Source organism: Centropristis striata, chromosome 17, assembly GCF_030273125.1.
Source record: "Centropristis striata isolate RG_2023a ecotype Rhode Island chromosome 17, C.striata_1.0, whole genome shotgun sequence".
Taxonomy (NCBI): domain Eukaryota; kingdom Metazoa; phylum Chordata; class Actinopteri; order Perciformes; family Serranidae; genus Centropristis; species Centropristis striata.
This window is the reverse complement of record NC_081533.1, coordinates 19313242-19385330: the sequence shown is the minus strand read 5'-3', so window position 1 is coordinate 19385330 and position 72089 is coordinate 19313242. Positions and strand designations below refer to the sequence as shown.

The 72089-nt window shown below is 37.6% G+C and overlaps 1 protein-coding gene across 6 annotated transcripts; it reads left to right on the top strand.

The window, feature by feature from the left end:
• Window positions 1-28571: 28571 nt before the first annotated feature.
• On the top strand, window positions 28572-67322 carry elavl2 (ELAV like neuron-specific RNA binding protein 2). Of its 6 annotated transcripts, none has more exons than XM_059355078.1 (8): window positions 28572-28971; window positions 45056-45146; window positions 46309-46549; window positions 53217-53320; window positions 57094-57247; window positions 60341-60566; window positions 61304-61342; window positions 64671-67322. In XM_059355078.1, exons 2-8 carry the CDS (start codon window positions 45075-45077, stop codon window positions 64999-65001), a joined length of 1167 nt encoding a protein of 388 aa, XP_059211061.1. In that variant the 5' UTR covers window positions 28572-28971; window positions 45056-45074; the 3' UTR covers window positions 65002-67322. The 6 variants fall into 6 exon arrangements, with proteins under 6 accessions (XP_059211061.1, XP_059211059.1, XP_059211060.1 ...); XM_059355076.1 differs by having other exon boundaries at window positions 28576-28971; window positions 46306-46549; XM_059355077.1 differs by lacking the exon at window positions 28572-28971 and adding an exon at window positions 30289-30415.
• The last annotated feature ends 4767 nt before the right edge of the window (window positions 67323-72089 follow it).

Genomic DNA, 72089 nt, shown 5'->3' with positions numbered 1-72089 from the left:
GATGCCATAAATTACAAGTGGCATATCCACTGACAGGAGGCAGCCAGAATAGGGCCACTCTGTTTCCAATTAGAATCCAGCAGGAGCCACATAGCTAGTAATTAAATTGCTACATGTTTTGGGGACACTGGACATTTCTTTTTTTTTTTCTTTCGGCAAAAATGTCTAATCATTATTTTGTGAATCAGAGCATCCACCTGAAGATGTTTTAGCCAGCGATGGAATTCCTGCTTAGCAATTCAACAACACGGCTCCTTTGGGAGCGTCTTTGTTTGCTCAAATGTACGAGTGGAAGTTGTTTTACTTGGTATGACAAGGACTTGTATCGATGTTCCCTGCAACCTGCTGCCTGAAAATGTGGGACACCATCCGTAGAAAATGTGAAAGGAGGAGGCAGGAGCCGAGCGCTGCTGTTTAAGTCAGTGTTCATCGGTTCATCATTCTCAATAAAGCCGTGCGTCCGATACCCTTTTCAGCAGATGTGTAATTACAGCTCATTCAGGGTGATTATGCAGGGGCACAAGATGGCAGGCAAATAATAAAGGAGATTTCACTTTAGCTGTCACATGTCATCTGGCTGAAAGACAAAGGGAAACACAAAAAGAAGGAGAACTCGGTTTCAAAAGACGCATATGAGATACGCCAAGTACATCAAGAGCGACCTTAAACTTTTAAAGGAAAAGATATTGGAAATGGAATTATGAACTGTCACACACGAAAGCAGTAAGTCATTTCCTTTCCCCCCATGGCCATTCATGGCCTTTGCAGTGACTCTAATATTAGAAAATATTACTGCAAGAATTATTTTCTGACATTCAAATGTTATTGCTTCCACCAGAACGTGTGTGTTGCTGCTCCCTTGTTCATTTGGATAGTTGACAAGTATGACAGATAGAGAAAGAGAGGCTCTGTTGGGGGGTTGTTGTTGTTTTTAAGCTGCTGTCCTACTGGCCCAACTCTGCAGCTTCTTGGACAGGCCATAAATGTATCAATAATTGAGTGTCTAACTAAAAAGGGTGGTGTGTGGGGGCATTAAAAATTTTATAGCTTGTCATTATGCCCGCCCTCCCTCAACAGCACCACCTCACCTCATATCCACTCCTCCCTCCCTCCCAGCAGGAAGCACAGTGACATGGAGACGTCTCTGAGGAGCAAAGTATTCTCACCACACCTCAGTCAGCCCTCGGCTTCACAGTCAGGCAGGAGTTCTATTTGTCTTCAATAAAAAAATAACTTAAATGGTGAAAATGTAACAGATTCAGCTCTCAATGTGGTCATTTTTGAAGTATGATGTTGCAAGAATAATTCAGGTTCAAGGCATTCTACAGTATACTTCTGAAATCTTAAAGCCCTTATCCATTCAAAAATATATTTTTCTTAATGCTACTTCACTTGAGTGTCACTTCACTGTGCAGAAAACAGTTTTCACATGCATCTGCTGAAGGAGGACAGTTTTCTGTGGGCATTTTAATTTTGAGTTTAAAGGCACAATGAGTAGGATTTCTCTCTTGCAGGTTGAAAACACTGCATTCAGCATGCTACTGCTCGCTATTGGCCTTTTGTCATATAAAAAAAAAGAAATAAAAACTCTTGGTAACGCTTTATAATAAGGTCCTTAATAACCATTAATTAACAAGTAATAAGGCATTGTTCTCGCTTTAGATCCGGTAGTTGCAAAAGCATAGTTAACTTATAGTTAACTTATAATAGATGAGCAATAAAGTATATTTTAATATCAATAAGCAAACAAAATAAGATTAATAAAGGCATGGCAAAGACATAATGGGTGGGTCATGGGTGTTTGTAATGCCATTATTAACACTTGTATAAGCTTATAAACACACAATAATGTTAATAAGCATCCTGTAAGGACTTACAAGGGCCTTATTACTTGTTAATTAATGGTTATTACAAGGACCTTAATATAAAGCATTACCAAACTCTTTAAAAACAAACTCAGGAATAACCATAATCTATTGCTGATTCATATCATTTTATTTCCTGCACTTTTTCACAGCAATTAAGCAGCTTAGAGGGAATTATTTTCACCGGACATTAAGAGCGGGGGGATTTAAATATGTTGGACTTCAACAGATTTTCCCGGGAGAAAAAATAGTAATTACTTGGAAACAGAAACCCTGCTCCAATACATACACACTGACAGTGGAGCATTTATTGAAGTAGGAGTGGTTAATTAAAATTTATTAGTTATTAGTTATTACTCTAAGCATATCATTTTGTGTGGAGGCCTACAGTAAATTTAAACCCGTCCTGCAGTTCAACAATGTAATTAACTTGAAAATACTCAAGTATTCATTGCCAGGCTCAAAGGATGGTGAATTAAAAGGGTTAGATTCCCATTAGAGTTAGATTTTTGAGTTGATTTATTGTATCCTGAACTAAAACACTCACATCACTCTGTTTGTCTGTGTTTTTGACTTACAGTAATTGAGAAAAAGCAGAAACTTCATTATTTTCATGTTTCTAAAAGCGTACTTTAACATACAGGACATTGGAAGCGGCCACTTTAATCAGTGTTCATCTGGCTGAACTAATTATGCAAATACTTAAGTGCTGGTGCATCAACAAGTCAAGCGTTAGTAATACAATGTTGTGTCTAGACACAGCATTTAGGGATTTTTTTCCTTTGTTTTTTTAAGGGGGGGATCAGACGTTCAATAATTTATAGCTGTTTTTCCCTTTTTCCCTCCTTGTATGTGCTTGGTTTCAGGGCTGGCAAACAAGCAGCGCCGAAAGTGTACGTGTGTTATCTCCAGGTTTTATTGTGTTAGGGAGCTGTGTGAAAACACCTTGTTGTTAAAAACACACAGCCATGACTCACTCTCGTGTCGTCCCCACTGCTGAAATAAAGGCTGTGAATCTGTCATAATTGTCTAATAGTACAAAATATTCCACTCACATTGCTTTGAGTTTTCTCTTCTTCTTGAGTTCGGCCAGCCTCTTCCCGCTGACCTGTCTTGACAGGAGGCCATTTTCTCTCGGTATGTGTCAACTTCTTCTATTTTTTGCGCTTCACGGTTTCTCTGTGCCTTCGCTGTGACACGGTGGTCCTTGCATGTTCACTGGAGCATGAAATTCTGTCGTTACAGACAGCAGGACTCTGGTACAGTACCTGGTGTTTGACAGCCGCTCACACTGTCTCTGCATTTGATGACAGCGCGTTCGTGCCAGGCTCCAGTTTTTGGTGTTTCACCACGCATACAGATTGTGACTGTGCGCCTCTTAGCAGAACCCCCCCCCCCCCCCCCCCCCCCCCCCATGCAGGAAAACTGTCAAATGCGGAGTTTTGTAAGGTGAGACTTGCAAACTCCCACCATCACCAGGATTGTGTATATGTTTGTGGTGGCTCTATACATATTTGGAGGAGGTGGATTCCTGTGTATTCACTCTCTTCACACCCACAGAGACTTTTTGTTTTCAAGCTGTGGGGGCGGCGTCTCCCCGAGCTCACACTGCAGTTCCAGTTACCTCCAGAAACAGCCCTGCGAGTGACTCAGTGGGTCAGGGGGATTCACCCAGCAGCCTGTCATGCCACAGCTTCCAATTACTTGCCTTTCACCCACCCCACCTTCCTCTCATGGAGCTTTGTTTTACCAGCACCATTCCCTGAAACATATCTCAGCTACACCAAACCTGTCAGTGGAAGGGCTTTTAGGAGCCCACTTTGCCCTTCCTCTTCCTCTCTTGTTTCTTTCCTCCTCCTCCGCCTCATTCCCAGAATCCTCCCCTCTTCCTACACTGCCTGTGTGTCATCCTTCTGTTCTAATGAGAGGCAGGGATCAGCAAGGCAGACCCCTGGAGTTTGACAGAGCTACCTGTTGTGCCTCCATATTTCTTCCTCTATAGCTCTCTCTCTCTCTCTCTCTCTCTCTCTCTCTCTCTCTCTCTCTCTCTCTCTTTTCCTCTCACACTGTGTCTCTCTCTTTCTCTCTCCCTAAACACCAGAGCTGTCGACTCCTGGCAGTTTGATTCTAAACTGTTCCCCCGTGTCGGGAGTAGCTGCCATGACAGAGAATAAAACGAGTGAAATGTAGAGTTTGTAGTGAACAATGTGAGGATTGGCTTCCTCTCTACATGGTGTGTGGAAGGCCAGAACATTCTTTCTTATTCCGTCTAGGAGGGATTCTTTGTGTTTTGTTGGTTTCTGTGAAAGAAATAGTTCAACATTTTTGAGAAATATAATTATTTGCTTTCCTTTCAAGACCAAGTTGAGAAGATATATATCAGTCGCAAGTCTGTGCATTAAGTGAAAGGCTGAGACCAGAATAGCCTAGCATAGCATGGAGACTGAAAGCAGGGGGAAACAGCTAGCATGTCCCTGTCCAAAGTGCAAAAGTATACCTAAAACTGACTTCTAAAGGTTATCTGTGCAACTCAGAGTTGTAGTAGGTTATTGTCAGCCTTGAAGCCATTCTTTTTTCATTTTAGGTCCATGTACACTGTAAAAAAGCCAACTAGTATTTTTTGCCTAAAACAGTGATTTAAGTTGATAATACTTGGAAATATAAATGATTGACATTTAGGGCAATAATGTAACTTAGCACAACAAAGGAAGCCAGTTGTCTGCTCAAAAACAAGTTTGTGAGTTGTTGTTACTTATATCTTTAAGTTGGGGTTCACAACAAGGGACAATAGTTCTGCTAACTCTTATTTCTTTGTTGTGAAATTCGGTCATTAGCGAAAGCTAGCGGCTAACTGATGCTAGCGGCTGGCTGATGCTAGCGGCTAACTGATGCTAGCGGCTAACTGATGCTAGCGGCGCTACTTGTTACAGCTACAAGAGTAGCCATTAGCGTATCAATGCTAACTCAAAATTGTGGTCGCAACATTAGCTGACATTTCATAGCGGCGTTACAATCGTGCCAATTCAACACATTGCAGAAGTAAGGATTAAAAGTTATTACAATGTAAAATCAGAGTTGAGCAAACTCAAAAACAAAACTTAAAAATATTATGTAAAATATATGTTTGTTGCCTTGAAATTTTGAGTTCACCCAACTTTTCTTTTTTTGCAGTGTAGCTCCTCCAGTGAAACAGTAACAGGTTCTGGCTCTGGTTTTGCTCTTTGTACATGACGCCTCTTGACCTGGCAACCTCACTATGGTAATAAAGCTATGTTATACTGTGCACTGCAGCCAGCATTTGTTCACCATGTGTCGCTCCATCACACAACTCTGCTCAGAACAACAAACAAATTAGTGTCAATCATGTAATCTATGTATGAGGGAGAAAATACACAGATAAATGTGTATTAAATGTGTTAATTTGTCTACTTTAAAGACATATGTTACACTTTGGTCAGGCCCAGGCTTGCAGTTTCCACCACTTGTCATGCTAAGCTTGCCTAAATGTCCTGACACCTGCTCTATTCTCAATACATGAACTGGTTTTATACACTGTATAAAAGAAGTGGACACAACCCACCCCTAATAATGAAACCAATGCAGAAATATCTTAAATCTGCATACTTTCTAATGGCCTGATTAGAAAAAGTAACCTGATTGCATAGGAGTCTATGAGAAAATGACCCCACTTCTCACTGAATTTATTACCTCATTAAATATTTTCCTAAATTGCTTATGGTCTCAATCACTATTTACAAGTCTTCTTCAATACATAATGATGTTCATTTTGTAAATGTATGGTCCTAATTCGAGTGAAATAGATGATAAAGAAGAGTATGCTTTAGTTGCGACCATAGCATCCTGTTCAGCATTCAACTGTACTAAAAAAACATTACAAGGAGTCGACTGTTCATTTTTTTCTGGTAAGTTCATTTAGTTTTAAGCAGTGGTGGAAGAAGTTTTCAGGTCCCTTACTGCAGTAAAAGTACTAATACCACACTGTGAAACAACTCCACCACAAGTAAAAGTCCTGCATTCAAAACTTACTGAAGTAAAAGTACAAAAGTATGAGCATCAAAATGTACTTAAAGTATCAAAAGTAAAATGACTCATTATGCAGAATAGACACACTCAGATTGTTAAATATATATTTTAAATATATTATTAGATTATTCGTATTGATGCATTGATGTAAGCAGCATTTTAATTTTGTAAAGACACGGCTCATTTTACTACTGAATACACCGTTATGAGGTTTAATTAAAAAAAATCGAATCACTTTAAATGTATCATGTTTTTATGTTTAATCTCAACCTGAAAAGTAACTAAAGCTGTCAGCTAAATGCAGTGGATTAAAAAGTACAATATTTGCCTCAAAATGTAGTGGAGTAGATGTATAAAGTTCCATAAAATGGAAATACTCAAGTAAAGTATGCATACCTCCAAATTGTACTTAAGTACAGTACTTGAGTAAATGTACTTCCACCACTGGTGTTAAGTCTGTCATTACTATTCAAAATTAGCATCCCTATTAACCCTTAATAGGGCACTCTTTGAAATACTTGCAAATTCCAAATTTCAACCCTAGAGAATATTGGAGGATATTACATACTGACAGAATGTGTAAAAAAAACATACAAAATAATATTTTGAGAAAAAAGTCTATGAGATTAAAGTGGCAAATCTACAAGAAAAAAATGCGTAGATTTATGAGATTTAAAGTGATGAATCTGTGAGAAAAAAGTTTTCTCGTAAATCTGCAACTTTTTTTCTTGTAGATTTGCCACTTTAATCTAGTAAATTTGCAACTTTTTTCTCAAAATATTACCTGAAGTTACCAGATATAGTTCTTTTCCTGATAAGAGTTAAGATCACAGTCAACGTAAATTACTGATGCACCTTGATAACCAAGCTAGCTAACTAGTGCTAGCATTAGCTGCTGACTTAGCATTTGTCACAGTTTTTTTACAGTCTGTGGCATTGACAACAGCTCTTAATGATGCAAACAAGCATCTTTCTCACACATGAGGTGTGTTTCCCATAAGTAATCAACTGTTTCTTTAAATATACTGCGAGGCAAATGCATAGTTACATTGTTAAAAACAGCCTGAAAGGAAAACATGTTGCAAATTAGCTGCAAACCAAACTTTGGTGTTGTGCAAAATGTGTCTGTTGGATCTGGCTTGTGTGAAATTGAAAAATGTCACTGCTACAGTGAGAAGTCCTAAAGTAGCATGAAACGCAAACAAGCTGTAGGATTCGACTCCCACCTCCTCTGCCTCAACACTTATTCGCTCACACATCACACAGAAGGAGAAATCACTCTGCAAACTGTGTCTCACATCTTTAAGTCATCCAGGTATAGCCAGGGGAAAAGGGAAAACTTTTTCCTTCACGTGTTCAGCTGAAATGTCATTTAATGTTTTTTTTTAGCCTCACCATGGCAGCCGTATAATGAATGACAGCAAGAGCTTATGAGCAATTATTTCTGTCTGGATATTTCCAGTATTAATGTAGATCTACTTGAGGTCAAGTCAGTTATTTCTCATTTAAACTGGGACAATTTACCAGCTGATCTTTCATATACAGTATAATCAGCACAAGTGAATGTATTCACTGTTATAATGCAAAGTAAGAAAAGGTGGAACAACTGCACAGCATTGTGTTTACCAACTTGCTTTCAGTGGTGCCCTTGGCAACTTTTTCTTCTCCTCCTTGTCACAGATACTGTCTCAGATAGTTTTCTTTCAACCTAAAAGCTTCTAATTTGATTCCCAAACACACAAAATAAGAGCTGTGGTATTTAATTAGGCTCATGAAATTGATTTGTATTTGAAGTGAAATGCCACTTTGTCCTTTATGGTAATGGATTTATTTATTCTGCTCTTTTCTTTTGCTTTCGTACATGTTGTGATTTTACAAAATGCAGCAAAAATGGAGAAAGAGAGAGAGAGAGAGAGAGAAAGGAGGAAGAGGAGAGACGGTGAGAAAGAAAAAGACAGACACTGACTTCTCAAGCTCTCACTGTTCAGCTCACACACCACTGTCAAGTAGGTCAATGCGACAGGCTTGACTGATTTCTCTTCTGTAGTGTTTTTGTTCAGGCTCTCGCTGAGTAGGTGCCATGGTGAATTCACCTGTTTGATAAAGCTTACACAAATGCAGTGTGAACTGCATGTCTGATCTGGTGTGGAAGGCCTCTTAGGCTTCATTTGGCCAACCCAATAGTTCTCAGTTCACCAAAACACGGGCAACAACCGCTAAATCAGCAAAAACTTTGATGAAGTTCATCTAAAGTTCATCAAATGCCATGGGACATATGGTGATCTTTAAGCTTGGATGCTTTTTTTTAGGGGCAAATGATCTCCATGGGGACCAGCTGAGCCATTCTTATTGGAGTCATCTTCCCTCACAATTGCAAAACACATTTTGCAAAATGCTGAGCATAATGACTTGTACCCTCCACTTCACGAGCCCTCTTCCTGAACACTCGACTGCTTCAAAAAGACCACATCTGACTCATAATAGACCTCATTAGACTTGTATTGAATAAGCTCTAAGCCGGTGTAACTTAGCCTCAGTGTGAGCTGCTTTTTGCCTCTGTGTGTATCTTCCATTAGAGAATTAAAGATTAATTGCCAAATTTCTCCAGTTTAAAGCATTGATTAATTACAGTGAGAATCACTGGCGGATCCAGAAGATTAATGTTGTGAGATTCGCCCCCTTTAGATAGCTATTGATTTTGATTTGCTCAAAAATGCCTGTCTTCTCTTCCCAGGAGGCAAGGAGGCTGTAAAAAGCACAAGCAATGTGCCAGCCAGCTCTAAATTACATTTTGTGAAACATTGCTTAAAATATGAGCTCTGTGAATTAAGATTCGCTTAATTGGGCAGCAGGTGGTTGTACCAAAGAGGTTACCAATGGCAACAAAGGATCAAATACTATATTACATAAAAAAAATCTGTATTCAAATGAGGCTTTAGCCAGGCAGGGAAAGATTAAATGTAGCCAGTGTTACCTTTTCCATATCAAAGGACTCTACTTGATTTTTAAATCAAGATGCTGTCTGCAACATTTCTATTTCAAGATGCTGTAGCTTCAGTTTATGTTGTCTCCTGCTGCCCACGAATGATGCACATACTGTACAGTAGCAGAGGCAAAGAAGAAGACAATTGTCTTTTTGTGGTTGTCACATTCTTACTGTTCAATCTCAGCCTCAGTCACAACAAATCAGAGCCACTGAAGCATTTCATCTGTTGGAGACAGAAGGTTCTTTATTATTTGTGCGCCACTGGGAGGTAGTCTTCCAAACACGGGATTATGCCCATTGTGATCTGCCTAAGCACACCGTATTAGCCATATTCTCATGAAATCGCATAAAAGCCACTTTGAAACGTAGGATGCTTCTGATATGCCTGTGTCAAGGGAACAGGCACCGTATCTGGGAGCGCGTGATCTCAGATTCAATTATGGTTCCATTTTAAATGAGATATCTTTGCTGTAAAAATCCCAGATTGTGCCGCTTTGAAATGGAAAGGGAGTGATGCACGAGACCTATGTGTGATCTGCCAAAAAGACTTGTATCAAACGGATTTGCGATGCCAGTCTCTGTAGACTATTCATCCTCTTTTTTCACCGCAAGCGCAGGTATATTTAACTTTGCATGAGAATGGAGGCTAGATATGAGAGCATACATGAGACTGTGTCGACGGAAAATTGCATATATACAGCTGCTCAAAGTGTAAAATCAGAGCAAAAGCATGTATTTGGAGACCTTGGCATTGGGCTCAACATGACGGAGGCTGGCTGGGTGGTTAAGACTCACAAATATCTCCTTTCTTTTTGTCCTCATTTTCAATCTCTCCTTTCTTTTTCTATTGCTTGAATATAATTCTTCACTGACACAACTCCTCCACAAAAACTGCCTCCCGCTTTCTTTTCAGGTTCTGACTTATCTGTAACTTTGAAGAGGATGTCTGCCAGGCCCACACCATTCCAAACCTGTTGAACTCAATCAATGGAGCTAAGATGGACCATTGGTTGCAGGTCACGTAAGCTATGCTGGGGGAATGTTTGTCTCTGTGATTGAACTGTCCCCTGGGTCTACATTAATTGAGCTCCCTGTAATCACACGCAGGCCCATATGATCAGTGTCTGCAGCCCTGGAAAAGGTGCTTGAGATTATCCTCTCGCCTGGATGTTCCATTTTGAGACTGTAATCAAAATGGATTTTTGTCTTCTTCTTTCACATTCTGAAAGTCTCCTAAAGATCTCTGACTCACCAGGCCCTTCACATACACATACTATATGAAGGATCCCTGAAACTTTTTGATATGTTTTCAGGAGAGGTGTTTTTTTCAATGGCATTTTATTTACACTTGCAGCATGGCCCAGGGACAGTAATGCTGGTCAAAAGGTCCACAACTGAGGAAATATCTCTGCAAATGTACTACAGGATGATACACTGTACTTTGTACAAGCATTCATGATCCCAAGAGGATGAATCCTAAAGAAAAATGGCCTGTACATTGTGAATTTGGTGCACAATAGTAAATGTTAGCATGCTAACATGGTAAATTTAATAGGTGACAAAGTTACAACACCATACCTGGTAAATAATAGCATTTAAGCATTGTTGTGAGCATTTTTATCTCCCGGATTACATTTGTTTTTTTGACATATCTAAAATTTGTTTCCAATCAAAGCCTGTGTAAGGAGGAGATCAGGATGAATTAATGGGTTAAACAAGCACTGGATTCACCCAGGAGACTGCTGTTTGTGTTGACTGTGAAACCAAAACTTACGTAAATTGAGTTATGGAACATAATAAACTTACGTAACAAACTTTACTCACCTAATTTGTGCATGCAACTGAAGTTACGTAGCAACAAATTCATTTCTATCCTAAACCATGATCTTTTTCTAAGCCTGACCAAATACTTTTGTATAATTTCCCAACTCTAACCACGAACATAATCCAGGACAAAATACATTTTCTTTTAACCCTTAATAGGGCACTCATTGAAATACTTGCAAATTCCAAATTTCAACCCTAGAGAATATTGGAGGATATTACATACTGCCAGAATGTGTAAAAAAAAAAACCAAACAGACCCGGGGGAGGGTAATATATTGAGAAAAACGTTTATGAGATTAAAGTGGTGAATCCGTGAGAAAAAAGTTGCTTTTTTTCCACTTTTTTCTTGTAAATCTGCAACTTTTTTCGTGCAGATTTGCCACTTTAAATCTAGTAAATTGCAACTTTTTTCTCGAAATATTATTTTATTTATTACTCATTTATTACTCATTTTAGATATCCGCTGAAGTTACCAAATATAGTTATTCGTCTGATAAAGGGTTAAACGTTGAGAATGCAGTGTAGTTGTATCCAAAGTTTTTTTAGGAGACAGGGATGGTGTGGCTCCTAAAGTCTTGTTATTTGGTTTGGTTTGGTTTGGTTACTGGTTGCTTATACTGCTTTACTTTATCTTGTCTCAGTTCTTTGTATAGTCACGGTGTGGAGACAAACAGCCATAGGATATGCATACATTTTTCACTCAAGTTGAAACACTTTCAACTTCTGCAGATGTGTCTCCTTAATTTATTTGCGTTTTTTTACATTGACTTGACATGCAATCACACTGTGTTTTGTCTTTGAATCTTGACTTCCATTAGAGATACATTTACACTGCAATTTTTTACATTGTATTCAACATGGGCACACTTGTGAAGATTTTGGCTTTTATTACAAAATAGTTACAGCTGAACTCAGAGAGGATAAACAGGAAAACTTGTCCTTTGTCTTGCTGCCAGTTTAACATCTATTGAATCTGGTGTCTCTAATTGCTACTCTATACTGATTGTGAATGAAGGAATGTAAACATATAGGCTATTTTCTGCAAGGCATTTGATCAGAGTAGTTCCAAATGAGTGAGAAAGTCCTCTTTGTCCTCCATGGATGCATTTCCAATCACATCCCAATAAATCACTTTGCAGTAATGAATGAGCTACATGCTCAATTCATCTTCCCAGTAAAGCCTGGCTGTCTAATTTGGACAAATATTTCTTTGGGTGAAAGCAATTAACTGTAGTGATGCACTAATGTGACACTGCAGAGCTGAATCATACCTCAGATGGTGAACCAAAATAGGATCCAACGTGTGTCTCTTTATTTAAATTCATTAGGGCGGAGAAGCCATTATCTCAGCAAACTGCCATGGCTGAATAATTAATCATCCCATCACTTGTTTGTTTGACTGTATAACATTTATCCCCCGTTCTTCGCCTCCTAATGAAATCCTTTCTTTAATTTGAGAAAAATGTTAGCTCTTCATGTTCAGTCCAGCAAAGTCCTGGCTGACTCTTGATTTGCTTAATGCATAATAAATTGCAATTATGTGGCCCTTTTGAAATGCAAGGTCAGGAACACCTTGAGATCTGACAAGGGGCCTTTGATTTTAAAGATATGGCAGCATAATTTTTCATCTAAGACGTTTAAGTTGAGAGAGAGTTATCAATGTTTCTAAGTAGCTGCTATTGTACTGCGGTCAGTTATTCTGTCACATAATGACCAGAATGTGAAGGTGAGACAGCATGACAAGAAAGGGGTCGCTCAGAGTCACTTTTCTATAGCGACACATTAAAGTAACAGAGAAAACTACAATAAAAAATAGCTGTGTAATAGCTGTGTATCAGTAATGCAGACATGTTAAATATGCATTTACTTTTTCTATGCACTCTTAACCCTGTAAAACCCAGATATAGAAAAACGCAAAAAAAAATTTTTTCAACCATTAAGATGTTGTTGTAGGAGGCCTTTGGGGGTGAAAATGGAGTGTTTTCAAAAATTTTATGTTTTAGTAAGTTTTTACGGAAACGTTGTAATATTGCAACGTTGGGCTTAATGGGTAGCAGAATCCCCTGTATTTCCACTCATTGTCTGAACAACAGTACAGAACTAAGGATTCATTTGCAGGGTTTTGCTTTTCCCAAACCAGTATATAGCATGAATAATAATCTTAGTCATGTTGTTATGAAGTGTGATTTATTCAAACAAGCACTTTGACATTTATTTACATTATTTACATTTTAAGTTGCAGTCAGTTGCAGTGATAGTCCCAGAAGCAGTTCTTGTCCTCTGAAAAGCAGAGGCGGACATCACACTTGCTGCATTGGGTATTTGTATACCCTTTACTGCAATGTCTGCAGCGTCCTCTTGTCGTCTTGTATGGAAAGTGTCCAGTGAGGTCTATGCGCACATCCAGAGGGGGGTGTGCACGTGTTTTTTTGGAGGAGGGACCGTTTGGACTCCCATCACCCAAGGATGGTCTCTTTACAGCATCCGAAGGGCTCCCTGCTGCGCCTGGGCTCCTGTTGCCTGCCGATGGCCGTCCTCTCTTTGGAGTTTTGGGTGCTGTGCCCACCTGATTAGGAAAAAAAAGAATAAATATATCAATTTATATACATCTCAAATACGCATGAAGATACCAGTCAAATATATCACAAACAAGGTCACATCACTCTCTCCGTTTTGGACGATGGAAATTACGTCCTGCACACTGTATCAAGGATCTCTCTTTGCTGGTGGCATTCTGAAATGGAAAAAATAAAATTGAAACAAATGTACACTGTATATACAAATAGCACACATGCTTACTAGATTCCGGATGACGAGCAGGAAAGATGGGGTGGTGGGGAGACTGATTACATTTTGAAGTGTTTACACATTGCACTGAAGTAGCCAATTCACACATTTCACAGGCCATACAATACTGTATGATTGACCTATCGTAGACTGTGATTATCATCCTAATGCATGTAGCCTCCACCTTACAACCACACCTTACATTCCTGAACATTAGCACCTGTTCCAGAACAATGCAACAAGTGCACCAGGAGCATCCCCCACAACTGCTTTGACTATGAATTGATGGGAGCATTTTCTTATCAATAGAGACTAAGACAAAGGGCAGACATGCACAAACAGAATTTCTTTGGTAAAAAGTCCTGCATTCTGTGATAAGGAGAAAATACGGAGAGTGTTGAAGGTGGTTAAAAATCATTATAAGTAAATGAAAATGTTTAGATACAGCAATATATCTTTGCACTTTAGTTTCTAATACAATAAATATGTAATCCAATATAAGGCTCAGGCTAGAATGTGTAAATCATGTGTAGTTTAAAGTTATATTGTAAACATTTTAATTGAAGTTCCTCTCAAGACATTCCTCTCAAAAACAGGGCTGTTTTGACTACCACTCTGACCCAACGTTGTAATATTGCAACACTTATAAAACAAGCTCTAAATAAAATGTAGGGCACATTTTCCACAAACACTACATATGTTCATGTTCTAGACACTGTAATAAACACAAAAAAAATATTCAAAGCATTTTACTTACTTAAATCAGATTAATCCAGTCCAGTAAATCGAAGGGATGTTGCTCGATCAAAAAATTGGAAGTTGTGTGACTTCTTGACCCTAGGGCGGGCCGTATATACAAATGTTGGATCCAAACGCATTGTGAGAACAAACAATAGGACCCAATGATCATGTTAATGTGGTTGAACCAAAAAAAAAAAAAAAATTTAGAGGTTTTTTTGGGGATAACCAAAATTGTTGTAATTCTGCAACACTGGGTCTTACAGGGTTAATAATAGCTAACAGGCTAAGCTAGCTACTTTACTGAAATAGCACAACATAGTAAAACACAAATGTGATCCGTCTTGAATAACGTTATAAGGCTCTGAAAGCCTGCAAGAACATGCAGATTAGCACAAATACATAAAAAAAATACCTTGTACCTACCTTTTAAAAATTACAAGTCCTTGCTCATCAAATATATGCAAATATAATCCAACGGTATGAATTGTAAATTCATTTTTATTAAGAAACAACTAATTTGTCATTTGAAAGTACAACAATACACTGCAAAGAAGCCAACTTGTATTTTTTGGCCTAAAACAGTGATTTAATTTGGTAAAACTTGGAAATATAAATTAATGACATTTAGGGCAATAATGTAACTTAGCACAACAAAGGAAGCCAGTTGTCTCCTAAAAAACAAGTTTGTGAGTTGTTGTTACTTATATCTTTAAGTTGGGGTTCACAACAAGGGACAATAGTTCTGCTAACTCTTATTTCTTTGTTGTGAAATTCGGTCATTAGCGAAAGCTAGCGGCTAACTGATGCTAGCGGCTAACTGATGCTATCAGCGCTGCTTGTTACAGCTACAAGAGTAGCCATTAGCGTATCAATGCTAACTCAAAATTGTGGTCGCAACATTAGCTGACATTTCATAGCGGCGTTACAATCATGCCAGAGAAATTCAGAGTTCAGCAAACTCAAAAACAGAACTTAAAATATTTAGTTTAATTGTCCAACTTAAAATTTTATCGAATTTGTTGCCTTAAAATTTTTAGTACACCCAACATTTCTTTTTTTGCAGTGTACATTCTATACAAATACAAATTATCAAAATAAACCTGCTAATTTCTCATTTGAATCCACCAATCAGGATATCTTGGAGGTGGGAGGCTTCATGTTGGATGGTTTCTGTCAGTCACTGATGCAGCACTGTCTGACTGACTAAACAGCTCATTGAAATGTAACTGGGTGAACTCAACAACAGAGTGATGCAATACATATAAGTGCAGTGGAATAAGTAATTTTCTAAGAACTTACAAGCAACCAAATTAAAGTAAGTAAAGGAGTGCAAAGGAGACAGGACAGTACAGCAGGGTATGATACAGTAAACAATAGTAGTATAAAGATAAGCAGCCCCCTCCACTTCCCTTCAGTACCAACAGACAACCTTAAAGAAGTACTCTCCTTTGTTTAGCCATTAAACAAATAAACCGCAAATAAAAAATACAGTATTTGTAATTCACTTGTATTTAACCAAAGACTGTGATTTTTTTACAGTTAAAACCTGGGGATAAAAATGTTTCTTATTTGAAAATGAAATGTAATAATGAGTTATGTATTTTAAAGTACAAAATACAAAGTAATCAAAAGAATTAGCCCTTTATCAGGCGAATAGCTATATTTGGTAACTTCAGTGGATATCCAAATGAGGTCCCCATGTCTCTCTGTGAGGTCGTAGAACCACATGGATTTCTTCCAGCTAATCAGCAAAGATCAGGCTACGTCACAGACAGTGACACCATGACATCTGACCAATCAGAATGATAATAATAGAATAATATTAACTTTATTGACCTTGACCTCCAATGTAAAAATGAAAAATTTAGAAAAAAAATCTGCAAGAAACAGTCGTACAAACACAGTCATTCTTCAGTTACTTGTACGAGGAGAACTTGACTATGACGGCGTATGGGGGTAATATTTTGAAAAAAAAGTTGCAAATTTATTAGATTAAAGTGGCAAATCTACAAGAAAAAAAGTTGCAGATTTAAGAGATTTAAAGTGGCAAATCTGCGTGAAAAAAGTCGCAGATTTACGAGAAAAAAGTGAGAAAAAAACAACTTTTTTCACCACTTTAAATCTCATAAATCTGCCCATTTTTTTCTTGTAGATTCGCCACTTTAATCTCGTAAACTTTTTTTCTCAAAATATATCCCCCATCCCCTTTTCTCTAGGGTTGAAATTTGGAATTTGCAAGTATTTCAATGAGTGCCCTATTAAGGATTAAAGGTACAGCATGTGATCCTGGAGCCTCATTCCCAAGTCGTCATATACTTTACCAAAACTTTGCGTTGGTGTCCATTGACGGTACACTAACCCCCCGGGAGAGACTCAAGAGTCAACAATCTTTCCTTGGAATCAAGTACTTCACCTTTAAATATATTCTAAATACATCAAGTGAAATGCTGCCCATCTCTGCCTGCAGCTCCTCTCTGCTTTATGTGGCTTTGTAGTGAGTTTCAGCTCGTTGTTTAGCTGTCTATCCGCAACTTTATTGTTTTAGTTCACTCTAGACATTCTCATTGTGTTGTTTTTGGCCAGAGCAGGCAGCTGTTTTCACTGAAACAAGCTCCAAAACCTCACTGTTCAGCAGATAGACACAGTTGCCAACCAGCTGATGAACATGAAGGAGCATTTAGGAGCTAATGTGCCAGATATTTCCCCCAGGAGTTGGTAGAGACCAAAAACAGAGCTAAAAGAGACATGATTCAAATTAATGATAATAATAATAGTAAAATCCTGAATTAGAATATTACTTAAGTAAAGACGTAGAAGGTCAAAATAAAAAAAATGACTAAATGCAGAAAAATTACCCCAATAACTGTAATCTGCTACGATACATTATATCATTGAAATATTCTTGATGCATTCTTGTGTAAGCAGCATCTCACTGTTGTTACTAGTTGAGATGAAGGTAATTGTTTGATAAAGGGCTACAAGTTATGTTTATTGTCATTAGCAATTAATCTGCTGATTATTTTCTCATTAAATCACTTAATTGTTTGGCTTGTAAACTGTCAAAATAGTAGTGAGAAATGTCCATCACAGTTACCTTGAGCTCAAGGTGATTCTATTAAAATGTATCACTTTGTGCAACCAATATTTCAAACCCGAAATTATTTTTGTTTAATTTAAGATTAGGAAACGTGGTCCATCCATTTGAGAAGTATGATTTTTTTTTTGCTTGGAAAATGACACAAATAATTAAATCGGTTATCATCGAAGTTGCTTATATTTTCTATTGATCAACACATTGATTAATCGACTAATAATTTCAGCACAAATTTCATACACTGTATCATATTTTTTAAGTTCATAAAATGTTTTGTACATTAGATTCAATTTTATTGTCATTGAACAGAGTACAAGTACAAGTACAACAAAATGAAGTTTAGCATCTAACCAGAGGTGCAGAGTAGTAAAGTGCAGTAAAGGGTATGTACAGATGAACAGAGTATATAAATATAGTGCAGGTATGAATATGCTATAGGATATATACAGTGAATGGATATGTTATAGAAATAACATCAAATCTTGATTTATAATTAGCTCTCGTATTAATGTAGTGAAGTAAAAGGTACAATAAATAAACTCTTTAAAGTGTCGTGCAGTAGAAAAAATACCTCAAATCTGTACTTGAGAATGCGTAATTTATTACTTTCCACCACTGGCTCCTTTCAGAAGGAAGTGGACACATTTGTGGCTTTCATATCAGAAACACAAAATGCTATTTGTTTGTTTCTGAAAAGCTGACATTTTGGAGCTACAGTATAATGCTTTCACATGACAATGACCAAAAAAATCACAACAATAGCAGCCGAACGAGGAAATAGATTTTGCCTGACAATAACTGCGGCTAATCATGCATGTGCCCGCACGACAACAGGGCTTTCATGTTTGTAAGCCCTTATAAAATGAAACACCCTCTGAGCTCTGATGTGTCACTGATTTTTTCCTGGATTGATTTTTACTCCGTGATTGATTAGTGGCGGAAATGATACAAGGACGGCCTGTGCAGTGTGTGGCAGGTAAACATGACTTTTTGTTTTAAAAGCACAGATTGTAAATGGACCTTTGTTTTGTTCGCCAGGTGGGCAGCTGCAAATAAACAGGCTTTGAAAGGATCATGCTTGATTGAAAAAAGAATCACTTCATGAGCTAAAAGAAACGCACTAATCTGAAATAAATTAGCTCATGACTAACTTTCCACTGGCCACAGTTTGACCCCTGTGTCTTCAGTGTTGAGAACACTTTGATGCTCTTGATGAAGCAACACAAGCCTGTGTCATCAATTAAGACACAATGTGCTAAAGCGTTGCTGTTCTAATGAGCATGCACCGCAGAAAAAACTGAATAAACACTGGAGAAGAAGCTGCTGCTAATCAAAGAGCTTATTTTCTCAAAAGTCGGTGTATTTCTTGTGTAAAGACTTGTGCCAGAGGCTGAAGGCAGAGACAATTGGCTTTCAATCAGACAAGAGTTCAGAAACTCCCCCTTCTTCTCAGACATTTGGATTTAAAAGGGAGCCAAAGATCAAATTGCACTTAAGAGACAAAGTGTGAGCAGTCTAGAGCCACTGTTTAATGATGCCCTTTGTCTGTTTTCTGGGAACTTCACTTTCTAATCTCCTGGACTCTGTGAAGGCTTGCCAGAGAGCGGTGCCACATAAAACCCTCTTGATTTCTTATTTTATCTGTGGACAACCAAATCGATCGTTGTCTCTCCTGCACCTGCTCCCCCCCTCCCCTGCACCCCCAGAAGAGATAGGCCCAGGCTGTCCATCCCGCTCTCCAATCAGAATATTTAGGACCAGGCTATTTCAGGGGGAGAATGAGGCACTGGGTGGTCAAGCGCTCCTCAGTGTCTCCCAGAGACAAGTGTGAGTAAAAAAAGCATTGAAATTTCCCAGGAACTTGACACATCTAATTGAGATTTAATGCCCTATTTTCTCAGAGATCCGAAACCTCGCTCTGTTCTACCGCAAGCAGTATTTCCCCAAGGATCGAGATGAAAGAAAATGTTTTCAGGTTTTATTTGGTTTTTGTTGCTTTAAGGGCTGTTTTTTTTTTTTTTTTTATCATGCTGGAGCAGCTTTTCAATAAAAGTGTTGTTGTTTTTTCTTTTCAGTAGACAAAGTGACTGCAGTTGATTTGGTTTGTCTGAAAGGGAGTGAAAAAATAAATTCCAATAAACGTTCAGTTTATTTCATCAAAATAATTAATTTGACTGCATGCATAAATGTATATCTTAATATGTTAGAAAACAACTTATGTAGAAATTCATTTTCTAGGTTTCCCTACTATGTCTCTGTGAATTGGTTGAATATCATATCACAAAAAAATATAATAAATAAATAAACACAAAAACCCAAGTGCACCCTACTTTTGGGAAACATTTTGGTATTGTGCCTTGTAAAATAATTAAATGCACAAATTAATTCATTTTCAATGAAGCCCATTTGTTCCATATCCCATATTAATTTGTCGAGCTGAATTATCTGCTGCCATGTCTCATTTTTGTCTCCAACAGTCCCTGTGCTCTTGCAATGACATCACCCAGTCTTGCATTACATAGCCCTAACAGTCGCAGTGGGAGCTCTCAAGCTTCCCAGCAGGAACCCATATTGGATGGTCTATAATCAATGACATCATGCACAAGCATCATCCTCTAATTCCATTGGGAAATACACAAAAAGGGGGTAGTGATCTCAGCCCCCCTAAGGCTTTTTCTTCTGGTTAAAAGCAGGTGACATGACAGCAAGACATTAGCATCACAAGAGCAAAGACATTAAGTGATCGTGTTCTTCTGGGTTTGAGATTTGATGTTCTTTCTGTTTGTTCTTTTTTTATGCTTCACACCTTCAATGCTTACATGAAAAGTATCAAAAAAAGCTGCTCCAAGATACTTTGAAGACACATTTTTGTATCCAAGAAGGGCTTATGATTGAACTGCAATACAGAGGGATGTATCAGAGAAGAGAACAGTTGAATACATGAACTAGACCTCAGTGCCACCAGAGTTTATAAAATATGACTCTTTATGATGCTGTCGTTTGATGTTCTGACTGGACTGGGCAGAGGTGGTTTGTGGAGTGACTGTTGTGTTACTAGCCGTGTTGGGGAAATTACTTTTAAGACTTACTATTTACTAAGTTACTCTTAATTGAAAGTAACTAATAAACTACTTTCAAGGTTACTTACTTAAATGATTTTTGAAAATGCCGTTTGATGTGTTATCACTTCTTTTGTAAAGAAATACCCACACTACCAACTGTTATCAACACAAACATGGAAAGCATAACATTTTCAATTCAATGTATTGATCGATTGATCATTCAAACCATGACCAAAACATACAAAAAATGTTTATCTGCCACAATGTAAAGTGTACATGCCATTTAAAACAAGACTAGGTCAAAACCGGTCAAAACCTATATGGCTGATCTCGTTTGGTGCTAACGGTTAGCGTTAGTTAGCTTCCTAAATACAGTTAACTGTCAAAGTTACACATTATATCAGATGGTTGTCTGCTTATTTACACCTACACTAGTTTTGCTTAAGCACTTATATCTCTCTTCTTCTTGTAGCAACTTTATCGCTAATCTAATCTGTTTAAATGTCATTCAATCCCATTAGCTACTTAGCCTAGCAGCTAGCTAGCTTCTCTCTGTCCTGCTCTGTGTACTTACACGCTACACTTATTACTTGTAACATTATCAGTAAAGGAGGCAGAGGAGGAGCTAAATATTAATACACAGAGCAGGACAGAGAGAAGCTAGCTAGCTGCTAGGCTAAGTAGCTAACAGGATTTATGTTTAGCTCCTCCTCTGCCTCCTTTACTGATAATGTTACAAATAATAATTGTAGCGTATAAGTTGTGTTGGAGGCAAGGCTCACACTGGTTACTAGTACATTGTTCTTTACTTTAAAGTAATAAGAGAAGTTATAGAAGTTGCTAGTGTGAATGGGGATCTGTGTTCGATGTTGTTTAGCTTCCTATTTAGTATTTATAAGGAGATGCTCCACACACAGTATTATGTTTTTGACATCGTTTGTAAGGGTTCATATGTATTGTGTTTGCTTTGTTAATTTTTGTAAGTTTTGTACAAGACTGTAAGATAAGATGCTCATTGGTTTGTGGACTACCATTTTGAAGTCACTTTGGCTGTTATCATCTTGGTTTTTGGAGCCAGAAGTGACAACATTTGTATGAAAGAGTGGATACCAGCCCAGCCAGGTACCATTAGTAACCCAAAGTAACCAGCTAATGCTAGCCCTAGCTTGGTAAGCAAGGTGTCCATAATTCAGACTGTGGCTTCATTTCCTTTATATTGTCTCTTGTGACCATTTTGACTTGTTTGTTTTTTGTTTATCACTGCGCACAGACAACCGCACTAATTTACTAGTTTATTAATTCACTTGGAATCCTTAGTTTGTCACATAACTAAAGACAGTTCTATTGACATTTGTTATTTTGCAAAGGGCGCTTTAACAAAGGCATTTGTAAGAAGCAATTTTCCTGGATTAGAACCTCAAAAGCTGCTCCCCAGACATTACACTGTGTAGTTGGGTACACGTTTAGTTTTCACACAAAATTGTGTGTTTAAGCATTGCCAACAGGTATGTAGCAGAATTTGAAACTCATTTGTGTAGAAAAACTAAATAAGAATCACTTGGTTGATATTGCTTGTGTGTTCTTAAAAACGGTTGCATGGCCTTTTCCATTCAATATAAATGAAAAAGGGCTGTAGCCATAAAAAAAGAAGAAGAGTTGTTATGCTCAGATATAATTGAGCAAAGCTGTAGTTCGTCCCCCAAGAGAACCCCTGCCTCGACACTTCTGTCTGGTCATAGCAATCTTTGGGCTAAAAAAGAGAGAGAGAGGCATTCAAAGAGATATTTTACAGCAGTTTTTGCTTATTACCCTCTTTTGCAGCCTTTCAGTAAGCTCATCTCGACATATTTTTGTCCAGTCCCAGCAGGGAGCATTAATAATCACCTCCATGCAACACTGAGACCATTGTCACACAAGAGGCTCCGGCACAGAAAGCATTAATGTCTCAAAGGAACCACTATTGACATCTTAGTCCCTTTGCTAGAATCTATTGGAGAGACAGAACACCCGTCTCTGATAAAATGCTGGCCTTTCAGCCTCGCGGGTTGCCAGTAAGAGTGCAGGAGAAGGCACAGGAGTCAAGGGCACTCACCCTTGACATTTAATAGCAGGAGGTGGGACCCATTGGATCAGTCATACAGATTATCAATGAGCAGAGAGGAGATGAGAGGATCCAAATGGAGAGGGGATGGAGGTGGGAATATTTTATGACCTGTATCAGGGCAGTACTTGGGACTTTTTCTTCTTTCTTTTTTACGTTATCAGTGCAGTCGTCTGTAAAAGAGAGCATCAATTTTTATTAATAGAATACAATTTTCATCACTATACCTTACAGTGGCACGAGTTGGGTTTGTAGTCATTCATTTTCATTCACTTTGCTGTAGGCTGCCATTTGGATTAATTACGTGCATTTTTCTTTAAGTGTGCAGTGGTGGAAAAATATTATGATCTTCTAGTAACCTTACCACAGAAGGGGTTTGAAAATATTCCACTGCAAATAAATTTCTCCTGAAATTAGTAGGAGTTCAAAATGAGTTTCCACAACTGTTAATTGCTTTTTGTTTTCCCTCTTGCTGAGTTTTAGCCATTGCACCACCCCTTGAATAGCAGACTGGCTAAAGACCACAAAAGGCACAGGTCTGGGTTTATTTTGCATTTGTCACTCAGGCAGAAAAGAGCGCCCCCTACTGTGCGGACTCAGCACATAATTATAAACCGAGAGCAAGTCAAAAGCTCCTTATCCCTATTGTCCAAATGATTTAAGACCGTGGTGCTCAACATTACAGAGATGGATCAGGTTAAAGACCCCGGCATTGACCTACATTCCCTCTAAGGGGGTGTACATATTACACGTTTGTTCATATTTGTGGCCCTGAAATATAGATGGGTATTTGATCTGCAGTCATGTTTGGATGCTTGGGATTTCTCTCCATTAGAGTTATATTGCTTTACAGGAAAGAGTCCCCTGATGAATCGTTTGCCACCTTTTAGCCCATGGCCAATAAGCACTGTACAGCATACCATTATTGTAACTCCCAGATGAATATCACGTCCTTGTAGCCAAAATCCCCTTGAGTTATTATCTTTTACCTGAATACACATGGTATGTCTGTAGATCATTCTGTATTTAATTAATTATTGCTTTAAGTATTTCTTATTTCTTCCTACTACTGTACTTTTATTATAAGCCAGGATGTGATAGAGTGATAATGGGAATTTTTTTGAAGGAATAGTTCTGATTTTTTGTAGTGTGTTTGTATGAGGTACTTATTCATAGTCAGTGTATTACCTACAGTAGAAGGTGGCCAGCATGCCCACAGTTTGGAGGAGCAGGCAGGAGTACCGACACAAAAGCTAAGTAAATTACTGCTGTGAAAAAACACCATATCAGTGTCCAGTATTTTAAGGATGCTTTCACTGCTTTGATTTGCCATAACTGAAGCTGTTATCTGTGCTCTCCTCAAAGCCGCCAGAATCATTTACCTCACAAAACATGGGAGTTGCTGGTCTACCACTGCCTTGATTTGCTTTTGTTATTGTGCAACTTTAGTATTTTAAAGGGTTAGTTGGGATGAATCAAAATTACACAATTACACAAACAAACTAACCATGCAAAGCAGCGGTCACCAGCAACTCCCATGTTCCCTGTTGGAAATAGCTGTTTGACAGCAAGATAAAGCAGTGAAAACATTCTTAAAATAAATAGTGTAAATTTAACTGATTTTTAGGAGGCTAAAATACATTTTCTGCTGCCGCTGTACTACATTGCTTAGCTTGCATGCCAGTAGTCCAAGTGCCTCATACAACACCACTACAATAAATTCAAGCTATCCCTTTAAGGCCACACCCCTTGCACAGTCCTTCATGGGTGTGGTCAGCAAACTGTTTGCCAAACCAACCAGTTTGGAACAGGAAGTGCAGTTGATGTGAGCAACAAAGATTATATAAACCAGTTCAGACCCAGGTAAAAACAAACCAACCCAAAACAAACAAGAAACATTTTTATGTGCCTCTCTGTGTCTCTTACTATCCTAGAATACAGATGTATTTCACACTTTCAAACATGACAGTAACACAGTGCTCCGCTGGGACTGATGGGGTTGAGTTTATGAAGCACAGGCTGTTGCTTTACTCAAAACCAAGCTGTTGTTGGTCAGACAGTGTCGGAAAGAAAATTAATACAAACAAGCTAAAAACTGCTGGTTGGATACTTTAGCCAGAGGGGGCAGTAGCATGTCTAGCAGAAGCATGTGTTAACATTCAACTGGGAATTCTGACAGGAAAAGGAAGAAGAAGAAGAAGGCAGCAGTAAACTAAAGTTACTGTCCATCAATGTGAAGAGTGTTTAAGCCTCTTTAACCTGCTCAATCACTTCTTATTTGATTCATGTTGCTAATTGTTACATAAAGTTACAAATACATGCACACTATTGTATTTCCCCAGTCAGAGGCTGCTTCAACATGGAGCTAGTGAAGTCAGATTTGCTCATTCTCCCACACTACACTGTGTTTCTTTGTCTCCTTGGTGGAATCAAGATGGTTGTTTTCTTACAGCTCCCTGGGTGCGGTGTAGCTGGCCAGGAGCATGCTGTGAGGGCCTGACAGGAAGATGGTGCTGGACCAAAGCTACAGGAGTCTGGTAAGATTCTCTAATGATTGTTGCCTTGGCTGCCACGCAGGGAATTCTCCCGAGTAGCATAATATTTAATACGCCAGCGAGAGTTTTCGTATTTGTTCAACCCCAAGCCAAAATTATTGACTGCTACGCTGTGCTAATGTCTGTAGGGATTTAGCATAATGTAAGTCAGACTTTAAGCAGAAGCCCAGTAGTACCTGAAGTGAAAGATTTGATTTCTCAGTTTGTTCAGTTGACCTCTTTATTAGGTGTTAATTTGCTGCCTCCATATCTTTTCCATCCAGTTCTATTCCTGGAAAGAAGAACTGATATATCCTGATAAACTGACCCTTCCTTGTGTCTGATCTTTAAAATATAATCTACCTCCTCAGTAAGTCTTCATGACATTCTTTTGAGACACACTTTAACAAATCACCATTAAAAAATAGGGCCAATAGGTCCATGTTCTCCTTCATTTTAAGAATTCTTATATGCTATCTAAATGCTAATGATCTAATTGATATTTGTGGGCATGAATAACTTCCCCAAAGCCAGAAACCAGAGCAGCAAGACTTAAACATTTGCTGTCATCAAGATGTAAAGCCAGAAATAACTTTTAGAAGATTGATTTTGGTGATTTTTTCCTCTCACCTTTAAATTCTATATTCTGAGCCTAAATCTAATTAACCTCTAGTTTTTCAATGGAGCTGTACCTTAAAATAACTATCCATCCCAGATTGGAGCAGGTGACTGTTGCACTGTTTCTAATAATGTTCAGTAGTAGATGCTTCACATTCTTATGGATTACATATTTGTATTAATAGCACAATTTGGACTTCAGATTGCTTACATAAGTTTAAATGAATAAATGTCACAAAGACAATAATCTGACTTCCCAAGTACGTATTGGTTTTTATTTTAAATTTTACTGAACATTTGTTTTCCCCCAGCTGTGAGTTGCATTATTTATAGAAGAACAAAAGGGGTTACAGTCACTCTTGACTTTTTCCTTCTAGACATTTTATCACCTGGAAATACTGAGAATCTTTACAGAACTTCCATTTTGTTTTTTGTATATATGGTGTCCGTCAATAAACTTTGAAAGTGCATGCATTTAGCATACATGTTGGCATTTTTAAGTATTTCTCCATGTGAATATTGTATTGAATTTTTTTAAAAATTTGATTATTTTTATTTAGCACATGGAGTCAGTGTTGGAGCTGTTGCCACACTCAGAATGCAATTATTCTGTTTAAATTCAGTAATTTCTTTTTGTATTATTTGTGATCAGTATTTTTTAAATTATATTCTCATTTTTAACAGGACAAGACAATGCATCAGAGGCATATGGCAAGGTAAAAGCTAACAGACATGATGCATGGAATACAAACAATGTCACGCATGCAGCAGACTAAGAACACTAAGACTGAGATTGAAAAAAAGAAAAATGAACTCATTAGAAAATAATCAAAACACAGCATGTCGAGAAAACACTTTGGGATTAGAGCCAGTGTCATATCTGCAGAGGTCTCAGGGATGATGGAGCTGTAATTTCCCCACTTAGAGTAATGTTTCTCCAACTGGTCGGTGACTCTAAAGAGAGACCCTCATACCACGATACCCAGCTGAGAGAACCACGCCCTGGCTGGTGGGTGGTAGGGTGATTGCTTTCCATTCTCTGACTATGAGCTTTCTCCCCAGCATAAGGGTTACTGGACCCAGATCATCCGCACTGCAGGGGCCATTTTTAGAGGGAGAGACGTTTGATATTCTCATGTATGGCTGACCAGAATGTTTGTATAACCGGGCAAGGCCACAACACATGGAGGAGTGTATGAGATCCCACATATGCCTCCAGCAATTCAGGCAGCCCCTTCATTTCACCCTGTGCAATGTAGAGGGGGACCAGTAGACCAACTGGCTGTATCATAATGATTTTAAAAAGAGCAGTATGTGGTTTCCATGCTTGTCATTGCCTTCTATTTACTTTGGCCAAAAGTCTGCAGCACATTTTACAGTTCATATTCGGCTTGAAAAGAACCCTTATATAAATAAAGAAAAGAGTATGGAACATTTTATAAATGCAGAGAGATGTGCCCTCGTTGTTTTATTCTTTTATTCTGAAGGTCGGCTATTCTTCTTGAGTTCTTACAGATCCCACTGTAAACATTTCTTTAGCCTTTATCTCTGAATTGATAATATTTTTAGTTGAGTGGTATTATGAAGTTTTTCATACTTTGTACATTTTAAATATGATTGTTTGTTACATCAGTGGATGACACATTTTTGCAGGCAATTTTTTTAACATGCAAACCATTTTAAAAGCATGTCACTATCCTAACAATAATTGAAAGTACTGAGAAAAGCATGCATCTGAACATACAGTATATAAGGTGTCACTACATGGCTGGATTTTCTCTGATACAGGTCCTATTGTGTTGCAGGTTTTCTGTAGTGAGCTTATGAGCTTATAGCCCTTTTGCTACTGCTACTGTACTGGCTTATATGTTTGAAAGCATCGATCTCCCTTTCCGCTTGAATCCATGCGAGCCTAACTGTTGCTCCACCCTCTGAAAGTCAACAAAAGATGTGCATGGGATAAGCCTGCCACCACTCCTGCTGTGAAGTGTGCTCTCCTAGTGTGCATCGTGCTCACACTGCTGTGATGTTACTCCAAGTACAGCTTAAATAAAGGCTTTTTCTATTGTTTAAAATGTGTCAGGGGAGCCCAGATGAACGCCCACCTTTGTTTCCAGCCTTTAGGTCGAGTATTGAGGGTTGACCATTGACTGTAAGTGTCTGAGGCAGACAGTGGGAAGCATGTAGGCTGCTTCACAGATACTGTACTGGAGAACTGCGCTGTCCGTGGTGCTGAAAGCTGCTGAATGCAGAGGGATTTGCTTCCTGCACCGATACAAACGGTTTTTGCAAAATCAGACGCTGATTTTTCCAGAGATCTTGTCCTGACAAATGATGATGTGAGAGTGAAATGGCGCAGACAGTGAGGGGGCATGATGTAGCAAAAAACAACAACACGCGTGATGACGAGCGCGGTTGGCCTGATAGGAGAATGTTTCGGAGTTTTATTGTCTCATGTGAGTGGAATAAAACATCCAGTTAAAAAAAAAAAAAGAAGAGTGATTCCTAACAGCAGCATACAAATGAATGAATAGGATTTTTTCCCCCTTGGGTGATGGTGACAGTGTGGTGATGTGGTGTGAAACACATTTGTGAGAAAAAACGGAATACTCTCAAGCCACGGTGTTATTCCCGCCTGCTGCACTGTGCGTGTCTCGGCAAGGCGATGTTTGACTTCAAATGCCATATTTAGGAAAAATGCTTGATCGCTTTGAGTGACTGGGGCGAGGACGAATGGCATCTTGTGATTTGGAAAGACGGTTGAGCCCAACGAGGACCGCGTTGGAGCCAATAGTATTGGAGAGCTTCTGTGCGCATAAGCGGTGGATGGAGCTACTCTGGGTATACTTCCGCGTCCAATGCGTGTTCATGTGTAGGTTGAATGGATGAAACGGAGAGAGCGGAGAGGTATAGGCATGCTGTGATACGGCCCTATATATTTGCCGGCAGGACTATCTTCCTTTTAAAGACAACCTCCTCCTTGCATTGGTTTCCACTCAGTGATGTCGCGTATTTGTGTGGCGCACCTGTAAAGAGCGAGACAGGCAGAAGCCGGCTTTTTTAATTATTTGATTCCTTTTATTTCTTCTGTTCTTTTTTCCCTTTGTTTCATGCATTTGCTGAAAGGAAATCATTTCTGTGTTTTGATTTAATAAATATTTCATTTCATCATTTTATCTTGTTTGTGTTGGCTTTTATGTTTCCAAGTTTTAACTAAGAAAGCGGAATTCATCATTTTACAAGCTATTGGCCAGGTGTTTCATTCAGAGATTGTTTGCCTAAGGACGTCCGTAACTTTCATTTATAGAAACGGTAAGATATTTTTTACACATTTGATCATTCACCTGAAACATTTTCAAGTCGATATTTTATCCTGTGTCAGTTCTTTGAGGACAGTGTGTGGAGCAGATCATGCATCCACTGTAGTCTCAGGCTGTATTATTGCATGCAAACGCGACAGGAAAGTGACCGTGATGCATTCATGTTTCCATTGACGGCTGATTTTCAACTCTGAATTGCGGTGCCTTGGCATATCATAGGCTTACACGATACGATAAGTAGGCTACCTCTGCACATGTGCTTATTTCGAAATCTTCCAGGGTTTCAGATATGGACGCAATTATTGCTGTAGTGTGTAGAAATATAGGCCTTGGTAGTGCTGAAACGTGGGATCTGCATAGTAGTCGGTTGTGTTACCGCATATAAAGTAAAAAAATACGCTATCATGTTGGACTAATACTGTTTTAGATGTAGAATTTTACATTAGTAGTTGGAATGATGGCTGCGGTAAACAAAGTAACCAAATGTAGCCTCTGATTTTTATTTTTTTTGTAATTTGAGCTCTTTTATCAATATTAAAACTTGCATTTTACGATAAATGTAAAATTATATCAAAATATAATTGTGATTTAAACTAAGTGGTAGGCTACAATAAGGATGCTTCTTAAATTTAAATGCAAAATAGCATGCAGGGCTGAGGTGTAACTTCAGTGTAACTCTAACAGGAGTAGACTGTTATTTAGGTTAAGTGCAGCCTGTATGTTGCGCTACTTGGAGTTGCTGGATCTAAGTTTTGCTATCATACGCATATTTGTATGGGATTTCTGGATTCCCACCCACGTCTTAATTGTAAAGTGTAGTCAAGCCAACAATTCCTATACCAAAAAAAAAAAAAAATCACCCTCTGGATTTGGATCATCTTTTTCATACTAAATGCCACTTATGAGCGTTTTTGTTTTATTAGGTTTTGCTTTTTATAACTAGATAGGCCTTTATTATAATGCCAAATTTGTATGTCTACCATGAAGGCTCAAAAAAGTGCAGCCAATCAAATTTAAAAATAGAATCAGCTATGTTTGTAAATTGGAGTGGATGAAATTATCCAATACTCTCTAATGTTGCTGGTTTCCCCTGAATACCCCAGGGACCCTGGTGGCGGCCTCACGCCGCCTTGGGGCCACTGCTCCTGCAAAATCATGGCTGTGTGTTTTTCTGTAGCATTGCTATTTTGCTGGAAATGGCACACAGGCTAGGTGGCGTGATGCAAAAGTACACCTGCAGCAAATCAATTACTTAGTATTGTATTTCCGGGTCAGAGACGGGGTTCGCTGATTGGCCGAGGGTCTGATTAGTTTACTTAGTGGCCGCGTTCCCGCCACCGCCCCCTTTTCCACTGCGCAAAGCTTGCAACCAAAAGTTAGATGTCTGCAGACTTTTACGTCAATAAAAACCCGTGACGCCTATTGAACACCTCAAGGTAAGACGCCACAAAGAAGAAGTGTAAAAAATGATAACTTGCAATATCAACTGTGTCGAAAATGTACACAGAAAAACGGCATTTAACGAGCTGTGGTAGCTTAGCAAAGGTCAAACAGAAGCTGTTCGCGGCAGAACTTCATTGGAAATAAATTCGAGTTTTAACGTTACACAGTGCTGGGTCGCATTGTCTAACATTAAGTACCCCAAATTAATCATTAAAGTAGTAGCGTGTGTAGACTTAAATTTCGGTGCTAGCTAGTGTGCAAAACTGGCTATATTTAAGGAGAATTTAGCACCACAAACAGAGTTTCGTGAACGCCGCAGTCCAGTCAAAACTGTTTTTAATCTCCACGGCTGTTTTTGCTTTTGGCAGTTTTCCAAACCGCGTTCGGCTTTAAAAAAAAAAAAAAAAAAACCCACGCCGCTTGCTGGTCCAAACAAAAGACTAGCATGGTGGTGCAGTTGCAAAGTGAAGTTTCGAAATTTGGCCTTTTAGAATTTGCTGTAGTACGTCGTGGTTTGCAAGAATTCACTCAATAATTTGAACTTTTCGTGTACCGAGATTCAGTCGCAGTTGGTCTCGTAGCGCAGCTTGCCCGCAGTAGCACAGGTGTCACTGATTAATCAATTAAGCTAAAGGCAGCTCTGAACTCTTCCCACCTTGAGCCACTTCACGGTGTAGTTCGCCTAATGAGAAACTCCTTGGTTTCACCAGTTATCCTTTTTACCATTTCAAACTTGCAATGTTTTATTCAGACCATATTTACATGAATAAATGTATTGCAGGTGTACTTTTAGTATTTTATGTCATTGTTGTAGGTCATTTTTCCCCCAATACTTCTGAATACAAACTACAACATTAGCAGAATATTTATTAAACTGAGAATTTATTCTAAGTATATACACTCAATGGTCATTATGTGAGCAGTGTATCTGATTGAAGTTCTCATCCAGTACATGAAACCATATCTTGCAATATGTGATGTGTGATATTAATGACAGGAGTAATGATTTACTAGCTGATATCATGGGGCATGATGCTGTTACTCATTCTAATGAGCGTAAATTAAATGGTCAATAAGGGTGTGTTTGGGTTTATGCAACTGCAGGTAGAGAGCAGGGTATTGTTCATGTTAGTTTTTGTGCTCAAGGGCCTCGAGGACAATTTTTAGTCTTTAATCTATGGCATAAACAAAGGCAGGTTCTTTCTGTTTTGCATTTTTCTGTACTTGTGATTGTAGTATCTGGCCTTGAATATTGAGCAGGTGAGTGTGCTGAAGCCACAGGCATCTGGAGTTATAGTTGGCAGTCTGCGGTGAGTAATCTTCAGTTGGTAGGTCATGAAAAGATTGCATATCGTCGAGCCAGCAGCTAAGAGCCTGACCAGTTAATTTACCAGGAGGTTGCCAGCACACAGGACATCTGTGGTCCTGTGGGCTTAAGGGGGACAGCCCAGCAAAAGGAAATGGGAGTGCTTATTGAGGGTTTAAAGGTGTGATGTGCTCTTTTCTATACTATGGGTGCTATGCCATACTGGTCCTGGTATTTGTTAGTTTGAACACCATTTCTTAAATTATATTTAAGATGAATAGTGTAGTGCATTTATTATGTAGGCGTTTTCAAACATTTTAAGAAAAATAACTAGATGCAGTATTTCTTGTTGATGAAGTAGTGGGATCTACAGCTTTTTGTCCAAGAAACGGATTATATAATAGCATAAATGTAAAGGAAATATTTTTTAAATGCAAAATATATTTTTATACATATAAAAAACACTGCCTGAATCAGATAACATTCTACTTGGGTAGTGGTTTAGTTTGGAAAGGAGATAACCACATGTTTCTATTTCTCTCTATACATATATGCTACTTTTAGTCATTTTTTTCCCTTCAGTGTCCATGCTACTTCCACAATTTCAGCAGACTCTGTGCTCCTGAGAGCGACAGGAGATAAGAGCGCTTGTCTTTATGTATTATTGAGCCCCCACGTTTTCCTTTCTAAATAAAAACTGCTGCTGACAGAGTGACTAAAATGCAGGACAGTGAGTGAACTTCCAAAGGCCACATCATTGTGCTTTGTGCAGCAATGTGTGTGGCTGTCAGAACTGGGTTAGTATGCAGTGGGTGGCTTTAGCAACAACAACAAAAAAGCAATTTTGTCCTTCTTAAATGCCCACCCCATCCCCCTTTCTTCTCTCCATGACCTCCCCCTCTACCCTCCCTCTGCAGCTGATCCAGTCTGGGCTCAGTGGCTGCAGCACGGGACTGTTTTCATTTGGTCCTCATTGTCTGCTGGCCACAGGGTGGCCCTCCCTCTGCATGTGTGTGGCTCATTACTGGAGGCCAGCAATGCAGTATTTTTGACCCTGTCACTGCATCACAGCAGCTTTTCTAGATTACCACATCTCATGCTCTGTATAGGTGTTATGTGGTGAGTGTTTTGTTGATTGTTTGGCTGTATTAGTGTGTAGGCCTATGATGATGGTGAGAAGCAGAGGTAGTATTAATAAACCTAGTGGTGTCTTCCAGACATTTCCTTTTTTAATTTAAAATTATTTTAAATTAATGGTAATAGTGACTGTATTGACATGTCTTTACCCTGATTTTGTATTTGGGGCTTGGCTGTTAAGCTGACAAAATCAAAGTAAGGTTAATAGTCTAAGACCTCCAGGCAGAAAGAATTGAAATGGCTAAGGCACTTGAAAACCAGACAACCTCATCGATGAACCAAGTGCTGAATTAACAATCACAACTTTCACTGTTTTTTTAGTTTTCACCACTCTGACTTAAAGTTTTTAAAAGTTATTTGTATATGTTGGCCTGCATTTCCAGCCATTATGTTGTATAATGAAGCACTGGCATCAACATCTAATATTAAGCCCAGCTTTAACATCACACTGTCAGCCCTTTTTTATGTAATGTTAGTCTGTGCACCTTTTTATATTATAGCAGATGGGCTAGTATCTGAAAATGATTTACTGCAACGTTACAGTAGTTTTCACTCTGTTACTTGGCATGAATCACTTTGTATTAAGTACCATTCAAAGTAACACTTCATTACACAATTCATAACTGTGTTGGTATATTAAACAATGCAAAAACAAGTGATCATATCAGACTAAAGGGGTTTTTCGTATTTTATTTTATAAATAGACAGTTGTGATGCAGAGCAACAAGATATGGAGGTAATTGTTTTTAACAAGCAATGGGAAGTGGATACATTTTTTTACAGTGGTTCTGTAACAGCATCAGGCCAGAAAGAATAAAAAATACCAGAATAAGTAAATATTGATCATGTGTCGCAGTCTCTTGGGCAGTACAAATTACCAAACTGAATTTAATTTCAGGCGAACTTGTGGTAAATGTTTTTTTATTTTATTTATTTGTTATTGCTGGATTATTCCTTTCTCCAAAGGAATCGTGCACTTCTGCTTTGGAGGCAGTCTGCCAATTATAAATGAGTATTGCATCACTTTTCAGTATTATGCAGCAGCTCCCTCATACCAGAGCAAGTCAGAATAACTACCCCGCTCTAAGCCCTGCTCACTGTACAATTGCACCTTTGTGACAAACTTAACAGTATTAAAAATGCATCTGTGTTGATACATTTTTGCACGTCTCTAATCTGTAAACGAAGCAGGATTGGTTGAGCAAAGGCAGAACACAACTTCTAAGACAGGAGTCGTCCTGCCAGCATGTGATGTAAATGATAAATGGCATGCCTCAACCATGTTCCCTTGCTGTCAGCAAAATTGAGATGATTTAGGGTTAACTCCAGAATTCAATGGGCCTGGTGCAACTCAAGTCAAAGTAGTAAATCTTTCATGTTAAGTGTATTTGAGGCACACTATTTTTTTACATTTTTTACACCAAGAGAAATCAGTTAAGATGTACATGTGTATTTTCACCATTATTAGTTCTACAGTTTTTGCTCCACCATGGCATAACTTTTTTTTTTTTTTTTTGCTTGTCAAGGTTAAGTAGTCCGGATCGTTTTACAGCATTGTATGTCGTAGCATTTGCCTTTGCACACTTGAGCGTGTGGGTAGACTGGTCACATCTGTGTTTTCAGCTGGGATATTTTGAACTGTTACTTGTGGGCTTTTAGTTTTCAAGGACAGGCCGTGCATGTCAGTGTGTGCACTCTGGAGTTCTTCACTCTGCAGCATGTCACGCATACTTGGTCAATTTAATCCTCTGAGGAGCTAGTAGCAGAGATTCGTGCCTCCTCACTTTAAGTGCTCAGTGTCACATCAGTACATGCTGATCTTACTGTTGGCTTCAGGTTTAAGTTCAAGAAGTTCTACAGTTAGTCAGTTTTGTAAATGGGCCAAATCGCCCAACTGTTTCTGTATGACAGTTTTATCACTGTTGTACTGCATTTACACTCATTGATCTAGAGTGTGAAAAATACAGTTGTTAAAGTATCTTTATGTTGTGTTTGGATCCCATATAAGGTCTTTAACAAAAGGACTTGATGGCATATTCTATATGATCCCTGAAATTGACAGACTGGCGACAGAAAACAGACGTCAAATGCTTTTTCAACCAGTGCAAAATCAAATCAAATATAACCATTTTATGCTGTTTTACTGGCAATGCTCGAAAAATATGAATCTGAAAGGAGACGAGGGGGGGTGAGACTTTGAGTGTACAAGTTGAGAGATGTGACTTCCTGCTAACATTTTACTTTATTTAATTGTGTTGTTGCCTCCACTTATCACTCAAGTCTTTCAAAGGAAATTAAACTTATTTTTAAAGATCAATACTTGGAAGTACTGCAGTCATATGTTTCTAAACTAGACTAGATTGCTTGATGGCTATTACTGATGCTGCTGTTAATTAAAACTAAAATGGTCAAGTATCCTCAAGTGGCAGTTGAGACTTAAATACCTCATTTGGATTGATTTAATATAGAGCTTAAGGCGCTTTGGTATTCTCTGTCGCAGGCTACATTTGTCATATAAGTCTATCTATAAGTCGTGAACAGGATTAGTGCTTCAACTAATACATCTTCTATCCCTATATAGGTCATTTCATATCTTCATAACAATTAGATCACAATATACCCTGTTTATTGGCAATTAAATAATTCATGTTAAAAATATATTTCTACAAACTCCATATTAGCAAAATAGCGATGTTGTGATTCATTCCAGCTTCGCTCCAATGTGCAAAGATTAGCATTGACATAAACAGTGCTGCAATGCATCTTGGCCCTTGGTTTTGATGACATAGCGACAGAAACCATATAGAAAAATATTCACAATACACATTTTTTTTTTACAATATTTCATCATGTGGCCCCGCCTTAGCTGCAAATAAAAAGGTTTGAATTAATTTGATGATTCTTAAGGCTTAAGCATGTAATTGTTTAGTCTCTAATATATAGAAAATGGTGACAAACGTCACAATTTCTCAGAACACAATGTGACATTATCATATTGCTTGATATGTCTGACAGTGGCAGGATATAGGTTGTGATTGATTCCATAGCAGTTGATTTCCAGCTGTGAAGTCAAGAGTTTGATCAACTGTGAAATTTTTCTTCCAAACACCCACTCAAACTCACTTTTCCATGTAATTAATTAACACGATCAGTGAGCTGCTAAAACTGAGCCTGCACCACCAGCTCCAGAGGTTGAAGCATGACGCGTGTCCTTGGAACAAAGGCATGCTAATGGTTGGAAGCTATGTAAAGTAACCAAATCAAATCAAATAGTCTTTATTGTCATTATATAGTTCACTATACAACAAAATTGAAAGTGCCACTGCATAAGGTGCATAGTTATGACAATCATAACACAAAACAACATGAGTAAAAACATTTTAAAAAAATACCGAGCTAAACAAGGACAAAAACAAGAACAAGGACATGTGATGTAATAAATAAGTATAAAAATAAATAAATGGCTACTTAAAATGCTATAATTTATAGATGAGGTAAACTGAGTGTTTTGCACATATCAATTGTATTGCACATGTCCGTTTTATTGCACCTTTTAATTAATTTATCCTGTGTGGGTACTGAGAGTTCTGAGTGTTGAACGCTTTGTAATTAGTTTGGAATGTCCCCTATAGTTTTTTGCATATTGTTGTAGAGACACTATGGATAAATTAACTAGTGTGAAGTCAAAATCGTTCACTGTATTTGAATTGGGAATCTCTGTGCTCTGTTCCTAGCAACGCTGCGTGCAGAGGTTTTCTCCCCCTTGTGAGAAGGCTGTGGGATCTAAGAGTACCAATAACTAAACACGCTCCTCTTTAATGAGTCCTAAAAGGCAGCATGCTCAGTGGGGTAAAATTGTGGAGGTGGATGGGTTTATCTTAGCAATGATGGGAAAACAAAAAAAGAACCTTGTGGTCTTTATCTGGGGCTGGTTTCTGACGAAAACTGTGAGGCAAGGCCTCTTGGGAAACAAGATGCTCCGCACTCAAATGCCTGCACTAAGAGGAGGCTGCTGGCTGGCTGCACACACTGAAAGCCTTGACTGAAATTTTTGGGGAGAGGCGTCTTGCCAAGCTTTCTCTTCCAAGTGTTTATCTAATGAAATATTTCTGCCTTGTGGCACTTTCTCAAGCGGGACAATAGCCAATGTTTGTGCTTTGTACTTAGAATAAAAGGTGAAACATATGAAATGGAGATTGAAGTAAGTCATTTTCTTCAACACAATATGTTCTCCTGTGGCCTGTTTTTCTCTTGTTACTATGCATGTGGGGAGGCTGTTGGTGGCTTCGAATCACGATTATTGGCATATGAAAACGTTGGCTGAATATCACTTAGGTTTTGAAATGGCTGTCCTTGTGCCTCTTTTTTGCCATGTTAACAAAACTGCAAAAAAAAAAGTTGACACGTGAAAGCAGTACTTGTATTTTGCAGTCTATACTCGGTTTTATATTTTGAGACAAACAACAGATGGAAGGAGCAGCAGGAGGGTTAAATTGACCTGTAAAGTTTAAGGCCCCATCTTTGCATGACTTCGATACTTGCAATGTATTTGATGTTGATGCTGACTGTTCTTGCCTCAATTAGGATTGCTTTAATCAGTTGAAGTTAAAACTGATGGGCAAACTCTGATTTGATATCGAGGATGATTGATATTGTTACTTGCCTGAATCAAATAGTATTGGGACTAATCCATTCAGAGAAACCTTTGTGTATTGAACAAGATCTTTCATTCAGTTTTTGGATATTACCACTATTAATTATTATTCAGGATCATGTCTGTCTGGTGTAAAGTATAACAATGAGATGAAAATAAATGCTGTTTATGATGCCTAGAAAAAGCCACAGTATCACAAGTTCATTGTAGCATGTCATGGCCTGCAGCCTACTAGACATTAGCTCCAAAGAGTAGTTTCATGTACAGTGAACATCACAGAATGCAAGTCTGTACACTACTACTGTCGACATGTCAGGACGGAGCAGGTTTTACACATCTGCAGTCGCTTTGTTACACATTCTAGGATTATTCTTGATTCCATAAGAGAATAGACTACACTGTAATAAATTATTCTGTAGTCATTTCATTTGACTTGATATATTTGATAAAATGTATTAAATATGAATGCGTCCTTGATTTTGAGGCAGTTGTTTAAGTAACTTTAATATAAAAATGTTTTAGCTATAATCTACTGATTTTGATCACATTAAATACAATCTTTATGTGTATGTAATTCTAAATCAAGATAATTTTGAATGAATCCAACACAATAGAATTGATCCGTTAAAATCCGTTTAATTGACAGGCACTTCCTGTTAAATTGTTATTAACTCAACTTGTAACGTAGTTAGATTTAATTAATAATATTGCGTGCAATCTTTTGCCTCAATTTTATTGAGTAGCTATTGTTTATCTTTTTTTTTACACTGTATATTGATAAAAATCCTGTATCCTGTTGTAATTTTGTTTTATCACAGTATTGATGTATGTACAGTAGGTGATGCAGTAAATTTTCCAGAAAAATGGCATAAAAATTGTTTACCTTGATGCAATTATTACTTGTCATCTGCAGCTGCAGTGTATAATATAACTAGTTTACCACCTCAGCTCCTTTTTATAATCTATTTTAATTTCCTGCGAAACATGCTGAAAAATCACACACACACACACACACACTGCTAAGAGGAGCATGTTGTCCATTTAGCCTACTAAAATCCATGTTTTATTTTTCTAAATTCTGTTTTATGATTAAACACCAGTGTGGAAAACATAATATTTCAACATTGTCCAGACTCCCAGTAGTCGTTTGGACATTGCCCATCTCTAAATTAAGCTGTTACTGTCAAATTCCTTAAGTAGCTTGACGTAAATGATGGTCTTGACATTTGATTTGCCCAGGCTAGCCTTTATCCAGCCCCACCTCTCTCTACGTCTCTGCTGTCATGCTCTGTCTGCACATTTCTCTCTCTATGTTGCAGGGATGACGTTTTTTCGTAGGCCAATCCAAAAGTTAACATCAGCCTAGTTCCCTTGACAATTTTTTATGATTTTTAAGGTGGAAATGCAATCGCCAGGAGTAAAAAGCTAATATAAACGCTATGTCAACACACAAACACAACTCTTTTAGCACCATATTAGCACCTTTTTAAAGACATGTAAATGCTTAAAAATACACAAATTCAAGTCTTTTTATGTCCTAAAACAAAATGTGAAAATCTCTTGAGCTTGTGTTAACCACAGACTTTATTTAAGGCATCCAACTCATTCAAAAATCCCATTGCTGTTGACAATGTTAACTCTTTTCCAGGTGTTATGACTCACGGTATATTGGCAATCTTCTGTAGTGAAGTAGAAGTATAAAGTTACATGAATGGAAATAGAAGTAAAGTAGGCGCACTCCAAAATTGTACTTTGAATGTACTTAATTACATTCCACCAGTGACATTTGCAGTATTATTCATATCATATTATGTTTGAGTACTTCGATTTTGCAGAGTCAAGAGTATTTTTTTTTGTATTTGGCAACTGAGATTTTTAGATTAGATTCAACTTTATTGTCATTGCACATGTCACAAGTACAAAGCAACGAAATGCAGATAGCATCTATCCAGAAGTGCATTAAACAGTAATTGTGAATCATATTGCAATATATACAGGAAAAAAATGCGGTATAGATTATATAATAAATAAAATAAATAATGAATGCAGATCTAACTGTACATTAGTGCAAGTATATATATATATATATATATATATATATATATATATTACACATACATACATATATACACGTATATACACGCGTGTGTATGTATATATATATATATATATTATATATATATACTCACACACACATAGTAGTGCAAATGGAGGATACATCATGTTCAATCATTTTCACTTTACACTACAATTTAGATTAATAGTTGATTTATATTGTGATGTGTATGATTTATATTTATACAGACTTGGAAATAATTTAAAGAAATCATTATTTTCTATGTGTTCAGTATTTTGTCATATACCCTGAAATATCATGATATGCTTTTAGGGCAATATACAGTAGTCTAATTCTAATAATGTAGTGGATGGAACGGTCACTGCAGGATCATGAGAGGGTCATGGAGCTCAGAATGTATTTTTCTGCTTATTTAGCATGGATGCTATGAAATGCTTGTACTACTTAGCCAAACCTCGATTTTGAATCGCGAGGCTTCTAAATCAATTTATTTTTTTTACTGGCATTGAAAAAATTGACTGTCCTTGTTCAGACTGTTTCCATAATATCTCGGCACACGATTGTCACGTGGTAGATGAACTACTCATCTGGGGTTATTGTTTGTTCTAGTGAATGAAATTCATGTGATAATGGCTCATGGGGGTTGAAGCCATTTGCTGTATGGCTGTAATTTCTATTTTAGCTCGGGTTATGTAGTCAGTGGGTTTTGACCTTGTTTTAGGGACATGGCAGGGAATCAAATGACTCATGTATTTTCACTTTGGCACTGCACCATTGGCAATTCAGTTTGTCTACAGTACACATTCAGAAGCCTGAAAACAGTGGAGGTTGGACATATTTCATAAAACAGAAGAAAAACGAAGTCTATACACACACGTCTCCACAACCTGCAAGCAATGTTGGCCTGAATGTTCAATTTTTACAGTTGAGCTTATTGATTGGACATTTTCAGTTATTCTCCCAGTTCCACCAAAACTAAACTTTGTATTTTAGTAGTGAAACAGTTCCTGAAAAATTATATTGTGCTGCTTTTATCATTTTCATTTTTTCAGTGTTTGAAATAAAAGAATTAACTAGTGAAACTTGCTTTCATTGGTAAAACCATTAGTTTGAAAAATGTAAGTTTTGCAGTTTATCATCGTCAAGTTGAGTTATATCATCGTCCTTAAAACAAGTCAGTAAGCAAACTTGAGCAAGCAAGTGATGCTCTCTGTGTATTTTCATATATTCACTGAGTAATCTGCATTACACTATTCTTTACTTTACTTCTAATCTGCACTATATCAGCAAACACTGGAATGAGCATATTTTCAGTGACAGGATGAGAAATGTCAGTTTGGCGATAAAGGGAGTTGTAAAAGGCTTGCTACATTACAGTGCGGAGTTATTCTGTGTGTTGTAAGAAACAGCACTTCACTAAAATAATTACACATCTGATAGGTTTGCAAAACCTTCAATTTTACTTTTGTTTGAGTGCATTGAATGGCAAATCTTTCCAGAAATTAAGACCTTGGTTGTATTCAGCTGATTCAGTGTTGATCAACATATTCCAATCATTTTGCCTCAGATTCTGCCTTTGCCCCTTCATGTTTTATATTCAATATTATACCTTACCCTCACAATAAAATGTACTGAACTGAACTAATGTTTATTTGCTGTTAAAAAGAAAAAATGGCCTTTGACAGAGGACCTTTATTCAGCTACCAGTGAATTGGTGAGTGAAAAAGTACATTTTGTTACTGTAAATGATGTGAATTGCATCAGCTTTCCGTCTTCAAACCTTAAAGAATTAAACTATTTAAGTTGGACAACAAAGAGATACATTAGTGCAAATATAATCTTAACGATGTCTTCAGTATGTGTTCAGTTTGAAGACATTTCTAATTAAAGTTATCAGCAACATGTGATATTGATTGACACCAACTGTTCTGTTCTTTACCATCCTAATCAGTGTGCTACACCCTTTGGCAAAAAAAAAAAAAAAACACACATTCTCCCGACATCTGCTCCCTGAAAACCTTTTTTTCTTTGCACAGGGATATGTTTTCAGAGCATAGAGACATCTCATCTAGATAAACAACACTTTAAAATACATTGTCATTTTTAGTCAAGCTATCACAGTGATCTCTGAGTACACACACTCACAGTACACCTCCAGTTTTTCACACTTGGATAAGCGGAGGTCGTAATTATTTTCTAATCGAATGAGAGTCCAGAGCGGATCTACAGCTGTTTGATCTGACTGACATCGAGCCGTTTGCTGCAATTTGTCAGTTCACGTGCATTTATGCTCATCATGATGCACATACTGTAATAGCCAATTGCTGCAGCTGGGATGTGGTAGTATTGTGACACAATTAACAAAGAAAAAAGCGGCAAACGAATAAGGAACGCCTTGTTCAGTATGTCGAAGGGGTCCTCTTCAATCGTGACAGCTGGACTGGATTTATTTGGTCAAGATTCAAAATAAAATGGTAAATAAAAAGTCTTTCACCGAGTAATGAAAGAGCGTAAAAGGAAAATGTCAGAGGGAGGATGTGTGAAAGCTCCAATAATCACTACATATTTGTTGACAAGTGCATATACTGAACCCGGGCATGGGAGCACAGAACAGTATTTTTTAAAGATATTTAGACAATATGTAATCAAGATGGCATAAATTATTGAATCACTTCTTCTGCCTCTCTGAAATGTTTTTTATGAATCTATCGCTGTGGCTGAGTATGGTGAAACTAGAAAAATGGCACTTTGACTTTGGTTTGAGACACTCGCTACTAAAGAAACATTTTTAATTAATACCTTTCAGCCGTGCAATTGCAATGCTGTTTTCATCACTTGAATAGAGTAATTCTATTTGCATTTGAGTTATGTCAATTTAACATTTTCACCTGATACAACCAACAGGGTGAAACAAATGTATAAATAAAACACTGAATGCTCAGTTATCTGTAATGTTTTTTTAAATTATTTTTTTATCAAAAAGCATGCATCCTAAAAATCTGCTGCAATCTCTGGACACATAACGTCATGACTATATACGTTAGTGTTTGAAAACATTTGTAAGTATAGATACATATCAAGGCTGAATATTTTAAACCTCTCCTCACTTGTGTCATTTGCTCAGGTAGATAATAATAATTTGCAGGGTTTGCAAATGTTATGGCACTCATTAACCCTTTGATGCACAACATATAAACACCTTCTAATGCACAACATGGGTCAAAAATGACCCGCATTCATTTCCCATGTTATTTCATGCTGGCTGTGTGTTTGAATATCTTTTTTCATTATTATTACAACAGATCATCATATCTATTTTTCCTTTCATACTTTATGAAGAAAAATAGTTTTTTATTATTATTACATCAAGTTCACAAAACAAAACAACAAAACCTCAAACCCTGTTGAATTTATTTATGTGACATTTACATATATTACTGTACATATGCACTTTCCTGCCGTTTTGCATTTCTGGTTAGATGCTAAACTGCATTTTGTTGTATAAGTACCTGTACTCTGTGCAATGACAATAAAGTTGAATTTAATCTAATTTTTACACACATGGGTCAAAAATTACCTTGTGCATTATAATAATAATAATAATAACTATTTATATAGCACCTTTCAAAAGCAAGTTACAAGGTGCTGTACAACAGAAATAAAACATACCAAATACAACAACAAAATAAAACAAGAAGAAATTACATTTAAAAAAAGATACAAAAAGGTTATTTATTCAAAAACTAAGAAATGAAAACAAAAAATTAGGATGTATGATGATCAAAAACAAGTTAATAGAGGAAAACCTAGAATACTGAATGATGAAATTAATTTATTGCAAAGATGTAGAATATAAAAACTTAGCTGCATGTTGTGCATCAAGGGGTTAAAGATGATTTATCAATTTTTTTCCCCTGTGGTATCAAATGCTATTCAATATTGATACCTTTCAAGGTATTGTATCGAAGTTAGAAATTCCAGTTTTGTGACAAAACACTAATATACAGTGCAGTTAAGTGGATGAGTTTGGCCACACAAGCATAATTGTACTGTAACATTTATTATGCCTCTGTTTTTGTTTTTCTTGATGATGAGATGAACACGGTGGCACCACTGTGTGCGGCTTATTTTACTGGGTCAAACACCGCATTGAAAAACAACTAGGAAATTTAACAATACAATGATTTTTATTTTTTCTGAAGTTAGGGGACTCTTTATTTCAGGTGACACAGATCATACCTCTACTGTAAAACACTGAGAAAGCATGTGGATTAATTTGTGTAAGCAGCACCAGACCAAATGTTTAAGAACCCAAGTGGTCAGTTTTCCTTTTTATTAACTGCGGTCTATTTTGAACATTCACATTTTAAACAACAAATGCCCTTAAATTGTTTAAATGGTTATCTAAACATGGTGCTAGTTGTTTGGATTGTGCTTCGTGAGGTTTTTCTCAAATAAATATATATTTTTTCTTGTATTGATTTTGTCTGTACAAAAAAAAATATTCTGTAGTCATTTAATTTGACTTGATATATTTGATAAAATGTATTAAAAATAATGGGTCCTTGATTTTGAGGCAGTTGTTTAAGTAACTTTAATATAAAAATGTTTGAGAAAGAAAATAATCTACTTATTTTGATCACATTAAATATAATCTTTATGTGTATGTAATTCTCAATCAAGAGAATTTTGAATGAATCCAACACAATAGAATTAGTCCATTTTTAATTGACAGGCACTTCCTGTTAAGTTGTTATTAACTCAACTTGTAACGTAGTTAGATTTAATTAATAATATTGTGTACAATCTGTTGCCTCAATTTTGTTGAGTAGCTATTGTTTATCTTTTTTTACAGTGTAAGCCTTAGTTTAGTTGTTTTGTTTCCACTCTGGTGGTAAACTCTGGTTCACCTGACCTTGATTTGTCCGTGGTTTGTGTTCCAAGTGTGAGTATGTTAAGACTTAAGGGATATTTCTAGATAATTTCAGTGTGGATGTTTGTAGTTTTAATGCTTTGTGTGTTTGCTAAAGACTGGATTACAAATGCAGGACACGTCAGCGTAACTTAAGCATCACCTCTATTGCTGGTTGTGAGCAATCTGAGTAGACCAATTGATTTGTACTTTCCAATATCAGTGTTCATCTTTATGCAGCACTCTGCAGCCATTTTGCTAATTTGCCATTCCTCATGCTTATTGTCAGTGTCGTCGTGGCCAGGTTTCGCTCTCGACTGAACACTTTTTTGGATCCGCTGTTTGCTCCTTCCTGAAGATGAATTGTGACTAAGTGAAACATTGCCTTTTGCTTCTCCCTGGTTTAAGCCAATCTGCATGGACAGCTGGTTCAAAAAAATATAGCCTCCTTTTCGCCCTCCTCCAACAATGACATGTGATCACCTCTGACTGTTGCTTTTGTTCTTGTTGATCTAACATGAAGTACTTTTTGTGTCCACATTTTCAGACGGCAACTCCAAACTAACATGGCAGTCAGACTGTGCGATGTGGCTTCTCTGCTTAGAAGTGGTTCGTGGGCGCCTGAGCCTTGGACTGGGGTCTGTGGCACTTCTCTTTTAAAATCATTTGGCCAGAAGGCCCTCTTTTCTGTCTCAGCGCTCAGGCCATACCAATGATGTTAGCTCTCAGTCATATCACGCTTAAACCAAATTTATCACATGTTCAATTTGGAATACAGGCACTCAAAGCAACCAAGATGTTGATGTTTGACTGTATTGGTATGGTCTAAATCTATCTGTTTATCTCATAGATGTACTTTTTTTGAAATGATGGCTTTTTCATTTCCGTGATAAGTTCGTCTAAGAATAATATGCATAGAGGTGCTTTTTACACTGATCTGTTTTCTGCACATGGTGAATCTGTTTATAAAGGATGACTCTTCATACATTAACCTGTTGGTCGTTGCCTTAAGTGATTATCATATCATTTAAGGCCTGTTGTCCGATGCAAATGTAGTGTTTGCTGCAGATTTGGTGCAGCTATAGGATTTGAATACTATTTTTTTTTTTTTCTTTTTTTGTGCTGAATGAAATGTTTCACTTTTGCCACATTTAATCCGTAAAGATATGTTAAAACATGCCACTTACAGACTTGAATATTGCCTTATCAATTGTTGAGCCACTGACAGATTAATAGACCGTCACTTTACTTTCTCAGTAGAAAGTCTCTTCTGTTTTGCCAGAAACAAAAGCAGCAATCATGAATCGCTGAGATGGAATTCATTGTGCAGTCTTTTTCCCCAACTGTGGTAGTTCTGTAAGATCCAAAATTTCACATTTGGCCAGATACTTATGGTAAAGAGACAAATTTACATAATTGGAACTCCTACCCCAACCTGTTTTTAGGGGGACAATGTATTTAAATTCACAGCATCACAGTTTCTACTTTCTAAATTCGTAATCGCCTGTAATGTTAACTCTACTACGCTACATTAACTTATGTTAATACACCTTTTAAAAAAAAAAAACACCAGCAGAAGGATCTTTGTGTATGTGCTTTTTACTTGTTTGTTTCCTGCAACTGAGTTGCCTAAATGATGCTTAGTGTTGGTTTAAAAATAATACATTTCAGTTAGTCAGTTTCAACAAAACAATGTTTCAATGTGTGAAGAGTGTCCTTTTTAACTGTTTGTTGGTGTTTTGATGTTTTGTCTGATTTGCATGTGGTTTTGACTTGATTTTTCTCTTGTCTCTTTAGCAGGTAATTGCTGCCATGGAAACACAGCTGTCCAATGGGCCAACTTGCAACAACACAAGCAACGGTCCTTCAACAATCTCAAACAACTGCTCCTCACCTGTAGAGTCGGGGAGCATAGAGGACAGTAAAACTAACTTGATAGTCAACTATCTGCCTCAGAACATGACCCAAGAGGAGCTGAAGAGTTTGTTTGGGAGCATTGGAGAAATCGAGTCCTGTAAACTAGTTCGAGACAAAATAACAGGTAACACAGCTGTTTATTGTTATGGTTCATTGAAATGTGAATCTGTGAATGTATTTGCTGCAAGTATGTGCTCCAATTTGCTCGTTGACAATGAGATGTTTACATTTTCATAGAAAATAGCTTTAATTTAGTTGAAAGTAGTGTTTACAAAATATTTTTCCTGCATTGAACAATGTTTTAGCGGGGGCTGTCCTACGAGCAGCATTGTTCATGCCATAAGCTTTTTTTATTTGTGCATGCACAGTATGCGATTTCCTCTTTTGTATATTTGACATCTGGCATCACAAATTATGGACCTTTTCAGCCCCAGTAAATCCAGAGACCTTTGTTTTGGAAGTGAGTAAGTCATTGTGCATCTCCTACTGGAAAATATCATGCACTGTCTTTATGTAGCAGCAGTTATAAGAACCTATGAAACAGTGGCGCAAAACTGATTTAAATTGGTCAACAACAGACCTGGGCATGAGGTTACCCAGAAATTAGAAATCAATACAACCGCAGTGCTTTTATTTTGAAGGCGGTTTATGTACTGGATGGCACCTTTTCAAAATAAAAGCATCACAACATTGTAAAACACCTAGAAAATGTACAAACATAAAAAACAAGATACATAACACAAAAACACAAATAGGAACCTTGCTAAATGTCATTTACAGTTATAAATGGAAAAGTGATATAGTGATTGGAGTATTTACTACTTTTTACTGCTATATTTGATTTACTCCACAATAACAGTCTTATCATAACATGTATTCTTATCAGTAGCAGCTCAAACCAGATAATTTACTGTATTTCATAAAGCGGTTAAATTAATATTCTCTAACAGTTCTTTGCTAGAGGAATTTCAAGGGAGCCTCACATTTAATTTCCTTATATTTTGGGCAAGAGACAAAGTACTTGAGGTTGTTTTTAATGGGAGGAATGCAGCTGCGGAGAACACACTGACAGCACTCTGACGTCAGCAGGTAGATAGTAGCTGAGGCTGCTGGATTCTTACTGCTTGCTGTTTTGGTCAAGGTGAACTAGACCTTCCTCCTTAATGCTGGATCGTCAGGCACATGAGCCTCTCTGGCCTTTTTATGGAAGATGTTTACACACACATCTGTCATTTAAATTAGGTTCTTAACCCATAACAACCCAGACCCAGTTATCCTTAAAGGATGTGTTCTATAAGTGGACCACATAGAACACATTTCTGATGTTTTAAAAATAAAAATACAACCCCTAAATGTCAAAGATCTGTGATGTGACATATATGTTACAATGGCCGTTTATGGTATTTATGTTTATGATATTTTTTGTTTCAAAATGGAGAAAAACTAGACACATTTTCTGCTTACAGAGACACAAATTTTCCTTTTTATTTTGCATCTCCATAACATAAATCAAAATTGTGACTTTAATTTGTTCAGGAAATATGGTCAGAACAAGTTAAATGCAACACAGGACACCCTACGGATTAGAATTGTTAAATTGGTTTAAACTTAGCCTAGTAACAAAAAATAAGCTTTTTAAAATTAGCTACTTTTACACATTTCTGTTTCTAGTCACACAGTATGTGTCGCTTAGGGACTTAATGAGCTAAGGTGAAGCATAAAGCTGAATATGGGAGATTCTAGAAGATTTAAAGTGTTTGTTACACACGTGTCCCCATAGGTTCTTATGGGTTAAAGCGTTATTTGAGTCACTAGATCTTTCCATTGAAATGAGTTGAACTAAGAGGATACAACTTTAATAAGTATGTGTTGTCTTTATTGTAAGTCTTCTGGTCCTTCATTAATTTATCATGAGTGATGTGCGCCCAACACATCTTGCTTTGAAATATGAAAGTTTAATATTTCACAATGCATATTATGTATAGCTGACCTGAGAGCTAACTCAATTAGGTTGGTACTGTGTAAGTCAGACCTGGGCATTGGGCGGCCCGCGGGCCACATCCGGCCCGTTGGCTGTCCTCGTTTGGCCCCCATGAGGTTACCCAGAAATTAGAAATCAATACAACCGCAGTGCTTTTATTTTGAAGGCGGTTTACGTACCCACTTGCAAAGACTCGACTCTTTAACTGATAGTTCACAAGATTTATTTAAAATCGTAGCTCCCTGAACATAAAAATAAGACATTCCTTGGTCACCTTGTGAATCCACCGTAAGAGCTAACAAACATTAGCATTAGCTTTTACTATAGTTAAGACAACAAATATAGCCACTGATATATATGAGAGAATAAAATAAACTTTAACAAACTGTGTGCCCTGTCAGCCACTATAGAAGCCCTTTTCATACTTTATATCAACTTTATATGAATTACGACGCAATTTTTACCGTTCTACCTGTTATTTCCTGTCACTACCTTTCAAAATAAAAGCTGTTTTACACTGGACGGTGCCTTTTCAAAATAAAAGCATCACAACATTGTAAAACACCTAGAAAATTAACAAACATGAAAAAACAAGCTATATAATACAAAAACACCAATAGGAACCTTGCTAAAGGTCATTTACAGTTATAAATGGAAAAGTGATAGTGATTGGAGTATTTACTGCTTTTTACTACTATATTTGATTTAATCCACATTAACAGTCTTATCATAACATGTATTCTTATCAGTAGCAGCTCAAAACCAGATAATTTACTGTATTTTATAAAGTGATTAAATTAATACTAAGCAGAATTTAGTTCAGAGTTTTGCCCCTGCAACCTTCGTGGTATTGGTCATGTGGCCCCTTGGGAAAATTAATTGCCCACCCCTGGTGTAAGTGCTCTATATACAAATTCAAAGCCTTCATATTTTTTGTCACTAGACACATATGGCAGCAAGAGGTAGACCGCAAACCAAAGTTGGTGTATTTGTGGGGATGGAAGGCGTAGTGAGATCTCATTATGTATTTACTGAATTTAGAGTTTTGGCATGCAACGATGATGCAAGTGTGTAGTCTTCTGCGGAACAAATGCCCTTATGTACCCATGCATACACAAAATGCATTTTATTGTTGATGTGTGAAATGGGTTGAGCAGAATCGACAAGTGATCCTTGTTTAAAATCAGTGTTGAGCACAGTCTGCTTGGGTGATTGAACATAAACATGCTTGATAGGTCGCATATTTAGTGTGAATGTAGCACTCAAAGTAATTTAAGTGCAAGGAAATAAATGAAACAAGTTGTTTGAATTCAGTCTGCCCTGGATAAAAAAGGGATTTGAGGCAATACCCCCACGTAAAGCTGTATAGTGGTATCGAAATCCGGATATAATAAGTAGCATAAGTGAACCTTTTTGTGGTTTGACCAAGGAAACCTTTTGCTGCAGCCTCCTGATGACTCAATCAGGGTTGGTCTATTAGGTGACCTGTAAAATGGATAAACAGAAATTTTATTAAGGCATGGGTTCCTCTAAGATACCATATGCATGCCATCTTATTACTTTATGGACAGTAAAGATTTAAAAGTTTCATTAAAAGCAGAATGAAGTAAGATCCAACCCGACTTCTTGAGCTTGTTGACCTGCTCTTGTTTAATGTCGATTTAGATTTTTAGAGGCTTTTTTATGGATGGAAATTTAAAGCTTGTCTAACTTTATTAAATTATTTCCCTCAGTGAGGCTGCCTGGCTGCTTCAGATGATGTAGTAATTGTCAGTTTATTTTTGCTTGTCCTCTGCCTAATGCAGCTATCCTGTTGTACACTGTAAAACCCAATGTTGCTTGTTTGTTATTATAACTAATTTTTCCTTTTCAATACAACAAAGATTTGTGCAAATAGTCATTTTAACTTAAAATATTGAGTCAAATAGAAAGATTCATTTGATATAACTCATTTGTCTTTGTTGTCTTGACATAAAATTATTTTTGCAGCATGGACACTCAAATATTTAAGTTGAAACAACAAGTTGGGTTTTACAGTGCAGGAAATCCCAACCGCTGAGTTGGAAAAAAAACAGCTGTTTTCTAGATCTGTGTTTATGTAGCATTGCAGTCTTCATTTGTTCATCTTGTATATGAAGGTTGGGAAGTTGTGCACATCTGTGAAAATGTGCATGTGTCATGGTAATTTGTAGCTTACACCTTTTACAAAAAGGAAGTAGTGGAGAGTATAGAATTACACAAGCATCACTTTGTATTTAGAATGAGAGGCTCTGTTAGCCTGGATTAGAGATGACAGTTGCACCAGCGTCTTTAGTGAAACTAAGTGCGTAGATGGGGCTCTGTTTACGGCACCATTCCAGAGGCTCTTAGCATCACTGGTGATCTGATTAAGCGTAATTAGCCATATAAAAACAAATTTTCCTTTTTATTAAAGAAATACAAATGCAGCCAGCTGGAAAGGTTGTTTTAGCTCTTGGGTTGGCATTAGATATTTTTCAAATGGGACACTCGATGAAGGCAAATTTACTTTTTAGGTGAATGTCTAGAGAGCACTAAAATGAACAGAAATCAAACTTGTTTGTCGAAAGCACTGCAGTTCCAGTGCTTGCTCTGAAATATTTTCAGCATGTCTGCTATTGCTTAATGTGCTAAAATGAAGTGTTTTTAAAAAAACATTTTTTTTATTTTTTATTTCTGGTCGAAGTTAAAAAAGGGGACATTTACATTGCAGGCAAAAGGCATTGAAAGCATTGAAAATGGATTGATGACAACCTTTTTTTCATCAACAATAACTAGTATCTTTTCTGATAAAAGCTTGAATTGGGCCGGGAAAAACTCTTCAAACTCAGTTGGGGAAAAATTAGGCCCTTAATGTTATTCAAAGCCTCCAAGTCATTTCTCAGGAATGATGCTCTGATTTCAGTTTCAGCTCTACATAAAACCCTATCCCCTCCAGACTGTGTTGCTTTTGTCTCTCCCTTGGCCCTGTGGCGATGGATTTAAGCCAGCCTACATCTGTGTACTGGTGCTACATCAGATGTTAAGTAATCACCAGAGAGATGCATGCTTCCTCTTTGCTTTAAATGTTCTCGCCTTGGCTGCTGCTGCTGCTGCAGCAGCTTAGTCTTTGTGTCATTTTCCTCCCACTATGGGCAGCACTAGTCTTTTACTGGAAGCTGGGTGCAGTTGTCTGTTTGAAAGTGCATCCCAGCATGTCTCCTCTACTCATTAATGACAGCCTAAAGTGAGCAAGTTGTTTGTTATAGAACCACGTTTAAGGCCTCCCAAGATGAAGCAGCTACTCAGATGTTCCATAGGAAGACCACAGTATAAGGGCAGAGCGTGCCCACATACAGCATTTACAGTAAAACACAGAGAAGCAGGCGGTTTGCCTGCAAGGCTTAAGTAGAACTGTCATTTCACCAGCTCATTTCAAAGGCTCAGCATGTTTCTCCTGGCTATAACGGTCCCTGAGATGTAAGGTGAAATTAAGTTTATGAACTTAACTTGATCACAGCTGAAACCACCCATGAGAGCAATGACTCATGGTGGTGGGACCGATAAAACCAGTATAGATGCATATATGGTGTTAAGATGTTCAGTAGAGCTAAATTGATACTGTAGCAATGCTGCAAGCAATATTTAACAGTTGGGTGTTTTCTTAGTAATACTCATATTTTTATTTTAACGTTCTTTGTTGTTTTTAATTTATATAGAATTTGTATATTGTCACTGTCACATACAGTTATACATTTCATAGTCTTAATGGTCCACATAATATTAATATATATATATATATATAATATACACATAAAATTTACTCTGCACATTCTCCACTTAATTCTCCACTTAATTTGCACTAAGTTGTATATAGTATATTATTATTGTATATTTTGTATATTTTTATCTTATCTTAAAAATTGTGTGAAACTTTGCGGCTGTAACAAAGAAATTTCCCCATTGTGGGATTAATAAAGTCTAATCTAATCTAATATGTAAAAGATGGTTCTGCTAATATATGTTAGAAAAACGCAAATTTAAATGTAAAGAGTCCCAAAAACAATGTTTGGGAATTATGTAAGTGATGGACACATCTAGACTGCAGATTTTCTATCACAACACCCTTTAGACTCTCAATCATCTCTCTGAACATGTCTTGTGCTTAAATGTGATAGCGGGGCATATGAAAATATTAACCTGATTTAATCTCTTATAAAGTTTCAGACACAAGTTGCTTATTTGTACCGTGTTAATATGCTGAAGCTGCTTGAGCTGGTGAACTTGACCGGCAGCGGAATTGCAAAGAGACCCAGCAGTGTGGGTGGAGGAAATTGAATTGCCTCTGTGCACATAAAGAGTGGGTGTCAATCTATTGTACATTTTAGAGATAAACTGTAGAGGGAGGGGAACACATTGAGCCTCGGCTACTGCTCAGTGTCAGAGATGAGTTGGTGTGAAAGCAGAGCAATTGCCTGTCGTTTTTAATTTAAGACATGATTGTCAAAGAGCTAGTTTTAGAATTTACGATAGGTTGTGAGCCAAATAGATGTTGGAAGTGGGCCTGTGACCTCGTGTGTTCTTCATGCTCTGCCAAATAAGAAATAAAGACTGACTGTTCATCTGTATACCCTGATATTACTGACACTTCATTTCTTGAGTAAAACTGCATTGATGCCACTCATTCATAAAAGGCAGCTTTGTCCCCATTTAGTTGTAATATGTTGTCTGGTGTTTGTATTCAGCACTTTTCCCCTTTTCAGTTTCTATTAACTGTGATGCTTTTTTGTATTTTCTGCTCTTGTGACTGCAGGGCAGAGCCTAGGCTATGGATTTGTGAATTATGTGGACCCGAAGGATGCAGAAAAAGCCATCAATACCTTAAATGGCTTGAGACTTCAGACCAAAACCATCAAGGTAAGATGTCATGCATGAGACTTTTTTTTTATAATTTTTTTTGTAAAACAGGCATTCACACGTTTATACTTAACTGCAATAAGTTACCTAATCAGAAGGTCATATGCAACCCTCTGTAATCTGTTACCATTCACAACTGGTTGCAAAAATCCGAGATATGCCGTTCATGTCTAGCTCTCTGGGTTGGAGTCGGAGCATAATGAGGCTGGAGAAATGTGGGGTGGAAAGGGAGAGCCTATTGTTAATCTGGGCACATGCGGCTTTGCCTGGGCCTCAAGTAGAGCAGAACTGTTTCTATGGTTGCATGTGCTGTAGCACTGCTGTATGCCTTTACAGGGAGGTGGCTGCCATTAGCATTCATCAGGCAATGTGCTGGTGGAAAAACTCATTTGCTTCATATAGTGCTGCAGGATTTGTGGATGGTGAAGGCAGATTATTAGATGTGATTTTTTTTTTTCACAGTGGTCTTGCAAGGAGTGAGCCAGATCCCTTCTCACATTGGGCAGAGGGGTATTCATGAAAATGTCTGTGGGCAAAAACACATTCTGTGATAGAAAATTCATGTTTGAATAGCACCAAATTTGTGAGCTGTACGCTTGATTATTTCTGTATTTAACAGTTGAATATTATATTGACAGTTGAAGATGAGGCGTGTTATGAGCCATAGCACTTCGTTCCCATGAATCAAACCGAACACATCTTTCTCTCCACCTCTATTCCTCAGTTCATACCTCTGAAAGTATAACATGGGCACATTTTTTATATATATCACACATCCAGAATTATCTAGCTGCTCTGTCAGAAGTGCAAATATATCCCAGTGAGGTAGAGGAATATACTTTGCAAATATTAGCATCAAATGAAGTGTGAAGGTGAGACTTGGAGGCAGGGATGAGGAGAAACGAGGGAGTAGTCTGGCTGTGGGCAGGGAGCTTTGGCTTTCACGTTCACTTTGTCAGCCTTCATTATAGAGCAGAAACAGGGTGAGACGAGGTGATCGAGTTGAGTTCTTATCGATATATGTGAGCACAAAGGATTAATTTTTTAAAGCTTTAACCCTTAATAGGGCACTCATTGAAATACTTGCAAATTCCAAATTTCAACCCTAGAGAATATTGGAGGATATTACATACAGCCAGAATGTGTAAAAAAAAAAAAAAAAAAAACGTACGAAAATAATATTTTGACAAATCTTTTTACGAGATTAAAGTGGCAAATCTACGAGAAAAAATTTGCAGATTTATGAGATTTAAAGTGGTGAATCTGGGAGAAAAAAGTTGCTTTTTTTTCAACTTTTTTCACGTAGATTTGCCACTTTAAATCTCTTAAATCTGCGACTTTTTTTCTTGTAGATTTGCCACTTTAATCTAGTAAATTTGCAACTTTTTTCTCGAAATATTACCTGAAGTTACCAAATATAGTTATTTGCCTGATAAAGGGTTAATTAAACAGTGGTTTTTTTCCCCCCTCTTTTTTTCATATAATCCATTGCATATAATTATAAGGACTTGGTATTGGACCATTTAACACATCCAATACTGTAATTAAATACAGCTGTGGTGCTATTCAGGTAATTGACAGTCAAGTCTCAAGATGGAGGGGATTGCTAGATTCAGCTTTGAGAGTCTTTGCTCTCACTGTTTCTTTTCTCCCTTTCTGAGATCCTCTCATTTAGTCCTCCACAAAACCATCCTCAAGCAATTCTTACACACCAGCTACTAAATTTAGGCTGTATGGCTTCCTTCTGCATGCCATTGTATAAATGTCTACATGACTGAAAATGGGTGCAGTGAAAGGAAAAAAAAGAATTTATGACTACTCAGGGGTGTAATGATGTATTGATCTGCAGGACCTGGTAGATGAATCCCTGGCCCCCCTCTGTTTTCTATTACTCTGCTGTGTTTATGGACAAATGTTGATATATGCTGCATATTTATCTAGCCTGGTGCTGGAGGCTCTCCAAATATCTCCTGACTTTCAAAATAAGGGAATGGGCGAGATTAGTTTTAATGGGCGGCCACACTACTCTGTTGTCTGTAGAAATTTTTTAAAAATGACCCATTTATTTTTTAAATGAGGGCTGTCTAGACAGGCCTGATGCTGCATCCATCTCTGTCAGGTTTCCAACCGAGTTGACGGACAGAAAATGCAAGTTTAAGTTATTTTCTGTACAGACTGATTCGTCACTGTCCATTTAGCCGATGAGAGTCATTCTTAAGTATGCACCAGGGAAAGAGAAATAGGGTGACAAACACAGTCTGTGGCGCAGACAAATTATTACATTGCATCACTCTATTGTTGTAGGAATCAATTATTATAAAAACAATCACAATGGAGAAAACCTGGCATAGCAATGGGATGAATAGAGGTTTACTGCATATTACTACCTAAATATAGTTTCTATATTCAGTGTGGTTCTTGTCTTCAGGCCGTTCGGATTCAGACCAAACAGGAAGCACCTTTTTGCTTTGAAATACACACTGCACAATTAAATCTGTGCAGTCTGTTTATTAGCCGCAAACAACCTGTGTGTGTGTGTGTGTGTGTGTGTGTGTGTCAAATTAGACTGCTCTTAATACTCACCAGGAACTCACATTTTCTTATTTTGTTCACTCTCCTTTTTTCTGTGGTGTATACTTTTCCCGTTTCACAGCTTCAGGATAAGCAAGAACTTTCAAGTTAAAACATTTTTTAAACTAAGCAGGCACGCCACCTGCATCTGTTGACATTTGTATTCTACATCATTGAAATGGATGTAACCTCAAGTCAACTTTTGCGACACAAACACACCTTTTTAAGAGTTTTCTTGTCAAGTCATTATACATGCTTTTTATCTTGAGTAAACTTAGTTGAAAACGCACTTGTTGTGTTGCAATACTTGCTGTATTGGAAATGCTACCAGTAGCAATTGTATTTCAATCTGAGAAAATGTCATTTCATTTATCAATATACTCAATGGTATCAGTTTTTTCATTCACAGTGTGTGACTTGATGATAAACCATCCTTTTTTTTTTTTTTTTAATTGCACAGTATCATAAGAAACTTAAAGTGTGGTACAAACATTTTGTCTTTGCATAGAGCATTATATGTGATTGCATTTGCACTTAAATGCAATACATGTCACACATGCAGTGACACGTGGGTTCTATAGCAGGGATTGGTAACTTAAATGCTGGAGGGGGCCACAATTTTTCATCAACACTACCACAGGGCCACATATAGGACCGGGCACTTAACCAGATATGATGAAACTGCTATTTTAAATATGTTTACAGTGCAGTAACTTAACATATTTCATGCTCAAATGCATGTATAACAGTATAAATAGGAATACAAAAGGTTTAAAACAAATAAAAATAACCACTTACTGTGATTTCTTTTCTTTTTTTTCAATGCAAGAACAGCAGAACAACATTAATTGCAAGAAGTAATTTTGTGCATTTTTACACTGCACTTTTAAGATTTCATGCTCAAATGCATGTAGTTGTGCTGAGGGCCACTTCAAGTGAGGGTGTGGGCCGTATGCGGCCCCGGGCCTCCAGTTGCCCATCCCTGCTCTATAGCATGAGTATATGTAAAGAAAACTCAATTATGACTTAGTGTTCTTCCTGCTAGAAATGGGTCACCACATCTGCACCTCTGCCTCTGTTAGTTTGGACAAATGTAACATAAAATGTGATGAATAGCCTACCCTGATTGCAGACAGTTTCTTATTAGAGGTTTGTGATGGCTGTAATGTACTGATGGCCGTTTGAACTGTCTCCGTCTGTAGGTTTCCTATGCCCGCCCAAGCTCCGCCTCCATCAGAGATGCAAATTTGTACGTCAGTGGCTTGCCAAAAACCATGACTCAGAAAGAACTGGAGCAGCTCTTCTCTCAGTATGGACGCATCATTACCTCACGCATTCTGGTGGACCAGGTGACTGGTGAGTGCAACATGACAGCTGCCACCCCAAACCCCTCCCTTTCTTTTTCAATTTTTTACTTTGCTCCTTTTCTTCTACTCCTTCCCCCAGTGACTCCTGAACAAAATGACACAGCCAGGCCTGAGAAATACATCAGAGGTGGTGCTGGGATGAGGTCCCCAAAAATGCAATTTTCCACTAGAGGTGTTCATAAATATGCATAGTTGGCTAGAATATGAAATGGGTGTTAAGTAGCAGGACTCAATGCTTCATAATGTCTTTTCCCTTCCAATCTCCCTTCTGCCTGCACTTACTTTCTCTTGCTTTCCTTCCCCATCCCCAAGGTGTACATGCAATGTCTGTTTCATGGCAAGAAATGAAATGCATTTAGAGGAGTTATATTCTCTATTTCTCAACTGTCATATGGCAGCAGAGCCCTTATGAAACACTAATAAACAGAATCTTTCACTGAGACATTTCCCAGTGGTTCTGTCCCTATGTGCTGCTGAAACATAGGATATTCCTTCAGGCATGCATTATGGGAAATGGTTCTTTATTTGTCAAACATAAAACCACTTTTTTTTGTACAGCTCAGTTTTACATTTGTATTAATGGCACACTCTGTGATCAAGCTGTAAGAAAAGGGGGGAACCAGTCAACAAAATCCCATGGAGGACACTCTAATGCTCACAAACCAATATACTAACGCCTTCTACGAAGGTGGTCATATTTTCTAATACTTTTTGTTGTGCTCCGGCTCTAAAAAAGCACAAACATTATGAAAATGCTCTCCAAAACGAATACTGGAATGTATACAAAAAACAAGCAAATATCAAAATGACAAATGTGCAGCAAGAAGTAGTACCTCAAGCAACCTGGGGTACTGGCATGATGGAGCGATTTGTAGCTTTGCAAAGATATTGAAGCTCATAAGCAGGAAGAAACAAGAGCAAAAAGACATGCATGGTGGTCCCAAGAGGGCAGTACGAGGTAAATAAGTTAAAGGAATGATGGTTAGATCAACTTTGATTTGTTGGCTTCAATCTGTTACTTAACCCTTTATCAGGTAGAGAACTATATTTGGTAACTTCAGGTAATATTTCGAGAAAAAAGTTGCAAATTTACTAGATTAAAGTGGCAAATCTATCTAATCTAATCTATATACCCATACTGCCTTGTGCGCTCGAATTTCATTTCGAACCTCCAGGCAGTCTGGCAACCAGGGCCGTTTCTTAGCCCTGTTTTAGGATCCAATCACAGACCGGGGAGGGACGGCAAGACGATGACGCGTACTACTCGGAAGACGGAAGCTTGTAGTTTTGTAGTTTTCTTACAGATCCAACATGGCTGCAGCAGACGCAAAACTCTCTTTAGCTGTAGACGGTGTTTTAAATAGTTTAGAGCGAAAGTTGATTTTAAAAGAAGAACAACGTTTGACTTTACACTCCTGTTTCACCACGAAAAAGGATGTTTTAGCCTTGCTTCCGACAGGATTTGGGAAAAGTCTAATCTACTAATCTACCAACTAGCGCTGCTACTAGCCCCGCTACTAGCCCCGCTAATAGCCCCGCTACCGTAACGCCGGTGATCTGGCTACGAGCCGGGGGACAGCGGAGCCCCCAGAGACCCCCAGCAGCTTGTTTATTGATCATAAAATCAGTGGATGTGTGTGGCTGAATGACATGAGGGGGGATAAGGTGTAAAAATAAATAATCTTGCAGAAAGCGAGAACTGGAGAAGCAAAGCATCAAGCAACACTCTCTCACAGACACACACTGGCGGTAGACTGTGAGCAGCCAGAGTCAGAACATGCAGAAAAACGTTGCAGAAGCAGAATTGAGCATTTTAGTCTCAAAGTAGAGATGGGCTAGTCCGGCTATGTAAACCATAGATGTAAACATTAATTTCTGTCGCTCTACATACGTCATCTGGTATAACTGATCTGATTGGCTAAGAGCTACCTACAGACGCTTTGATAGACATTCTAAGCGTCCAATAAACGGCTCCGGAGGATCGTAAACCACGCCTCCTCTACGGAGAAATGAACGGCTGGTTTCCAGACTAATCTCATTTGTGATTAGTCTGCTGTTAGCCAGGCTAGGAGCGAGAAGACCTAAAATAAGAGCAGTGAGATGTACCCATGGTCTCATGTCTCCCTGCGGCCCACCATTGTCTCACGGTGGGGAAAGCTTTGTATCGTTGCTGATGCTCAGTCAAAGTCACTTCTTCACCTCCCCCATGTTTATTCTCTTGCTACACATTTCTCTTGTGCTTCTTTGTATTTGCAGCTTTTCTTGATTGGGAATGGGTCACGACTAATGTTTGTGCTTCTGCCTTTTGTATTCGTTCCTGTACTCAAATTTTTGAGAAATAAGAAATGCATAAAAAAAACAAATTAGATATAAAGTCTATATGAAATGACCACATGGTTGTATAGTTCATGTTAACAAATGGCAAGTAAGGATCATTTCTGTTTTTTTGCAATGCGATAGAAACAATATAAAAAATATATACAGTATCACATTTTGTTAATTGGGCATTGTATATCTGATCTCATTTGAAAGATTTGCTGGAGCAGAGACATCAGCACATTCGTTGGTTTTAAATCTAAAATAAAATTGTGGCTTAAATCCACCCAATCATGCACCCACCAACTATAAACTCAAACATTAGTTCACTATTCTGCAGTCTCTTAAGTGTTGTATTTTAACATTAGTTCACTATTCTGCAGTCTCTTAAGTGTTGTATTTTAACATTGTTTTGTGTTGTGGCTTAATACTGTGATTTTACTCTTGCTGTTGTCCTGTGTTCTATTGTGTTTTAAGAGTGTGAAACTTTGTTGTTTCTGTTTGAAAGGCTTGTTTGTTTGTGTTAGACTGATGTTATTTGTTCCTGCCCAGGGACTACAGATGAAATTTAGCTGGTAGCTAATTCTGGTACGGCTGAGAGCCATGCACTGCCCCTGTTAAATAAACGAATAAAATAAATGAAATAAAGTTTATTTTTAACCCATAAATGACTGTTTACTTGCCATGACGCCACTCTGCAGATCAAGTCAGGTTATCAAGAGAAATTCAGCACGTGACTAATCTTATGTTAATGTATTCTCCTCAGGCGTTTCCAGAGGGGTTGGCTTCATTCGTTTTGATCGGCGGGTTGAGGCGGAGGAGGCCATCAAGGGTCTTAACTGTCAGAAGCCGCCTGGTGCCACCGAACCCATTACAGTCAAGTTTGCAAACAACCCGAGCCAGAAGACCAGCCAGGCGCTGCTGTCCCAGCTCTATCAGTCACCCAATCGAAGGTACCCAGGACCCCTCGCACAGCAGGCACAGCGCTTCAGGTAAAAGGGGCACACCAAAATAAAAAAATGAAAAGAAAAAAAAAAAATCTGATTAGAGCCAAGCCTAGTTAATACTGCGAGTGATTTTGAGTCTGACCCTCTGAGGCTTTTTAAAATTAGCATTTAAATTGTCTCTCAGCAGTATTTTGAAAATATTCTGTGTTGGAGCTCATCAATACTCTGGACAGAATAATTCCACCCCATATTCACATTTTCAACTTTGCTGTGTTCCTCCTGTTGCAGATGTAAGCCTATGACACAATTGGGTTTGAGCAGATTGACAAATATGAAAATGAGATGAGCAATACTCTGGTGGATAAATCACTAGATGGTCTGAAAGTTTTTGGATAATTGGCCTACTTAGTGACATAAGTGTGGAAATTAATTCATAAATGAGTTTGCTTTTTCAGTCCATTCATCACAGTTTGTGGAAATTTGATAATTTCATGTGAAATCTGCAAGATTTTCAGCATAACCTGCACTTTCTATATGAACAGAATGTCTCTGGTTGGCTCAAATTGTGTAGGTTGAATAATAATAATAATAAACAAGTTCAGTCAACAGGTTAATAAGGACATGACGCTCTTGGGATCCTCTTGAATGAAACAGCTGACTTTATGATGGTTCAGACATATTACTCATCTCTGTCATCCTGTCAAAAAGCATCACTCATCTCATAAAAAGCTTTCTTTAAATTGAAATTAATGGGTTTGTGTGTGTTGGTGTTTTCTTTTTAGGTTGGACAATCTGCTGAACATGGCCTATGGAGTCAAAAGGTAAATTGATTCTCTTTTATATATTTTTTTATGATCCTGAGGGAAATTCAGACCTAACATGAGGGAGGTGATTGGATACCTTTTTTTTCTTGTGTTTATTTCTCCCTGCATGAGGTCTTGGCAACATTGCGTAGGTAGTTAACACTGCATAAGGTAGCACTGATTCAATATGAGGTTGTTGATCAAAGGAAAAAGCTTTTGTGTGCATGCATTAGTGCTCCCCTCTACACACAAATATATACATAATCCAGTTGGTGTGAGTGAATCAGGCTGTTTGTCTTAACAGCAAGTGATAATGTAAATATTTAGCGGGTGTGGAAAATGCAGAAAGAGGCTTGTGTGTTTTTATGAGTAGGGAAGGAGCAGAGAGAAACAAGAAGAAACAGCGAGTGTCACTAAAGAAGAAAGATGATCTGCTCCTCTGACCTGAGACAATAATATTCCCTCTATATAACCGCAGTGCTTTTATTTTGAAAAAAATAGCAAGCATTAGCACTAGAGCTAACAAGCACTTTTACTATAGTTAAGACAACAAATATAGCCACTAATATATATGACAGAAGAAAATAAACTTTAACAAACCTTGTATCCTGTCAGCCGCCACTATAGAAGCCTTTTAAATACTTTATATCAACTTTATATGAATTACTACGCACTCGTTATTATTTACCGTTAGTTTTTTCATTTAACAGTTCTACCTGTTATTTCCTGTCACTACCTTTCAAAATGAAAGCACCCGTTTCACACTGGACGGCACCTTTTCAAAATAAAAGCATCACAACATTGTTAAATACCTTGAAAATGTACAAACATGAAAAACAAGTTATATAATACAAAAACAGTAGGAACCTTGCTAAAGGCCATTTACAGTTGTGTTTAAAATAAATGGAATGGTGATTGGAGTATTTACTATTTTTTACTGCTATATTGATTTACTCCACATTATTAACAGTCTCATCATAACATGTATTCCTATCAGTAGCAGCTCAAAACCAGATAATTTACTGTATTTTATAAAGCGATTAAATTAATATCGAGGAGAATTTAGTTCTGAGTTTTGGTCCGGCCCCTGCAACCTTCGTGGTATTGGTCATGTGGCCCCTTGGGAAAATGAATTGCCCACCCCTGCTCTACCATAATAAAGCACAGCTGGATTTTTGTGATGCATAAATTCTGGTGATATACTTGCATCATCACTCTTCTAATTTAAGTAAAATCATTTGACATTTCTTTATCAGAGCTATATCTAATTTTATACTCCACCTCCCCACACTTGTATTTTGAGTGTAATTAATTTGCCAGAAAAGCGACAAAACTCAAAATGAGGAAAGATTAAAAACAGATTAGATTAGAAAAAAAACATTTTTACTGCGGAAAAATGAAATTTCTCCTCAGGGATCAGTAAATGATGTCTTTTATTGCAATAATATCATTATGAATTATTTTTGCTGAAATCCTGATATTGTGCCAGCCCTGTTGATGGCCTTCTCTACAACACACACTATAATACATTATGTAAAGTTCTGAAGGTTCATTATGGGCAACTTTTAAAGGATAATTATGATATTGAGGTCCCTCTCTATAATAAGGTCAGTGACAGTGATGCAGTGAAGTGCTTTAATCTTGACATAATGTCACAACATGTCTGGATTTAAGTCTACGCTCCTCGTCTACATAAAGGACAGAATTTTTACAATGTCTTACTTGCTATTGCACAAAATTGCATACTTGTATTTTGAGCTCCATACTCGTACCTTGATCTATTATGGACAGCCCTGTCCTGTTTTAAACTTTGTTGCGTCAGACGTCTTTCAGGATTCGCCAGGATACCAGTTTGTCTAAGTTCAGTTTTATAAGAATGCCTTCCTCAAGTATGATTGAAGTCCAATCCCCTGAAAGCTCAAAGGCCCATCACCGGCGACAATAGACTTGTGATTTCTCTTCTGCCCCGCTCGTTGGCTGACGTCTTCGTTGCCAAATCTCTCTGCGTGTCCTTGATGCTGGGAGCACACCTGTCATGGTGGATGTTCCCTGAGAGGCCAACTGGAGCAGCTAATCTTATGTGACACCTGCTGCAATAATTCATAGGCTTTCCATGCACTTGGAATTTTGTTTCTTCAAACTGCAAAACCACATTTATCAAAAGCAAGGGCTTTCGCATGCCTTTTTATTCCACTCTTGGCACAAACTCCAACTTCAATATGGTACTTGATCCATTACAATTTGCCCCTTTTTGTTTTTGACTAAATAACTCTGTGATCCTGTCTCTGCTGGCTCATGATGAGCTCAGAAAGTGTCATGCTGGCTTTATGAGCTCTAACTCTAATGTTAAATAACTCACTTTGTGTATGCATTTTAACTTGATTGTGTACTGCTCATTTTGCTGCTCAGTCAGAATGACAGCTCAACAATTTTCTTTCTTTAAAAGTAATAATTTTTTCGGATTTATGTACCTCTTTTAAAGATACTCAGTTGCTTAACCCATTGAGGCCTAAAACTGCCTGTAAAACCTCTGGGTGATTTTACCATAAGCCCCTAAAACCTGAAGTTTTTCTGGAAATTCAACAGAAGTGTCAACGCTTCTACTAAATAATAGATTTTTCAGCCTCTGTAGCAGATAGAAATGAAATTCAAAAAGTATTTGAGAGCTTATACAAATACTACAAAACGACGTATCCGCCTTCCAGGCTTCAATGTGTTAACATAGAGAGCATGAAAAAACACAGCTCCAAAATACAGAGAAAGAAAAACCGGAATAAAGAGTTTATGAAAGTTCAGGTTTGGCAGTGGGTGTCAGGTTTTTTGAAGAGGCTGACTTTTTAACTAATTATCCAGCTCAAGAAAAATATTTACTTATCAAAAGACTTATTTGAATTGATAAAGATGTATGCTGCCCTACAAAGCAAAAAGGCAGTAACTGCATTTTTGGTCAAAAATGAGTTATCATTTTCAAGACTTTCAAGGCATCCTTTGTTATGTGACAAAACATCTTATCTCAAATGTGTCGTTTTGGAGAAAAATGGTAGTCGTTTGTACAGTAACTAAACGGCTGGATTACAGGATAACTTTAAAGTCATTTTTCTCAGTTCTGCACCCTGCGTAGTTACTGCCTTTTTGCTTTGTAGGGCAGTATGATAAACTGGTTTCTGAAATGACTGTAGAAGCAACGTAAACACGACTCAGAATGAAGCATAGCGAGTGCAGATCTCTGCAGAGACCTGTCAGATTCTATTAGGCCTGTTGGCACAATGTCTTGTCTTCTAAAAAGGCCCATTTTGTCCTCATTTTGGCTCTTGCCTTGAACCATGTTACTTTTTGTCTTTTGCAGCAGGTTCTCCCCCATGGCCATTGACGGGGTGACCAGCTTGGCTGGCATCAACATCCCGGGGCACGCAGGCACTGGCTGGTGTATCTTCGTCTACAACCTGGCTCCAGACGCAGACGAGAGCATCCTTTGGCAGATGTTTGGGCCATTTGGTGCCGTCACAAATGTCAAGGTTATTCGCGACTTCAACACAAACAAATGCAAAGGATTTGGTTTTGTCACCATGACTAACTACGACGAGGCGGCCGTGGCCATCGCCAGCTTGAATGGATACCGCCTCGGGGACAGAGTGCTGCAAGTCTCGTTCAAAACCAACAAAACACACAAAGCCTAATACCCACTGAGATTGTTTCTAGAAAACTCCGCAGAAAAAGGAAACAGAAAATGGAAGCGCATTAACCGTAACTTTCTACATTAGTAAAAACAGCTTTGTAAGTCAGTGTTACGAAGAAAAACAAATTAGCGTCCAACAATGTGATTTTTTTTTTTTCTTTTCATTGCTACGCTTTGAATCTTCTCAATATACTTTAAAACAGGAAAAAAAATACTGCAGGTTTTAATGCCTGTGATGTTGACTTCTCTTATTGTCTTTAACAGATGGACCATTTAAAACTTTACTATAGGTTTTTGTCATTTTGTTGCACATCTGCTTTGAAGCAGTTAGTCTTGTATGGTTATGTGTAGTGATTTTCTTTGTATTTCTCTGTGTCCTGATTTGCCTTAGGTGCGTTATGCCTTCAGTGGTTACCAAGTACTTATTTTGAACTATTTGCAGTTTTGTTGATTTTGTAAGTATTCCGTTCATTGTAATATGAGTTGGTTATTGGTTGGCTGCATAATGTTGCTTATTGTAAACTTAAAGGATAAAAGACAAAAAAAAAATTCTTAAAGCAGTACCTTGCCAAAGAGCTAAGAACCTCTTTGATGTGGGTTTAAAAAGCATCTATTTTTATAAAAAGAAAAATTTGGAGAAACTTTTTACTGGACCTGGAACAAAATATTTTGACTTGGATACTTTGAGAAATATCTTCATATGACACCTTGTGAGCTTTTGAACTTTACAGGAAAGTTTGCAGTGGTTGAAATTTCTGGGGAGATTTATGATGTAAAAGATACCTTTTGAGATCTTTGTATTATCTTTAGATTATAGAATCAATGGCAGTGCTGGTTTCATTTGTAAAATCATCTGTGGGTGCCCCGTCATCCTGGTTGTTATTATGACTAGCAACTCGCTTTCCGATTTGATTTGGAAACGGACAAAAAGAAAAGGTTTATTCGAAAAGTGCATGCAAAATTATAACTCGGAGATATCTTAAAAGGTAAATGGGGGAATAAAAAATCAGTTCTTCCTAAAGGATTCCCTTCAGACGGAGCTCATGGTGTTTTTGTGGTGTAACTACGATATATCATTAGACTGATTTTGTCTTAATATCAACCAATAAGGGTTTTTACATACTTTGTATGAACGATCGAGGACAAGCCAATGAAGGCAGCAGCTTAAGAAAAACTAGTCTGAAGAATAGAACGGATTACTCCTGAGCTTTGAGCTATGTAAATAAGTCCTTTTTTATGTTGAGTATTTGGCAGACTTCTTTTGTTTCTAGTTTGGACTTCATCGGAAAGTGTGATATTATATATATCGTTTTCTTTTTTCTTTTTATGGAGTATGTAAGGTAATTTCATTTGGGTTATTAACCTTTGAATTTCAGTTTCCCTTCAGTTGAAAAACTTGATTTGTTGTCCCATGGACTAGCATTACAGTGCATCAAATTTGTTGGTTGTTTGGTCTGTAGATAGTCTTGCTTCGTAAAAAAAAAAAAAAAAAAAGGTATTAAGAAACTATAGACATATGTTTTTGTTTTTTATATATAAACATTATAGATATATATTTATGTGGTAAAGAATGGATATAAACCACAGTTTTGAACTATTTGATTAGTTTTTTTTTTTTCATACTCATATATATACGTAATGCATATAACCTGTCTTTAAAATCGTAAAAAGGTGTATATTGCTTTATTCACTTTGGGGGAAGATCAGTGAAGCAGTTCCATTAACGATAGCAAAATTGGTTGCAAGAGTTTGTCAAACAACATCTCGGTAATCTTAAACAAACAAACAGAGGCTAGTGGAGCCTTAGATGCACTGAATACTGCACCTGCATCCTGCTTGGTATTTAAACCAATTACTAGTCATGCTTCCCCTTAAATGAGCAGTGTGCTATGCATTATATAATTATCTTTGCGACTGCTTTTTCTTGTTTATCTATTCCTTTGTGTTACTTGTAAAAGTTAAATTTAAGTCTAGATGAGTTGTGATACTTGCTGCTGTGGGGTAGAAGCTACATTTTTCATGCCTGACCTGTCATTGTTAAAAAAAAATTTCTTTTGTAACTTCTTCATGATTATTTGGTCTTGACAAATTGTGCTGATGGTCCGGCATGAAAAATTGTTCCCTCCGACCCCTCTTATCTCAATTCTTAATATAAGAATGATTATTTATTTGAAGTTGTATAGTCTGACTTGGTTCACAGCGTTTTTTCGGAATAGAATATCTTTTGTTGAGTATTTAAAAGGATGTACATGTTCTTTACTTTGTTTGGATACTTTGGATTTTTTCCATGTTCAGTACATCAATAAATAAGTTGAAGGGCAATGTAGTTTTGTGAATGGATCCAATCTTTCCTCTAACAAAAACAAGTTTTGCCAATTTACTTTGTCAGAATTTCATATTTTTCTTACCATTATGTCTTGCTAAATTGTAATTGTATTTTCCCCGAAGCATTACCTCCGTGTTTTGATTTAAGCAGAAGACACCCATTTTCATTTTATCAAACTCTAATTGCCTTGCTCTCAAGAAAACCTTCCCACCAGCACCTCCAAAGATCACTGGAGTCTCGTCTTCCCAGCCAAGGCCATTGAACCTCCCTGCAAAACCATACATTTTCATTTTTAACCTTGGTTTTTATAGGGATTTAACAAAAGTTGTATAATGTGTTCATTACTTTAGAGGTGTGTTCATTACTTTAGAGGTGCTGGTTGATAGTTAATTTTTCACCCCTTAGTAAGAGCTCAGCAAGCTGACATTTTAAAGTATTTATACTGTTTGACAAACACGAGGTATCAATCTTATCTAGTGAATAAGTCTGCTACTTTTTGCTGTTCCCTGATTCAAAACCTGAATTGTACCGTCTCTCCTTGTTCTACTCGGTGCAATACCTGTCATTCATATTGGCATACTGTTTTTTTCTTTCCTTTTATGAATTACTGACATCTCATACTTTGGTTCTGAAGTTTCTAAGACCATTTTTGTGTTCAGTAGGCTGATCATGTCTGCTACACTTACTCCATGATATTGTGAAGTTGCATGACATAGAATTTAAATGTAGGACAAATACACAGTAGTTAAAATACACAATTTTTCAAAGATTTTCCACTAGATTTATGTTTATCTATTGTCAAATTTCCCTCAGCAGATAACTGTGGTAGAGTTCAGGTGCTGGCTTGAATGCACCATCACAAAGAGCAGCACATGGCTTAAAGGAAGAAGCCTGATATAGAGAATTGATTTTTCTTTTTTTCCCCTCCTTTTTTTATTTTTTTTTTATCTCATGCTCCACTTGAGGCAGACCGCCTCGCTGAAGATGAAATGGCCTGCTTTGAAGTGCGCTTCCCTACTGCGCAGCCACCTCACACTGCCCGACTGTCATTTAGGGGCATTGCAAGGACGCAGATGGAGCCGCTGAAGAAACCACACTGCCTTTATGTAAAGAAAAGCTTCTTCAAAGCATTCACTGAGAAAAGTTTCCAGCACGTCAGTCAGTTTAACGAAAACAATATTTATGGCATGTTCAATCATGTAGTCATTCTAGCACTCTGTTGGGCTAGCTGAAGATAAGGAGGCTAATCTGTGCACTGCTTAAAAAGCTTTCAGAGGCTCCGATATTTACTGTTCCATTAGCCGGCATGTTAGACCAGAAATAATCTTCCCTGACAGCCGTTTTTACTATGAAAGGAGTCGTTTCTGCAGTTTAAAAGCATCCTGTGTGTCAGTGTTAAGGTTGCATGGCACTGCTTTAGTTTGTTGTCCTTTACTGGAAACCAATATTGATGTGAGGAGCTTTAGCTGAGTGACAGCGTGTTTAGTTCTTATCGTGTGTTTGAGGCTCTTCTCCCAGCTGACGGTGGCAGAAGAGTGAGCTATATGTTGTGATTACATGCTGCTAGTTAAAATAGGATTAGGCTTTGGGCAGTTAATGGCCATCATAGATGATGATGATGATGATGATGTTATATCCTTGTCAGATATTTGACGTAAAGAAACAGATTTGCAGTCAGTTCCTTCCTCTGAATCATCAGGGTTTTGACTCATTTCTGAACACTTTGGACAAGCAGTTATTCAGATCACAAACTGAAGCGCAAGTGACAAGAATGAGCTGAAGAGGACACCATTTTATCCTGAATGACACATCAAATCAAAATTCACCCTGGCCATAAAGTGAGGAAAAGTAATTACCTTGGTAAGGCCCCATCTGGTCTGTCTGCAGCACAGGTTCCCAACCTGTCAGATGAACTCCACTCACCTTTTTAAATGTCTTCATTCAACATTCATTGATTTTAAACCACATGTTATTTTGCACTATTAATCATATACAGTGATTACTGTTATTATACAATTAAAATATCAGTGTGTAGATCAGTTTGGTTAAGTTTGCAGATGTACTACACTTATACATTTAGCTGATGTCATCAGCCTTGACTTTGACCCACTGAATTCTGAATTATTTTAACCATTTCTGTCAGTTGGCAATGAAAAATGAATTTCTTTTTGCTGCGATTTTCATCATTTAGCCGTTACTTTTAGCTATTTCAAGTCTTTAACACAAACCATTTCATGTTTATTGAACAATTGCAACCATTTTTACTACTTTTACTTTTAGATAACTATTTTTTAGCGTTGATCTGTAACTTTAAGCTAACTATTTTAACAGGTTGTGTTATTTATGAATATTTTGAAATGTTTTAACTATTACTTCTCGCGAGCTGTTTCAACCAATCTTAACTATTTTTAACTGTTTATGCATCACTTAACTATCTACCATTAAATTTTGCAATTGCAACTATTAACAATTTCATTTGGCTAACTATTTTAACTTGACTTTATATTAATACTTTATTTACACCATTGTGTTTAGCTTACTTCCTTACTAGTTCACACACTTTTACTTGCAATACATAGTGTTCATGTGTTGAAATTTCTGTTTTGCTACCCCACATCCTCTGCCAGTCTGGCTGAGGCTTTTTTGCATATTGTTAAACTTTTCTAGGCTCTAGAAAAACCTCCTGTATGCCCTTAATGTACAGTAGCTGTAAAATGATGTACAGTAGTGTTCAAAGTAATAGCAGTCCAATGTGACTAACCAGATTAATCCAGGTTTTTAGTATATTTTTTATTGCTACATGGTAAACAAGGTACCAGTAGGTGCAGTAGATTCTCAGAAAACCAACCAGACCCAGCATTGGTGATATGCAGCTCTTAAGGCTGTGCAATTGGGCAATTAGTGGAAAGGGGGGTGTTCAAAAATATAGCAGTGTCTGCCGTTGACTTTACAAACACAAAACTATTTTGTACAAACTTTTTGTTTCCAGGATTTATCAATCCTGTGAATCACTAAACTAATATTTAGTTGTGTGACCACAGTTTTTTATAACTGCTTCACATCTGTGTGGATGGAGTCAACCAACTTGTGGCTCCTTTCAGCTGTTATTCCACTCCAAGATTCTTGAACAACATTCATCAATTCATTTACATTTCTTGGTTTTGCTTCAGAAACAGCATTTTTGATGTCACCCCACAAGTTCTCAATTGGATTAAGGTCCACTCCATAACATCAATGTTGTTGGTTTGGAACCAGGTTTTGCTGGTTTACTAGTGTGTTTGTGCTCATTGTCTTATTGAAACACCCATTCAAGGCCATGTCCTCTTCAGCATAAGGCAACATGACCTCTTCAAGTATTCTGACATATCAAACTGATCCATGATCCCTGGTATGTGATAAATAGGCCCAACACCATAGTAGAGAAACATGCCCATATCATGATGCTTCACCGTCTTCACTGTGTACTGTGGCTTGAATTCAGAGTTTGGGGCTCGTCTCACAAACTGTCTGCGGCCCTCGGACCCAAAAAGAACAATTTTACTATCATCAGTCCACTAACTGTTCCTCCATTTCTCTTTAGGCCAGTTGATGTGTTCTTTGGCAGATTGTAACTCTTCTGCCTTTTTTTAACAGAGGGACTTTGCGGGGGATTCTTGTAAATAGATTAGCTTCACACAGACGTCTTCTAACTGTCACAGCACTTCCAGGTAACTCCAGACTGTCTTTGATCATCTGGAGCTGATCATTGGCTGAGCCTTTGCCATTCTGATTATTCTTCCATCCATTTTGATGGTTGTCTTCCGTTTTCTGCCACATGTCTCTGGTTTTCTCTCCATTTTAAAGCATTGGAGATCATTTTTAGCTGAACAGCCTATCGTTTGCAATTATAGGCTCTTTATAAGTTTTCCCCTCTCCAATCAACTTTTTAATCAAAGTACGCTGTTCTTCTGAACAATTTCTTGAACAACCCATTCTCCTCAGGCTTTCAAAGAGAAATGCATGTTCAACAAGTGCTGGCTTCATCCTTAAATAGAGGCCACCTGATTCACACCTGTTTTTTCACAAAATTGATAACATCACTGATTGAATGTCACACTGCTATTTATTTTTTTAAACACGCCCCTTTCAACTAATTGCCCAATTGCACAGCCTTAAGAGCTGCATATCACCAATGCTGGGTGTATCGTGTTGGTTTTTTGAGAATCTACTGCACCTACTGGTACCTTGTTTACCATGTAGCAATAAAAAATATACTAAAAACCTGGATTAATCTGGTTAGTCACATTGGACTGCTATCATATTGAACACTACTGTAGCTTTGACCTGCAGCCCCTGCAGTTGAGATTTAAGGTTCAACACTGTCTCCTATACAATTCCTGTTTACCCTACATTTCAGTCTGTGTTATGGGGTCACACAGATGGGCTCTCCATTATTATGCCACCCACTTACTGCTCTTACCCTCATAACTCTTCCCCCCCTGCACTTGTGAAACCTAACATACTGTAGCATGGTATGTAAGGGGACAGGAGATGAATAAAACATACTTGTACATTTTGTCCAGGGCTGCTGATGTCAGCAGGCGCACATAAACATATTTGCATATGGTCTGTCTGCTGATGTGATTTATGGTCCAGGAGCTTTTCTATTACGCTCATTTATAATTTGCACCTACCCTCCTGTTCAGATTTCACAGTGTAACCGAAGCAGAAAGCCTTCTTCATCTCATGGTTTCCTCCTTTTGTGTATGTTGAGAGCTTGTATT

Bases quoted from the DNA above. Each gene is read 5' to 3' on its own strand.
- elavl2 (XM_059355076.1), top strand. From the start codon at position 45,075: ATGGCAGTCAGACTGTGCGATGTGGCTTCTCTGCTTAGAAGTGGTTCG. The intron at 53,321-57,093 runs GTAAGATGTCAT...CTCCGTCTGTAG, and splicing joins TTCAGACCAAAACCATCAAG to GTTTCCTATGCCCGCCCAAG. The intron at 57,248-60,340 runs GTGAGTGCAACA...TATTCTCCTCAG, and splicing joins TCTGGTGGACCAGGTGACTG to GCGTTTCCAGAGGGGTTGGC.